At 31.9% G+C, this 72,089-nt stretch overlaps 6 protein-coding genes and 1 pseudogene across 19 annotated transcripts; 5 read left to right on the top strand and 2 right to left on the bottom strand.

The window, feature by feature from the left end:
- The first annotated feature begins 5,989 nt into the window (after positions 1 to 5,989).
- On the top strand, positions 5,990 to 6,931 carry LOC123008754. Its single transcript, XM_044404752.1, has 2 exons — positions 5,990 to 6,399; positions 6,452 to 6,931. The coding sequence occupies exons 1-2, from the start codon at positions 6,004 to 6,006 to the stop codon at positions 6,716 to 6,718; spliced, it is 663 nt and encodes a 220-aa protein (XP_044260687.1). The 5' UTR covers positions 5,990 to 6,003; the 3' UTR covers positions 6,719 to 6,931.
- A 5,202-nt stretch (positions 6,932 to 12,133) lies between these two features.
- On the top strand, positions 12,134 to 14,781 carry LOC123009205 (polypeptide N-acetylgalactosaminyltransferase 1). Its single transcript, XM_044405355.1, has 3 exons — positions 12,134 to 12,761; positions 12,809 to 12,972; positions 13,425 to 14,781. The coding sequence occupies exons 1-3, from the start codon at positions 12,436 to 12,438 to the stop codon at positions 14,627 to 14,629; spliced, it is 1,695 nt and encodes a 564-aa protein (XP_044261290.1). The 5' UTR covers positions 12,134 to 12,435; the 3' UTR covers positions 14,630 to 14,781.
- LOC123009203 (receptor-type tyrosine-protein phosphatase alpha-like) lies at positions 13,095 to 41,842 on the bottom strand. Of its 11 annotated transcripts, none has more exons than XM_044405351.1 (21): positions 41,702 to 41,842; positions 23,103 to 23,210; positions 22,094 to 22,850; positions 21,712 to 22,035; positions 21,287 to 21,520; positions 21,184 to 21,228; positions 21,048 to 21,130; positions 20,925 to 20,982; positions 20,700 to 20,869; positions 19,149 to 19,886; positions 18,996 to 19,089; positions 18,867 to 18,943; positions 18,351 to 18,817; positions 18,166 to 18,301; positions 17,911 to 18,115; positions 17,496 to 17,629; positions 15,947 to 16,078; positions 15,600 to 15,730; positions 15,406 to 15,541; positions 15,165 to 15,195; positions 13,095 to 15,102 (listed from the first exon to the last, which is right to left on the bottom strand). In XM_044405351.1, the coding sequence occupies exons 4-21, from the start codon at positions 21,947 to 21,949 to the stop codon at positions 15,002 to 15,004; spliced, it is 3,210 nt and encodes a 1,069-aa protein (XP_044261286.1). In that variant the 5' UTR covers positions 21,950 to 22,035; positions 22,094 to 22,850; positions 23,103 to 23,210; positions 41,702 to 41,842; the 3' UTR covers positions 13,095 to 15,001. The 11 variants fall into 11 exon arrangements, 10 of the variants coding, with proteins under 10 accessions (XP_044261286.1, XP_044261282.1, XP_044261280.1 ...); XM_044405347.1 differs by lacking the exons at positions 22,094 to 22,850; positions 41,702 to 41,842 and adding an exon at positions 23,268 to 23,555 and having other exon boundaries at positions 18,351 to 18,622; positions 18,677 to 18,817; XM_044405345.1 differs by lacking the exons at positions 22,094 to 22,850; positions 41,702 to 41,842 and adding an exon at positions 23,268 to 23,557.
- Positions 25,237 to 26,534, top strand: LOC123009119 (annotated as a pseudogene).
- Positions 28,354 to 39,620, top strand: LOC123009206. Of its 4 annotated transcripts, XM_044405358.1 has the most exons (10): positions 30,117 to 30,418; positions 30,472 to 30,984; positions 31,074 to 31,254; positions 31,309 to 31,572; positions 32,871 to 33,144; positions 34,019 to 34,309; positions 34,362 to 34,676; positions 34,729 to 34,971; positions 37,962 to 38,015; positions 39,496 to 39,620. In XM_044405358.1, exons 5-10 carry the CDS (start codon positions 32,871 to 32,873, stop codon positions 39,612 to 39,614), a joined length of 1,296 nt encoding a protein of 431 aa, XP_044261293.1. In that variant the 5' UTR covers positions 30,117 to 30,418; positions 30,472 to 30,984; positions 31,074 to 31,254; positions 31,309 to 31,572; the 3' UTR covers positions 39,615 to 39,620. The 4 variants fall into 4 exon arrangements, with proteins under 4 accessions (XP_044261295.1, XP_044261293.1, XP_044261292.1 ...); XM_044405357.1 differs by having other exon boundaries at positions 30,117 to 30,984; XM_044405359.1 differs by lacking the exons at positions 30,117 to 30,418; positions 30,472 to 30,984 and having other exon boundaries at positions 31,043 to 31,254.
- Positions 41,843 to 42,063: 221 nt separating the features above from the next.
- LOC123008706 (guanine nucleotide-binding protein subunit beta-like protein 1) lies at positions 42,064 to 43,412 on the top strand. The gene is made up of 2 exons (XM_044404677.1): positions 42,064 to 42,359; positions 42,442 to 43,412. The coding sequence occupies exons 1-2, from the start codon at positions 42,210 to 42,212 to the stop codon at positions 43,228 to 43,230; spliced, it is 939 nt and encodes a 312-aa protein (XP_044260612.1). The 5' UTR covers positions 42,064 to 42,209; the 3' UTR covers positions 43,231 to 43,412.
- Positions 43,413 to 44,928: 1,516 nt separating this feature from the next.
- On the bottom strand, positions 44,929 to 48,250 carry LOC123008764. Its single transcript, XM_044404765.1, is given in 4 exon segments — positions 44,929 to 45,312; positions 45,363 to 45,485; positions 48,183 to 48,219; positions 48,221 to 48,250. Coding segments are annotated over 4 exon segments (414 nt in total). The 3' UTR covers positions 44,929 to 45,088.
- Positions 48,251 to 72,089: the final 23,839 nt, after the last annotated feature.

Raw genomic sequence — 72,089 nt, 5'->3', positions numbered from 1 at the left:
ATTTTATCAATATTTTTGATTTACCTTGCTAGATGTTATAACCATGTTCTACTTCCAAATTTCGGTGACGGTATTGCCAAGTTGATATTTTTTGCAAAATTTTGAAAATGCACGCTTTGATTTAAATTCTTCTAACATCTTTATTATTAATAATAGAAAAGTATAATTTTGCACCTTGGAAAAAAAAGCTGTGTTCTATGTTCGATGTTAATTTGTTTTCGTTATACAAGATGCTGATTAGAAGTAATGAAATTGTGGAATTTTCTCACAATTACAACTTTGTTTTATGTATATTTTTTATTTTATTTTATCGTATTCTACTATTTTAAAAATGATAAGTGTCATTTAAATAAGTTTTCAATGCCAATAAGTTTGTAATATTTTTTTCTTCGTAACAATGCTAAACGTGTTTTATATTTGAAGTGAACATCTGTGTAAAAGATTAATTATGCAAAATTGGTTTTTACTGCTTTTTAATGTTTTTTCATTATTTCTAGTAAGTCTCAAAACGAATAAAATGAGTTTATTTTTGTTTTCATTTTTATTTATACATATTTATTGACATATCAAAATTAATAGAAAAAAAAAACATTCAGGTAAATTCGTCGAGTAGTAAAATTAGAATAATTAAGCGACAATTGATGGTATAGGTTATTGCGATGACATAACCCGGGAAATGTTCCACATTTGAATTTTCAAATAAATAAAGTCTCTTCTGAACTTTTAATCTCATTACAAAATTCCAAAAGGCCATAAAATGCCGTTATTTTTCCGACAATTTCCACCAAGATTTTGTTTATGGCCCCATTGTTCCAACAATGACCGATTATGTATTCCAGTAACGTCCATTATTAGAGGAGTGGTCGTTAATAAGTGAAGCGCCGTTTGTTAATTTGTCAACAAGTACTAAAAGATGAGAAAAACCAAAAAAAAAACATTACATTCTTAACCGGTGATTCAATTTTTAACAAGGTGACGTAATTACGTGCAATTGTTGACATAATCCGACACTAAAAATTATAAATAAACAAAACTTACCCGAAATTTTTCCCAGTAAAACCCATAAACCTGAAACAAAAAAAAATGTGTTTGGTCACATGACTCCCAATATGTGGAAAAATTCTACACAAAAACATCAAACCATTTCAAAAAATATTTACATACCAAAGAGTAAAACAAAAATATTTCCGACTAAAATCTAATAAAAATATATCCAAAAAATCAGAGACGAAATCACACCGTTCCACCCCTCCACCCCCCACACTTCTTCACCGCTCCGCCTCCACCAACCAACTGACGAAACTCTTCGAAACATCTCTCGGAATTATAACAAACGAACCGCTTCGGACACTTTCGTACATCGCCGTCGACACACTTCCGGGATTACGTCAATAGTATCGGTGTCTTTATCTCGCACACCCCCGCAACAATACTCCGGATCGCGCAATTCCGGACGCACGTCGACGACGACGTTTACCCAAAATGAAACAGAATAGAGGTAAATTGCGTGCGCTGCGAGACACCTTCTGGTCGTCGTCTTCGAGGGGTCGAGGGATGGTTGGCGTAAAAATCAAGGTCGAAATGACGCAATTTGAGATCGAGGGAGGTTTTGATGGCGAAAGCAATTTTCACGAATTAAAGGAAAATCCAGAGGAAATGTTAGGCAGACTTTTACATGTTTGAAAATTTTAATTAGATTAGAAGGAAATGAAATGACAATGAATAAAAAAATAAAGATTCGAAACAATAACAGCAATTAGAGTATTAATAGAGTTTTATTTTAAGTGTCGTAAAATTATTTAAAAACTGGAAAAATCAAATTATTAGTCTAATAAGAGTACTGGCCATGAACCGATTAAATTAAATCAATTAAATTTACTAAGGCTTCCCAATTTTTAATCCAATTTTTTGCAATTTTCAGACGAAAGCTCTGACAATCGTTCATTTTCAAAAAAATTCAATCAGACTTTCAGTTTACAAGAAAATGACTTATTGCTTACATTTTAACGTCCGTAATTTTCCGATACCGTCTCTAAAACCCATAAAAATGCAAAACCGTATCGAAAACTCACATCGAAACACAAATTTATTATTAGAAATTGTACATTTCGCAACTATAAAAATATTTCCCCGACGATTCAGTGGCGTGCATTACATAAAAGAAAAATCTTTGCATAATAAATCTCTATTGTAACGATGTTGACATCACTCTTAGTCATTGTTGCACCTCCACGGAGATGATAGAGGGGAGGACGATTAACTCTCAATTAAAAACAATAACGGATAATTGTGTCCAAGGACGTTTTACGCCCACGCACCCACCAATTTCGCGATGATTTTGTTTCGGTTTTTGTACAGTTTTCGGGGTCGTCGACAGGGGGGACAGGTGGCGACGTGCATCTGCTCCACTGTTCAGCTGTTTCCGTGTTTCCGGTGTTCGCTCTCCGTTACGCACGTTTGAACGACGACGACGTCAGGAGCAGATATGCACGGGGATGAAGGGTTGAAAATACGCCACTCGGACTTTCGGTTAATACAACTTGAGACTCAAATAAAAATCGCAGTAAAAGTTATTCCCAATTTGACAATTTTCAAGCTCACAAGTTTCGAAAAGTTAATTAAGCTTAACCACGTCCATAATTGGAAGCTTTAAACGATCACGACCAACTTGAGTAACAATTCTTGCACCATAATTAACCAATAAAGTAATAAAATTAATCTAATGGTTATTTAATCTTTACTCTCCCATGTTTTCCATCAACTGACCCACACACACACACACACACCAGTCCTTGGATCAAATAATAAAACAATTTTGAGAGCTGCGTGCAATTCACGATCGTTCGATTTCCGAACGTTATGACCTCACATCAAACTTTTTTTTTCTCAGACATAATACGACACCAATACACAACATCCATTAAGTTTACAACGAAGAAAAGATTTCAAGAATCGAGTTATGGCAAACGATACAATTAAATGAACGTCTAACATTACTCGATACGAAATACAATACAAAAATCAGAAGAGTTCTCAGTTTTTTCTTCAGAAAATAATTCGATAACATCATACTGAAATTTTAAGATTGAAACTTCAGAAGAGTTCAAAATAATGCATGTAATTGCAAATATAGACATAAGTGGACTAGACATAAGGTTTACAACTTGCAATAAATCCTAAGAAAAACGCAGTCCACTTACATGTTTTTCCTCTACTTTCTTTAAAAGTCTCTCGTCAAAACTTGTTAATTCTTCTTGTATTTGTCGCTTAATCTAATTTCAATAAACTATCATTTGCGTAGAGTTTTCGATTAACATCGTTACCGCTCCGTCTTGATTCCAAACACAAACTTGTCGCTTTAATAATTTCGTCCAAGTTTCGTTGTTGGCGAGTTTGTGGCACACACTTTATATGCAGATTGTCTAAACTCAGCGACAAACTGAAAACCGAAAGAAACCTTGTTTAAATTCTTTGAAATCAAAAGCTGTTTCATGGTCGATTTTTCTAATTAGACGTCGGTTGGACAGAGGGCGTCATGTTTGTACTGCCATAAACATAATTTATGTTGGCAGATAATGTTTAACGGCGTATTCTTGGACCCATAAATCGATTTGGCAAACACTTTTAATGAAAAAGGTTTCGCATTTTACAACTGAGACGATCGATCGATAGGCGAGGTGTTTTTTTCAACTTATCGTAATCTTTCATAATTGCGAAACGGTGACAGAACTTCTATATAAATGTCAACGTTGAGAGGGGGTGATAACCCGTGACTATAACTATACTATCGGAGCCAATTTCCGATCATTAAGTTTCATAAAAGGGCCTTAAAAGAAGGGGAGGGCACGAGTAATGGACTAGTGTGTATGTATGAAGTGGTGTGATGGCACCCTATGATGCGTTTTTTGGGGTTGGCAAAAGTCAAATATTAACCGAGAAAAAAGTGAGTCATTCTCACGAAAAAAATTGCAAAATCCTAAATCCAAAACCAAATTTCCTTCATAATCTGAAAACCAATCCAAAAAATACAACTGCTACTGCAAAACCTTCTTTTCATACGAGCATAACAGAAAGTAAATTTTTCCACAATTTCAGAAAAGATACCAAAAAATTGTCAGTTGTAGTTATTTTTGCTAAATCGTAGGTAAAATTATGTGTATTACACTGGAGGAAAGTGTCTTTTTCTCTCTAGGTGGTTAACTTCCACCTGTGGAAACTCACACTTTCATCCAGTGTAATGCAAGAAACTCATATAAAACTACAAAACTAATCAAACGACACATCGCTCCGCAATAAATCTATCATTCGGATGCCCGTTAATTTGACGGTTTAACCCATCGATCGCAATTTAAGGGTAGGAAGAGGGCGTTTTATCACCGGAAATAAACATTCCTCAGCTTATATTCGCAACGAAAGTTTTTCCAAATGAATTTTTAGTACAGCACCCTGTATAACGCAAAAAAATCAAACTCTCGAATGTTTGTAACATTGGAAATTTATTGATCGCAGGTCGTTGACACAAAAAAGGGGGAGGACAAAGGTCGCACATATGTGGGCAACAGGTGTAACAACCCCTTTTGAAAAAAAAAAATTAATACAACAATCGAACCGCCATTTTGTCGCGTGCAAACCCCACGACGACGATAAACTAATCTAAAAGGACACTCCTTAAATAAATTAGAGCTAAATCGGTGACTTTGTGATAACAATTTTTATTAGACGCGTGGTCTTAATTAAACGTTATTAGATACGACCTGCTGGGGGGATATCAGTCGTTGAATTGCTTCCTAGGTACAATGTATGATGAGTTAATTCCGTTTCATCAAAATTGAGAAGAATTAAAAGACATTTTTGTTTTGTTTTGAAGCACGAACGAGCGTAGCAGTCCTTTATCGATGGCCTTATCGTCAGTAGCGGCAAGGGCCAAGCCCTCAGCTATTAGTTAATGCAAAGGAGCGGCCGCGCGGAAGTCGAAAAGGTGCGGCATTACGAACGTCGGGGTGCGGCAGGAATACACACGCTTCATTTATATTAGACATTGGTGGACGCGTCGATGGACGACGCCGGCGACGCCTAATTGCTGGGTGCGTCGCCACGACAGAACCGGACGTTCGAAAAGGAAATAAGATATCGGGGGACTACCACAATGACACCACCACCACTACCACCACTAGTCCAGGGACTGATTTCGACGAGATTATCGAATTAACGCGATTAGAGGTGGGGTCGACGCCACTGTCGAAACGGATTAGGATGGTTCTTTTTGGGAAATGAAACGACATGGTCGCCGGTGACCAAGGGAAAGAGGACGGAAAACAGATTAGTTGAAATGAGGAGAGGAATATTTGACCTGGATTATTTCAAGGCAGTTGGATGGAATCGTACATGCTGGAGCCACTTTATACAGGGAGGTCTAGAAAGTTGTTAGATGCTAACGTATAAAGGGCAACAACTCGCTGAGACATTCTGTATAGAAATATTGAAAAATGTGTTTTCGGTGGTTGAAGCCACACTGTCAAATCACGACGATTTGCCTTTTTGCGTTTCCTCAAGTCCCTCATCTTTATTTTGCACTTAAAGCTATCAAGTTACTTAAAAGCATTTCAATCATGTTAATAAAAAGAGTCAATATGGATTAGAACCGTCAATTGTTTGCATTGTGCATTACTTATTTCCCTGAAAATCAATTTAAAACTTTTCCTCTGTCATATCTCCTTGGCTCACCCCCTCGATGACGCCATCAGCTCCACCCTTAATTTAACCGTCTCGCCTAATTAAACAATTAAATCGAACAATTTATCTAATTTAACTCATGCTAGAAGAGGACGAAAAAACCACGTCCAATTATCCGCCAAAACAAAAGAACCATATTAAACCATTTAATGGCTGAATTACGCCATCGACAAATTATTAGAAATTAGCGTAGGTAGAGTCATAGTGTATAAAACCCATCGTTGCTAGTCTCGACCCCCAAAAAAAGTATGTTGGTACCAGTGCAAGACCATGTCTTTGTTCTTCCCTGACGTGATGGGCGAGAACGACGACGATAATAGCGAACTCAGCGATCAGACGAGGTTTCTCACCAAGGGAGCCTTCCTTCTGACACCATCGCACGATCTGAGTTTAGACAAGGCCGCCAACATTTGCGATAAACTCAACTTTCGGGGAAGTTTCAGTCTGACCAAGACCGCAACGGGGATCCTCTTCAAGTTCTCCGATCCGGAAGATTTCCAGCAGGTTTTTCGCAAAGGTTTTCATAGAGTAACCGGCGGACGATTGTATAGAAAAGTCAACATTCCGTGTCGGCCGCAGAAAACCTTCTCATTGTTGGTGCACGAGGTGCCAATTGACTTACCCGAAGATGACATCCGGGCAAGTCTATACAGATACTCCTCAGTGGTAAGTTAAAAAATTAGTACACTAAATGATTTAAAGTTTTTCTTAATTTTAGGTAGAAGTGACGCGAATGTCTCCAAAAATCGACCAACCCCCTGGTACCCCCAATCCAATTCGGGTGACCGTAGCCTCCTTAGACGAGTACAACCAACTCCTCCAACAAGGATTAGATTTTTACGGAGCGACGTATTTTCCTACCGAGCCGTTAAAAAAAGACCAACTAAGAGGAAGCAAAGAGAAGCTGTTGCCGGTCTTCGATTCGGCTGGTTTTACAAGATTACCGACACCGGCAAGTCGTCTTTTGAAACCGTCACGACCATGAGATGCGCACGTTTTAACTACTGTTGTATCAATGCACCTTAAAAAATAAACCATTTATTGCTACATAATCCTCGCATATTAAAAATAATGAGGCCACAACTAACAATGAAAACTCGACGAATACGAATCGGGCTCGAGAAAAGCGTAACTTAATCTTTTAATTATAATTTGAATAATGAGCCGACTTGAGAGGCCGGCCAAATTTATACAGGTTTGCCACTTTTCAGATACGATTTTAAATAAAAAAAAACATGCAAAATTGTTGTGTTTGTTACTCATTTTATGTCTCCATTTTCGACAATAATATATTATTATCTGTGTCAATTATTCACGCCACCAACGACAAATAAATCACTCATCTGTCATATAAAATACTTATTCGTCATTCTAAAATCTTAATGATGACAAGACGTCACAAAACAGCCATTATTCATTCGGATGATTGCTCCACTCGCTACGCTTGTACTCTTGATTTAGTTAGCCTCTAAGGCAATCCTGTCACGAATCATAATTTAACAGTTAAGTAAGTCAATGTCATAATCGTATTTTAAAATTGAGCAAAAATCATTTGAGAAGTTCGTCAACCCCGTTCGTTTCAACTCTCGGAAGTAAAAAAATTCACCACCCTGTATACCACTCGTTGCGATACGATCTGGAAGCGATAAGCTCTGCCGCAACATTCAGATCTGAAATTCTCGTCTTTATTACGTTCGACTGAGGCCGAATGCTCGATTTAGTCACGTGGCATCAATTTAATGCGGACTGAAGGATTATATCGATTGGCCACTTGAAAAAGATGTAAGACTCAACATAGATGATGACCTTTCTCTTTTATCAAAAGAAATTTTCACTTGATATAACATGCAATAACCCTCCAAGAGATGATCAAGTCTTCTTCCTTTCCCCGACAAATTACGTAGTGGATGAGACAAAAGTGCATCGAAAGCAGAACACATGCATCAAAACTCACCTGGAAAGATGATCCATCGTCGAAGAAGTGTCGGAACGAAGTCAGCTGAGAGCTGTGGCCTAGTTGGCATTGCAGGAACAAATCGGTGAGAGTAGGACATGCTTTAAAGCCGAGAGCATGCGCCCTTTGCGAAATGCAACAGGCGATCAATATGGGGGTTGAAGAGAAAAGAAACCCCCGTATACAGGCTAGCCCAACGACACCAAAAAGCCAAATCACTCACCAAGCAAAAACAAAAATCACACAATTTCAAAAGGTGTCCAATGAACCAAGGTCTTGGAAATCACCAAGTCCAAATTTTGGTTCTGCCCTTTGAAATGTGGGTAAAATTTTAATGCAAAAAATGTAGAGGATTCAAGCAGTAGAGCATATTCTTGGCCCTTTTTTTAGCTGAAGTTTATGATAGAATTTCTCCATAACTACGTACTTTTATCCTTGAAACACGACTGTTTTTCTGGTAGTAGTTTATGTCTTGTTAGTCCCTTGCAGTCATCATCTCCAAGTGTTGTAAAATCTCATTTTTCTCATGTCAATAACAAGTGAGTAATTTCATTTTTTCGCCTCGTTGGGTCATCCTATATAATCCGACAAATAATCCCATCCGTACTTCATCTTGACGCTTATTATCCAAATCACGGCAATATTTTATACTTGTCCCTTGACGATTCTCGTCTTACATCGTTTTAGTACCCCTGCGATAATTTTACGATTGGCGCCCAACATGTGGCACGCATACGAGAACAATTCTCCTCTCCCGACACACTGTTGATTCAATCATTAGGCACTGTTTGCTGAATTAATGGCGTCGGGACGGAGACTGACGCCACATCCAGACGGATCTGGCGCCGATTTGTAAGCGACGAAGTGGGCCAAGCAAGACGCCACCATCGCCGCCACCAAACTGACGGCGGCGGAATTTAACAACGCACCTGCCACGAACTGGAAAAGTTTCAATTTCTTGCAAATTTTGGGAAAAACTGACATAACTTTTTAGTGAAAGAGAAGTTAAGTTAAGTTTGCGAGTAGACAGAGTTAACATTTAGGATAATAAACAGGAACGTAACCTTTTTAAGAAAGAAATGCCAGAAATTCCTTAGTAACCTTATCAAGAATTTTGTAAAAAATAAAAAAATGTGATTATTTAAGGATTTTGAAAAATAAAATTTTGCCTTCTTGAAATCGAATTAACCGTTAACCGTATCTGAAAGCCAAATCCTCGTCCTTATCGTATCGTTATCGTGTCTGTGGCCCTTTCGGCCCGAAAATACATATAATACGTAAGGTTTGCGTGCGAAGCACCCCATCGGGAATACCCATTAGCTAATAGAATCCCAGTGCGAGAGCACCAACTACTCTCGTTCAACTTCCGAAAAACAACAAAATCCGCGACCCCTCATTACCCCACAAGATTCAAATGACGTCGCGACCTTTTCGGCACGAAAATGTCGACGTCTTCGGTCGACTGCCCACTTACTGGCATGTGAAATGCCGCCCCCATTACACTTTATAGTCTCGAATATGTCATATTTTTTACGACGGGACGCCGCCACCACTACCGCCACCGTCCCTAATTGACATTTCGCTTCGAGCCACCTCTCTCTTCAACTAATTACATGCACACATATGCCAATTGCATTCTATTTTGCATTTTTACGGTACGTTGTGTGAAGCGTGAGAGCGATGTGTGCCCCCTTCGGGTTAACGGCGAACGAGATCTGTGGGTGTGCTGCAAAAATCGATCTGGAGGAAAGTACTCGTGAGAACCAACATTTTTCCAATGACATGTTAGAAAATCTAAAAAAAAAGTTGATTTCTCCAATTTTTAATCTACTTTATTTTCTGGCCGATAATCAAATTGTCAATTTTGGTCTTTTGCGTTTATGCTTTTATGTAAATTCTGGGTCACGCACTGTTACATAGTCAATGTGAACGAGTCGATAAATTTGTGTTCTTGTTTTTTCAGAGAGAGTTCTTCGTTTCTTTGTTCGCCAAATATAACCAACGTCAATGATGTATTTTCGGATTATTACCAACTCTCGAAACCGTTCGAAAAAATTTTAAAGAAACGACGTAATTATTATTTTTGCTCGTCATAAATCTGACATGAAGGATTGTGCCTTTGTTCAAATTCTTTTGACATAACAATAAATAACAGATAACGAAATAATTTAAATAAACTGAATAAGTTGTAATAAATATTGGGTGCTAAAGATAACGAGATATTTACATAACAATCGAAATTTTTCAGTGATTCACTGCACCTATATCTCAATCTACAATTGCCCAATTTCTGCTAACATTTTGATCGAATGTTTACAAAAGTGTGTTCAACAGATTCATTATTGCCAGAAAGTAAATGGAAGCCATTTTAAATTCTTAAAAATAATGTATTTTATCCGCAAACGTCAAAAAAGTGACCACTTTTATGTCTAGATGTCACAGTTTTACCTTTCAATCAGGGAGTAAAAATTCTATTTTTGCGCCTAAGCGTTTTTACTTTTACCATGACATTATTGACATTTGTCAACGTTGTTTCCTTCTTGTCTTTTTCGCTGCTTCGGCAATTTCTAGAGAGGTACATACATACATTGCAGATCATCAGTACTCGACATTTTGCACTACTAACTGCACTAGTCACTACTAGTAAAATTAGAACATTTCTATTGTCACACAGAATATTTATGTAATAAAAAAATACACAAATGGCTTCAACAAAACTGTCGTACTCCAATTCCCGAAAGCCTTACCTCTTTTTATTTATTGTAAATACCGCTTTTCCAGCCTCATCCATTTCCAATCATCAAAAATTCACAATTTCCGGCATAAAAATGAACTTCTATTGTGGCTATACATTACAATAAAAAAAATCGTTGCCAACAGTTCGATGCTTATTGCCAATAGCACTTACCAGTTTTATTGATGGCAAGGAAAAATATATGGGTCAAATATTTCATGAAAAAATTAAGACAATTTTACTTTGTGATAAAAAAATTTCGACAGTGGTCAACTCACACTATTACTTACAAATTTATGTCACGTTTTTAGGCACATGAAGCTGAATTACGTGACACGAAATTAATGTACAGTCGATTCCGAAATAATTGTCACATTAATTTAGAAATTCGTTTATAAACCACTTATCAAAGAAAGGTGAGAGAATAAAAGAGGAAAATTTCTACGGAGATATAAAGCTTAGAAGAATCATCGAGATATTTATGGGAATTGAAAAGTTTGACAAGTTTCGAACAATTACTGCAAAAATCCGCCTAAAAACTCTACCACAAGTTAAAACACAACAAAATTTAATAAAAAGACTAACAGCAACACCATTTTCGTAATTTTTTAATTATCTCGTATAAAAATTAGGAATGAATCACTTACAATGTCACTTTCACACCTCTTTTCCAACCCTCTTAATTACCCTCCCATCGACCTACATTCCTCCGTAATCCCACAAAATATCAAAACTTTTGTTAAAAAAATCTTAACTCAGTGAACTTTCTACGTTTATTGCAAGCAGTCACACACAAGGCCATAACAATTCCATTACTCTGTGGACAAGGGCCGCGATTCCAAGAAGTCACTTTCTCGTTTTATTTAAATTTAAGAAACGTGACCATCAACTGATAAAAACTGACATTTTAGTAAATTTATTCCCCAAAAGATCGTTCTGATATGAAGACATTGTTGGCAAGACTGTCAGTATATGATGTGCAGTAATACCAACCTCGAATGATAACAAATTGAAACGAGTTTTAGATTGCCCCAGTTGGCTGTGAAAAAATGACATTTCGACTTTCATTTTTCTCCCAGCCAACTAGACCAAATCGTGCAATTCTCATGACTCTCCTAGCACAGCAGGTGTCGTTCTTAATTAAACCACGAAGACCTGAGCCCCCTCATGATTTCAATTAATTTAACTTCCTGTTATAGATATCGCAACAAACATTAATCAACTCATCCCCTTTCGAATTAAATTAACGATTTTTTTATTACCGAAGACAAACCCGGCTTTTTAATCAAAACAGTTTAATTAAGACGTTAAAGAGGCGCCCTACCCGCCCCGTAAATCACCGACAAAACCAATTTCAATTAAAGTTTTATAGCGGGGCGAGTCCGGCCCTGTCTATCGCAAGCGTCGCGACGCCACTCACCGGAAACACCGCTCCCAACACAAACACTCACAATTATTCATTTTACAATTATTTTAATTACAAACATTCCGCCATTAAAAATGACAGAAATGACACACACAAAACAATTGCAATGCGCAAACGCCGCCAACACATGCTTGATCATGACGGAAAATTGATTTCTATGAATAGAAACGTGATTTTATGGACGGGTTCGAGTCACATTTCAGCGGACGTGACCGATTTTAATTAAAAAAAAACTAGGAGAGGTTTATTCCGTTTATTAAAGTTACTAATTAGGAACCGGATGCGAAAAGTCAGATGTTATGTTGGCAACAGTGATGTAAACGTCAAGCCGGTGACGTAACCTCAAAATTTTCAGTTTTTTTCACTCGTGTTTTTTTGAAATTTTTGACTAAAAACACACTAGAGACGTATTTTTTCGTAATCAGTGAGTTACATTCTACTCAATCGTGTCCTATAATGTTGATTAATGCCGAAATTTGAATTTAGTCAAGTGCCAACAAGTCAATTTTTTTCCTAGATAAGTAGCACACACTTAGTTAACAATATGCGTTGATTGATAGTGAGAATTGGCTCAAAAGTGTCCAAATAATGTTATTAAAATGTCCCCGAATTAAACGCGTCTATTTGAAAGTTTTTATAACAGTGTTTATTATCGCAATTTTGCTCCTCTATTTACGACATTTCAACGAAAAAACTCCGAAACCTGTATCGAAATTAGCCTCAGTTTACGAGAAACGAATCAGAGATTATGAAAGGAGGATCATCCCGAATTTGGGGCACAACGGTGAAGCGGCGTTTTTGGAGAGCCAGGATGCCAAAGACGGAGAAAAGGCTTTGAAGAAATATGCACTAAATACGGTCCTGAGCGACAGGATGCCATTAGATAGAAAATTAAGGGACCCAAGGAACCCCAAGTAAACCTACAATTTTTTTAAACTCGTTTGCTAAACTTTATTTTTAGATGCAAGACTTTTACTTATAATCCAAAACTGAAAGCCTCTGTTGTTGTGATATTTTATAACGAGCTTTTGAGCGTTATTTTGAGGACGGTCTGGAGCGTCATTTTACAAACGCCCAAGGACCTGCTGCAGGAAATCATTCTTGTGGACGATGCGAGCACTGAGGGTATTTTTTTAAATTATAATTAAGGAAACTTTGAGAAAATGTTTTATTCATAAAATAGAAAGAAGAATCGCTAATTATTTTTTTACAGTTGAAATGAATAATTAATTAACTGTAAATTGTTAAACAATCACTATTTGCTCCTAATATTTCACTTTTTCTTGTTGAAATTTTGTTACAGACAACATAAAAACTTTGAACGAGTTTCTTGACCTGTAATTATTCAATTTTTCTTGAAAATGAAAAACAAATGTTGAAACAACTAAGCGAATATGCTATTAAATTAAATTGGCAACATTAGATCAAACAGAGAGAAGCGTCACTTTACTCTTTTGACTTTTTTTCTTTGATTTGTAATATTTTTTGGAAAAACTTCTAGAGTATGCAACCAAATATATACGCCTGTGTGAAATTGCGATCACAGTGGTCTGATTTTTTATTTTTTCTTTAAATAGAGACCCTCAAGGGCCTCCTCGACTACTACATCGAAACTCGTCTCTCAACCACCAGCATCCGGCTCATCCACCTCAAATCCCGCATGGGTCTGATTCGTGCTCGCCTCCAGGGGGCCCGTATCGCCACTGGGGATGTCCTTGTCTTCCTTGACGCCCATTGTGAAGCCACCACTGATTGGATGCAGCCCCTTTTGTCCCGCATTGAGCAAGACCACACCGCTGTTCTTGTACCAATCATCGATGTGATTGAAGCCAACACTTTAGCTTATTCGACCAATGGGGACACGTCGTACCAAGTGGGTGGTTTTTCATGGTCGGGTCATTTCACCTGGATCGACATCCAGAACGACGAAGATAAATACAAGTTGACTCCGGTGAAATCGCCCACAATGGCCGGAGGATTGTTTGCCATAGATCGGAAATTCTTCTGGGAGATTGGATCATATGATGAGCAGATGGATGGTTGGGGTGGGGAGAATCTGGAAATGAGTTTTCGGATTTGGCAATGTGGGGGGCGACTAGAAACGGTGCCTTGTTCCAGAGTTGGACATATTTTCCGAGATTTTCACCCATATTCCTTCCCGGATAATAAAGACACCCATGGGATTAATACAGCGAGACTTGCCCATGTATGGATGGATGATTATAAAAGATTTTTTTTTATGTACCAACCAGCGTTGGAGAATAATCCAGTGGTCGGGGATTTGACACACCGGAAACAGTTGAGGCAAAAATTGAGATGTAAGAGTTTCAAATGGTATTTGGAAAATGTCTATCCGGAGAAATTCATCCCGGATGAGAATGTCTACGCCCATGGACAAGTCCAAAATGATTACGGGATGTGTCTGGATGATTTACAATTAGGGGAGGATAAAATTGGCCCATTGGGTCTGTACCAGTGTCACCCATACTTGGCAATGTCGCAGTATTTCTCTTTGAGTTTCAAAGGGGAGCTGAGGAAGGAGAATTTTTGTGCCGAAACGTTCGGTGTTCGAGAAGTACAGTTGACGGAATGTCATGGTCATAAACGGGAACAATTTTGGATATTTTATAAAAACGGAACCATTTATAATCCGACTTCTGGGAAATGTCTAAGCAGTGCTGGAGTGGAAAATGGAAAAGGAGTCGTTGTGGAAAAGTGTGCCGATAGTATTTTCCAGAAATGGAGTTTTACAAATGTTAATAAAACCGCTGTCGTGGTGTAAAGATTGTGATAATTTAGAAGAACGGGTTTAGGAGACAGGTTAAGGTCATTGTATTGTTTATCACTTAAAAAATTTTGTGGTGCTCTTCCTATGTACATTAATCGACTATTAACTATTACTCGTTGGTTTGTTTAATAAACAAATTTATTTTTTTCGATGTTTTTTTTTAACCTACCAATAACTTCATTAGATTTATGTTCAACTTTTGGTGGATGCGCCGGGTTAGCACAGTACATTTTTTTGTCTTTTTTCCGCTCGAACTAATTAATCACGTTTTTGACAATCATTTGAAAAAAATTCTGGAAACAATCAACACACTCGGGGTTTTATAAGTGATAATTAACGGTGTCAATAATTAATTGACAATTTTCGTCACTCATTAGTCGTCAGCTTTACAAGGTGTAAATTAGCTTGTCCCCTTTTTATAAAACCACTTGTAACATGTTTAATTAAAACTAATATCAAGTATTTTACTAAAAAAATGTTGCGACTTAGTTAATAAGTTTATAACGTTCAAAATTTTCCAAATATTCACCAATGCATAAGTGTATAAGTTTTACTTGTTCCTGAAAAAAAGGTATTAATATGTATAAATATAATTTGAAATTGAAATACACAGACATATTTTAATGAGCGCCGAGGCAGCGATGGAAAAAGCTAAATTTTAATTTTTTAAATCTCACACTGAAGTTAATTTTAATGCCATATATTCTACTCTAAATCTTTTTCAATTTTAATATTTCTGTGTACATATTTCAATTTCACGTTGTATTTACCGGAGAATTAACAAACTGAATTCCACTTCTTCTTGCAACACGTATGGCATTGCCTACATCGATTTTAAGTTCTGTTTCGTACTTTTCTATTATGTAAGCTAATACTAAAAATACCCCACACATCGTAATTCTATCACTAAAAATTTGAAATAAAAAAAATATTATGTACAATAAACACACAAAAGCTGTCGAACCTGCAAGGAACAATAATTTTATTATACTTCTTAACTTCACATATTAATTGCAAAATATTATTAGCAAAATTTGGTGATTGTTTTGTGTCCTCTTTAAGCTCGTAAATTACAATATTTTTTTGATGTTTTATCTGAAAATGTTTCTCTAGCCTAGTTCATTGTATTACAGTGTTTTTCTTTTGGTTTTCATCTTTTGTCAAATGTATTTCACTATTTCTCAAAACTATTTCCCACCTACGTCGCTTTGACATTAATATATCAAATGAAATAGTTTTGAGAAATAGTGAATTACATTTGACAAAAGAGGAAAACCAATAGAAAAACACTGTAATATGCAGATAACTTACTATTTTAGAAGTTTTGTTATAAATTAACAAAGACATTGTTCTTAAGACATAACTGCAAACTTCTTTGGTATTTATACATTCTACTTTAATAACAAGATCTTCATATGTATTTCTGCAAGGGTACAACTGAAACTAATTATGTTGTATTTAGATGTTTAAATTAATTATAATGATTAATTTTTTATACTAGAACTATTATCGTATTTACAACGGTAGTTTTGTGCGTCATCAATTTAATTTTTTTATCACCAACACAAATGTGAAATAAAAAATTCACAATCACAATACTACTACTACCCTCGTGGTTATTACTTATTACACTTATTACTATACACTCCTACCAAATACAAAAACGATTTCTGACCTAATTTTAATAATTAAATTAGCTATTAAGACAATAAGAGTTTTAAACTATAGAACTTGTGTTGTCTTCAATTTTTTTTCCTACACTAATATTATTGGATGAGGAATTTTACTAAATTCAGAAATTGTTATAATAAAGTATGTGAAAACAGACAAAATGCCCACATCATTGTATTTTATAAGTACATAATTGTACACTCTTATAAAATACCAAATTCTCGATGCAATCAACATTACATTTTCATAGGTCAGGTGGATTTCAAAGATTTTTTGTAATAAATATAAAATCATAGCGAGCACACTTACAATTTGTCACTTTTGACATTAAAATAATGAAAAATAGAAGTAATTGAAACACCAACACAATAATGGGTAAGTATATAAAAAACGAATTACGAAAGCCACTCATTCAAGTTTCATCCTGTGGTACCCTTCGTCTTGATAACTTAACAGGAACCCAATTTTCTCAAAACTAACCTGATTGTGTCAGAAGATGCTCTTTCTTTCGGGATATCATTGGGCATCACACAGAAAACAAGAGATGCATTTTTCAATCATTCTCCATAAGATAAAATTATGTCAGTCTTCTCATCATTGGAATAAGTCCATATTTTGCTCAGTTCATAACCAATTTGTAACGTTTGTCAAAAATGACAATGACGATAATTGATGATAATAATGGCATCGTGGATTCAAATTATATATTTTTTTAAAGTGTCGCAAAGCAACTTGCGAAAGTGTAATGGTGATTGCATCAAGAATTTGGTCAGGCTCATGAAACAGTATAAGATATTAGTGTTAGAATAGTATATTAAAGTACAAGTTGCAGAAGGTATTCAAGTACAAATGCGAAATTCCGAAACGAGCCGCGAAGCGGCGAGTTGAGGAACAAAGGAGTGCTTGAAGAACCTTCTGCAACAAGTACTTTATATATTTTTTCTATTTCGCCGTTTTATATCATTTTATAAATTAAAAAACGAAAAAAATTTTTTTTTCTAGAGAATTTTGCGACGGTTGGCGACATTTATGTGTAGAATAATTTTAGGCGGCTGTAAAAAATAAAAATTATTCTTATTTTCACATTTGAAAATGAATTGTGGAGAAAGTCCGTCACTAAAATTAAATTAGACTTATTCTAACACCGAAATAGAAAAAAAATAATATAAACTAATACCTAGGTACTTACATTTTTTTTTATTTTGTTTAGAAGCACGACACAACTTACACACTTATCAGCAATTAATATCCAGAACGTATTAACATCATTTTTGTTTAGCTGTTGTGACACTATATATTTTTCATACTTTCCATAGCCATCAGCTTAAAATTGTTAAATTATTATTTTGGTTTATAATTTTGGTTTATGGTTTAAGTTTTGGTCACAAATACACCTAACGGGTGTCTTTTTTAATTTGGCGTTAAAGCTATCCATGAAAATCTGATTGTAAACGAACTATTGCATTGAAAGTTATTAATTTGACAATAATTTGGTATTTCGCCGGACGTATTAAAAATTGTGATCCGTTCACAATACACTTATGCCAACTATGACGCTAAATTTAAATAAACGCCCGTTATGTGTATTTGTGTATTATAATTACCAAATACTATGGGAAGATTGTATTCTGGACCTTCTGGCAACCAAGATCGAACAATTTTATCATAATCACATAATATTTTGATGTATTTCAACTGATTTTTATAATTTCGGTCTTGAAGATGATCATTGATACTAGTACTGAATGAAAAATATTTTTCTTTCATTATATATTCCAATATTATTAAGTGAACTAAAATGTATTGTCTCTAAAATCATTTTTTTAATCTACAAACATGCAAATACTATATTTTTATACCGATGAATTAATAATGTTGCGTCTTTGTTCTCTCAAATTCTTAGTTAAGTAGTAAATATTAATTGTATTACCAAGTTTAAGCATTTCTAGCGCCATATCACATAAAATTAATATTCCTGTTCTTGTAGTACCAAATCTGAAAAAAAACATTAGTAAGTGCTTTTCATGTAATTAGTTTTAGATACCCAGAATGGATTAAGATTGGATGCAAGCTTTTTTCGTACATTTTTCTTATTTGTTTAATTGCGGGCATTAAATCATTTGGATACAGAAAAAAATTATCAGATGGCCATTTAATGTGAATATGGGAAATTTCTCGTTCGAACTCGAAATAACGAACTATTAATTTTCTTTTGACATAATATTCATATTTTTGTTCACTAACTAGCGTAACAGTTATGCTGCCGCACTCAAAAATTGAATCTACATTTGCAGGTAAATATTCAGCACACAGTCTCTGAAAACAGAAAACGATGTATTTATCATATGATAAGAAAAAAATAATTCTAACTTTATTCCCACTGTCATTCATGAAATTGGTAGCCATTACAATTGATTCTATATTCTCTTGCCAAATCATCCTCCAGAAATCTCGTAGTGTAAAAAATTTTGGTCCTTGACTAGCTATATAGGCCTTGGAACGATCGAAACCCTAAAAAAAATTTTTCATTAAAAATGTTATGACTTGTTTATAAAGTTACATTAATATAACTAGCATTTATATAATCGTTTGTTCCCACTCCTTCCAGTTCTTTAAGAATAACCCTATTATGATCATCTAGAACAAATTTAAAAAGAGTAATTTAGAATTTCAGCATTTTGTATATTACATGGAAAATTATGTAGTTTAAAATCTCTATTTTTATTTTTGTTTAAGCTTCTTATTGCTTCCCACGTTGTTTTGTCCGTGACACTTGGAAGTGTCTAGAAAATAAAAACAATGTATTACATATTTTCATGTACAATTTAATAAAATTACTTACCAGAAACTCTTCTTCTAATTCGTTTTTCTCTAATTTGCACTTTAAAACTTCTATAAAGTTTTCTTTTTTAATATTTCTGATATCTTCACTGTTAATTACAATACTTTGTAGTGGTACACTTTCGGACCTGCTTTCAGTGCTTTCTAAACTAGTTTTGAAACATATTTTCTTAATTTGTTTGTGAAAAATGACTATAACTGTCATAAAAATAAATAACTGTGGAACTACAAATGCGATAATCGTGATTTCCAGAGATGTGTTTTCTTCATTTCTTTCATCCCAATCAAATGTTATAGGATACATAGTTAATTCTTTTCTGTCATTTAAAACAACGTAATTAATAAAAGTTTGATTTTTTACGAAAACTGCACTACTGTGATTTATATTTATGTATACTGCATCTGTCTGATTGTCAATTGTAACTCTTGTCCATTGTGTCGAGTTGACAATCCATCCTTCTTTCTGCAGGCCATTATTATTTTTCATAGAATTGTATGTTTCAAACAACAACGTGGTGTTGTAGGTTCTATATCTTTTTATAACCAATATATCAACAATATATTTACTAATGTTACTAAAAACGGGAAGTAAAAGAGTGCATCTCTCTGAGCAAATTTCTGTAACTGGTTTCTGGGAAAGCTTCCTTATGGAAGAGAAAACGGTCACGTTAAATGTCGCATTTTTGCACCCTTCAATTGACCAGATAATCGTATATTCGTGATTATAATCAACTGAAATCTAATTAGTATTAGTATAAATGCTTATACGATGCTTTAAAAATTCTGATCAATGAAGCTTGTGATGTAGACACAATTATTTAAAGTCACAGACATTGATCAGTAGCTTATTTAAAACATGGTATTGTTCATACGATTCCACACAAATCTTACTTCCAAATTACAGAGGGCGAGCCAAGTCTTATCCGCAGTCATTTAACACCTTTTCCAATATGGAAAAAAAAAGAGTGAAATGTCCACATCAAAATTTTCTTTAGTTTGAGACAGCACAAATTCTTGTGAATCAAACAAAGACACAAGCTTTTTTCCTCAATTATTATCAATTAAGCAAAAGTTAATAACCGTAAAAGTAAACAATTTAAAAATTGAATTAGAATTTATTTACAATATTAGTTTTAGTAGAAAGAGGTGTTTTTGGGCTGCAGATACAACTTGATTCATCCGGTATATACTGCATACAAAGACTCAAGTTAAAAATATAAACCATACAAATATGTAGTTTATGACATGAAATTTTTAAAACGTTTTTTAGACTCACGATATCATCAACAGTAAAGTATTCTAACTGCGGTATTGAATAGCATGAGGATGAGTGCTTATATTTGCTTGACACACCCTCATGCTATGCTTTTTTCAATGTGTTGTCGAGCAGCACCCGAGCAACTTTTATTCATTGTGTATCAAAGTCTTGCCACATAGTAGCAGTTATAACGTTTTATTAAAACATTATCACTACTACTGTATGACTGGTGGTACTTTTGGTACCACTCCTGGGCAACCCCTCAACCTTAGGAATCGATTTTAAGGACTATACCGTTTTATTATGTTCTACTCCAACGCTCATTTTAGATGTTCGTAAATTTCCATCATCCTTTGTAATGATGTAAAGCACAATCAATGTTTCTGATTTTTTATTTTTCTGTGAACATTGCAGTACAAGTTCTTTATTTTTAGAAGATATTACAATATTTGGCAATAAACACTCTGAAATATGAAAGGTCAATTAATATATTATAATTTTATTCCAATGAATTTAGACCTGTCTCCCATGGATTAGTTATATATTTCAATAACCTTTTCAATTTAGATTGTAATTCCTTAAAAATATTCTTTTTTATAAAGCAATTCCCTCCCTTTTGTTATCACAATATTTTTTCCTTACCATGTTCTTAGTCTTATTATTCATGTTGTAGTTCACATCACTAAAACTAGTAATCATAAGTGGCGGAATAGAAGATTGTGAAACTGCAAAGGCATATTGTTTAATAACTAGGATTAAATTAAATTTAAAAAAATACTTGAGGTGACTGATTCAGCAGATATAGTATCAGTTTCCGAACAAGCTGAAACAAAATTTTTGTTTGTCAGTGAATTGATTTTATAGTAGGTACTCAATTATACTTTTTCTATAAGACGATTTTTTATAAGCGCAACAACATTTATTTTTCACGCATATCTTATGATGTTTACAATCCAGATATTTTTCTTCTGAAATATTGCAGCTTATTTTGTACTCTTTTCCGAAATAGTCAGATGATTGTAATATTTCAAAAACAGATCCAGTTTTATTTGTTGGATATAATTCATTGCAAATATATTCAACATCAGGTGAAAGAGCTTCTAACGAGAAACTATCTAAAATTTTAAAAAGTACTAGTTACTGAAACACCAAATTTAAACCGTACACCACGCAAATTCTGATGATTTCCTTGGGTGAATTTAATTTTGCAAATGTACATGAAATTTTTATCATATAAATTTAATTCAGCTGAATGAAACCATCAGAAAGAAATTATAAACATTACGCTTTAAAACATTCCACAAACCTTGTTCTTTACAGTAATGTATTTTATCAATTGCCCAAAAACCAGCTGTATTACCATCTTTACGGTTTTTTATTAATGTCAGAGTTGCATTTCCGGAAATATCTAATTTTATTTCTTTTCGGATCCATTTTTTTAAGGAATGTTCTTCATTAAACCCTTCAACATGTTCAGTAGTACTTTTATTACCTGATTTTAAGACAATATCTAAATGACAATGTTTGTCGACAGATACAAACATTGAGATACATTTAACATTTTCGAGGAATGTTAAATCATAAACCGTCGCAGCGTCAACGTTGGTTTGATTGGAGTATTGAAATTTATCTAGAAAATGAATTGAAGTATTATTACCATTAGTAATATTTTGATATGCGTTTCTTACAATCATGATATTTAAGAGTGCCCTGAAGAAGTTTTATAGCATATGGTTTAAACAAGAGATTAACTTTTTTAAACGGTATTCCATTTTCCAATAACTCTACGGTATTATGCTTGACTAATGTGGTAAAATGAATCCACTGTTTTTTCGGTAGCTATTTACTAAAATTATTTTTTTTCTTCTATGTAATTTTATTCTTACATTTCTGTCAGGAAATGTAAACTGTCTTTTCAAACCTAGTAATTCTTTTTCAGAAATTTCGAAATTCAAGATACGGTCCGTGTACACGGAGAAGGAGTGTCCTTGGCTTTTAAATATGAAAGATGAATTACTCCCAATACTTTTAAAATCTTAAATAAAACACCCTATGTGTACAACAATACAGCACATATAACTTTTATACAGAGTGAGTCTTAACTTATACACACAATATAAGGAAATGACAAGTTATGCCAAATACATAATATCATTAATAAATTAATAGTGAAAAAAAAGTAGCAAAACTTTCTTAATTACCGAGATATACCGAGTTAAAAACATTTTTAGACCTTTTATTTATTTATTCTTATTTTTCTTATTATGTATTTTATCGTATCATCATCTATTATGTTCGCTTAATACGTTCCTTACGAGACATTATACGTTAGATACCAACTCAAAATATATTAGGCACAAAATCATAGTAAACATTCCATTGATCTTTCAGTTTTTGACACCGAATTTGACACATTGCCTCTATTTACTCGATTATCTTGCAAATCTAAAATGTTTCCACAAGGTAAGTAGATGATACGATAAAACCTTCAATATAACTCGAATATTAGCGATTTAATCCATCTCGGACGAAGCGGAGGTGACTCGGCTAGCCTCGTCATCTAGCATCCCCCTCGATTATTATAAATCGCTTAATTATTCTCGTTATATTAATAGCTATAAACTTTGGTTCAAGTTGAATCACAATTAGAAAAAGAAATTCATCTCGACATTAATAAACAACGTATAACATATTTACTTTGCCATCGTAGGTCTGTAACAGGAGCAAACGTTAATTGGTGAGCATTTATTGAGACCCATTCTTTGTCTAAATTAATACTTATTTCGTTCAGACTTCGCTGTTGATCTAAAAATGAAAAAAATCATTAAGTATAAACTGTAAACATAAATTTTATTCCATTACATGTTGATTCTGATGGTGTGATGTATATGGCTGAGTAAATGGAATCCTCGACTAAAAGACAAGTTAGATTGTTTCCTTTAATTAATGTGATAACTTCTGGTGAAACTTTCACACTAAGTAAAACTAACAAAAGCAAAGTTTGGTCGCAAGACTTAGAAACTAAATTCATGTCAAATTATTACTATATAACTGAAATTTTCCACTACATCAACTAAAAACAGATAAGATATTATGATAGCTATAATCACACATAGTGTGTAAATTTTAAAAGTTGCAATCGGCAATATCTCTAGAACTGAAAAAGTTATTGAGAATCACTCATTTCGGTGGTTCTTGACCTTCAGCAGTTAAGTAAACAAGCACCGAAGGGTAGAAATAATACGATCATAAAATAATAAAATTCTTATTAGACCCGGCTTCGGCTAGGCAAGTGGATGCAAAATGTTAAAACTCTGATCTATTTAAAACCAACAGGACAAGATTTATTAAAATTTTTAACAAACTTGTTCAATCATCAACCGATAATCAACTTTTCTGTATAGCATTGATATTTTTTTTTATAATTTTTTGACCTTTAATTTTGACGAGCCATTTCATGCCATTTGATGGATAATATGTAATTACAAAAACAGGTCCCTGGTTAGGTATAACTTTTTCATGTAACAACAAAATTGTGAATTGAAAAAAAGTAATATCTTATTGTTTTTTTTAACTTTTGCTTTGCTTATTAATGAGTAAATTGATATTTTTTGAATTAGGTGCTACTGTTTAAATTATTAACATTAATATTACTTCATTTTCTAAATTAAAAAATAGGTAACATTTTAATAATTATTGATTACAAAAGTGTTATATGATTTTGCAAAAGATTTTGTATATAAAGAAATACAATATTAAAACCAAACTAATGAAAAAGTAATAGCAAATTTTTGAGAATACTTAATTTTAACTCAAAATCAAAAATAAACCACAAATTTTATTTACATTTGAGGAAAGAGATGTAGGTATGAATGTATTAATTTTATTAAAATAATTATATTATGTTTTATAAAAAAACATTATCTTTAATTTTACGCCAAAACTGCAAAGGAAAAACATTTTTTACTTCACATGAAACGAGCAAATACCTTAATATTTTCAACTTGAGGTGGCTGAGGTTTCAAGGGTGGGTAGAGGTGTATCACTTATCATGTCATTTTGATTCTTTTGATTCCTCCTAGAAACCACCGAAACGGTTTTGAGTGATTCTCAATAACTTTTTCAGTTCTAAAGATATTGCCGATTGCAATTTTTAAAATTGTCACCCAACAACTTTGTTATTAGTGACTGAATTATGTTTGGAAAAAGGAAAAGCAAATGTATCACATGTTTTTTATAACTAGAAATGATATGTGAAATCAGTATTCTAATAGTTATTTGTACAACTAGTTTTGAAAGTCATACTTTTTTTTCACGAATCTGAAGTTGATTAACGAGGGCTCTGCCCTCTGCAAAAGAGTGGAAAAAAAACTTTCAAAACGAGTTGTACACAACATTTTTTTGCATAGTGATAACTCCAAGAACCCCAAAGACTAAAAAGATATCAATTTGATAAATCTCTTTGTAACGAACTCTATAGAAACTATAGAAATATAACTATATAAATCGTTTAAAAAAGTATAACTTTCTATACGATTAATCGTGATGAAAATTCAACTTTCATAATAACTATGCAAAAAAAGAAATTGCAAGTTTTAAATTCAGGTTTCAAAAAGAAAACTATTAGGGACACTGAATTGTTGATATTAAACCAGAGACCGTTTTTCAGATGACCTACGACCATATATTGTTTATAAAAATGTGATTTTTGAATGTTATAGTCAAGATAGACAAATAAAATTTTAAAGTTTGTTTTGCGACATGAAGATAAATATTAAAAGTACATATTTGTAGTTACGCCTTATCTATTTCATAATTGATAAAATTGATAGCAAATAATACATGATCCGCTTTTATTACCATAGTGTGCAAAATCTTTCTTAATAATGAATTTCTTATACTTGTTTGCAGCTTATATTGTTTTACAATCACGACTAAAATTTATTGCAGGGTTGACTCCTCCTCAATTAACTCACGAAGTCGTTGAAATAGCAAAAAACCTAACAGAATTTTTCAAAACCATCAATGATGATGATCATATGTCACACCAGAAGAAATAAGAAAATATCTTCATTACACTGGATGCTATTTACTTTAAAATTAAAGGACTGCACGGAACACTTTACGAAGATGGTATGTTTTTGAGCCAAAAGAATTTAACAAAATTTAAACTTAACTCATTTTTAGAACAAAGTTTCAATATAATTAATTCGCCTTCAAGTGATTTACCTGTTGAAACAATAAGTTTGCTTGACAATTATTTTGATAAAATGGTAAATTTTGTCAAACATCATAAAGAAATAGAAAGTTCGGTTTTACTAGCTAACGCTAAAAACATAACTTCAACAAATAATAATTTGTCAGTTACAAATTTAGTACAATCAATTTATACTCAACTAACAAGCACAGATTTTTTAGATCCATTTCTAAAAAGACTGACGGTAAGTTACTTATAAAAGGTGATTTTTTAAAGTGAGCCACCCTGGGTATCTGCATAAATAACAAAAACTATAAAATCCCGAGACAGGTCAATTTTTATTTACAGGAGGACACCTTTTAGTGTACTTTTGAAAGTTGCAACATTAACCCCCTTTGTAATACAAACAACCCATGGAGATAGTATTTACTATACTATTTACTATACTAGGTTCATGAAACAACCCCTTTGAAATCTTAAATGGCACCACCTCTTTTGTGATAAATGGAAGATATTTTAATCAGAAATTTTTGTTGGAGTTTTGAGTATTTTTTATTTACGTTACCCGGAACAAGATCTAGCAGAACAAATTACTATATAAGTACAAGGATAGCTCAGAAACGTCGTCTGCGTTTATTGACAGTAACCAAATGTCAAAAAATTATTAACTGACCTGTCTCGGAATTTTTTAATTTTTGTTTATTTTCTGAGATATCCAAGGTGGCTCGTTTTAAAACAATCACCCTGTATATTATTATAATAAACTACAATGAACTTTATAAACTTTGATACAGCATAACGAGGATTTCTGTATGGTATATCAATCACCACAACAAGTATTTTACAATTTATTTAATATTCTATTATTAATAATTTGCAAAACGTATATTATTGAACAGACGTCTTACAGTATCATTAACTTATTTATATGAACAAGGTACTTGCAGGTAAATAAGAAACAACAAAATGTTAATGTAATTTTTTAAAGCTGATGTTGGTGAAAACCTTAAAAAAAGTAGAAATCGATTTATCATAAACAACAACAACATAATAGCAATGATTATGAAGCCTTATGCTGAACAACCATCAAGAGAATTGTGGAGATGTGATCCCCATAAGCACGTTAAAGGTATCTGGACGTTTTCTTATTTGTCTAATTCCTAATGGTTTTAAAACCCTGCAACTGCAATTATCTTTTTTTTTGCTTATTTTCAAACTAGTTTTTCGATTTTTATAGAGTCAATCTATTTAAGGCGTAAAATGTTGCTGTGGACAAAATTTTTTTGTTTCTTCTGACAGATTCGGCCTTATTAGCTAATCGTCTACAAAAAATGTTTCTTGTGTTATTTTTGTACGATGCACCATTTTCGAGAACAACAAGCTTTTCTTAAACGCCGTCGTTAGCCGTCTGCACTTTTGTGCGAACAAATATAATTTTGAGCACTCCGTCCGTACAAATGTGTGGACGAATAGCACAATCGCTATTTGTCCGCACACTAGTTACTAAATTAAGTTACTGTTTTATATGATTATGAATTCCAAGAAAGAATAAATGTAACAATGTCACTGAAGAAAGTATTTTAAATTTGAATACGCCCCTAATCATTGCTAATCATTCTTGCGCAGGAGCCCTTCCTAATCTCAAGTATTCCTTTAAAAATAACCAGTACATTACATAAGATAAGTGAAAACCTTGTTTGCATTTGTGCATTTTGAGCGTTGACAATTTATTATCGATAGTAAAAGCGTAAATTATTGTCTTCAAACTCCACCAAGTGGACCACAAACAAAAGTCCATAAAGTTTAATGATGTTTGATGTACCAATAAAATTTTAAATATTTGTTATGAAAATGTTAGCAAGAATCATTATCAAAAGATGTATTAAAATTTAAAATACTTTCTTCAGCAATAATGTAACTTTTATTCTTTCTTCAAGTTCATAACGCGTTTGTAACTATGTAAACGCTAGTTACTAATTCAGTACCCTAAAAAATTATATGCATCCCCACAAATGTGCGAATGGCTAACCATGGTCTTTACCGACCTTAATTCTGAAAGCAACCCACGCAGTGAGTTTTTTCATATTCCTTAGGAAACATTTCCAGACATAGGTCTATAAGATTTTTTTTTCTTATTTTGACCTTGGAAACCACCTCCCAAAATAATTCAATGTTTTTTTTAGACACGCTGTATCATTAATTTGTTCGATGCTACTGCAATATAAGTTAATTAACTTGTATAAAAGAATAACGCCTTAAGATTTAGACATACAGTATGTCGCCGGATTGGGTTTACAAGAGGAAAAAAACTTTTATCTTTCAGTAGAAAGAAGAATTCATTTTTCTTTTGATCTTGGACTTTTTCTCTGCTTTTTAAGTCTTATCACATTGGCGGTTTTAATTATTTGACAACTATATGTCACTTTGACAATTAATTTATTAATTAAATAATGACAGTACTTGTTAAAAATGACTTTGGTTTATACCTTCGAGTTGCTGTTTATTAAAATTATGTTTTTCACAAAATTTTTTGTTATTTAATTTGCGTAAATTCATTTGCCAAAGTGACATCATTGTCAAAATAATAAGACCGCCAATGTGATAGGACTTAAAAAGCAGAGAAAGATTATTCCAAGTCCAAAATCAAGAAAAAAAATAAACTTTTCTTTCTACTGAGTTAGAATAATGCAGTTTTAATTACAGATTTGCTGGTTTCAAGTAAAGCAAAAACTTTTTTCCTTTGCAGTTTTGGCGTAAAATCAAAGATAAAATTTTTTTTCCTCTTGTAAACCCAATCCGGGGACATACTGTATATGAAACTTGTAATTACCTCCAAACAAAAATTCAACAATATTTATAGACACAACATACGTAGAAATTACTAACTTTCTTCATGGTTACATAATTAACAAAAAAAATTTGAACCCACAAGGACTATGCGTAGATGAATGTGATTTTTTTAAAATGACAGAAGTATCTTACTTTTGTGATGCAAACTGGTGTGAAGATTTTCGTTGTTCCAAAATCATTAGTTGTGAATACATTGATTCAAAACTGGAAGTGTGTCCTACTGATGTAAGTACTACGATCTTACTTTCTTAAGTACCACAACTGTGTCTTTAAGAGTATGTCTAAAGAAAACAGAAGATATCACTACATAGAGTTTGGGAATGGAAATTTTTTTGGAAATAAACAATCATGCCCTAGTAATACAAAAACTCTTACAACTTACAGAGAATGGTTAATTTATAAATGTTCTTATTGTTTTTGTTTGTGTGATGAAGGCCCTAGATATATGTCTGATAGATACATTAATTTACGAATTAGTATGGCAAATATAAGCGATAACAGGTAACATTTCGTATTATACAGAGCGCCCAGAAATGTGGTAGCAAGTTTTTCAATTGGTCCCGCAAGATGACACTTTTTTACAGAGACCTTTTTTATGCATGGCAACGCCGCTATCCAAACTGAGATAAATAAATGTCGAAAATTGTCAAACGTAAAACATTCAAATTTAAAATTTTATTGAAAATGTTCAAAATTCACCCCCATTACTCTCAATGCATAAATGAATCCTTCAAGCAACATCTTGACAACTTTTAGTGCATAAATCGGGGGTAAAGATTGTTAGGAAAATAACTCTTGAAAAAATTCAATGTAAGATTAAACAAATTTGGCTTTTCGAAAGTGCCATCTTGTGACACTTTGTGTAAAAGTTGCTACCACATTTCTGGGCGCTCTGTATTTATTATTTAAACAAAGAATTCATAATCATGTTTTAGAGTTGTCACCGGTTTGAGATTCATTAAACACAATAAAATCATTCATTTGCAAGTACAAGAAGGTAAACTTCTCGAAAGGGGATATATCGATCCAAAAACTGTGCGATGGGTACCCCCCGAAAATTATAAAACCATTGATAAAGATATTTATGAAGGACAAGATTACCATACAATTTCTTGGGAAAAACGAAGTATAGAGTTATCCGAAATTGTAGTTGAAGAAGGATCAGTGGTGACAGGTGTTAGATTTAAAAAAACTTCTTTTGGTAGTTTAGATTTAGAAGTTCTGATAACGGAATTCAACTTTAACACTGGGAAACTAGATGCAATTCCAAGTTGGGGCTTTTTCAAAAGCACACCAAACCTCGATATACGACACAAGTAAAATAACCAACTCGGCTCAATTTCTCCTAATTTTTCAAATTCGTAGATTCAAACATAAAGTAAACCTAAAGTCACCTGATATTCCTGTTCGCACAAAATCTTTCACTGATTTCTCAGAAAATATGTATATTGAGTTTATAAATACGGACTACCATAAAGACGCCGGTCAAACGACAGTCCCATTCTTCGACGCCCAGCCGGTAAACAGCACAATTCCGACACCATTATCTGGTGTCGGACTTTTTCATAAAGGACGAAAAGGATCTGGTGGTTTTATAACACCAAAAATTTTTACTTACGATTTTAGTAAACATGTGAATTTAATATCATTGGGTTAATATAAATTGTTGCAATGAATTTATTTTGTGCTAAGGAAAGGAATTTATAATTTGGTTACTAAACATAAAATGTTAATATGATATAAATTTAAATACATACAGTGAGAATTTTATTTCGCTGAACATGCGTTTCCATGTGGCAAATATTGTGGCAAGGGTTGCTAGATGCTTGGATATGTTGTAATTGCTTGTAATGCATTGACATGACTTGTTTTTTAATTGAAGATAGGGTTAATAGAGTTGATGTTCAGCGAAATAAAATCCTCACTGTATGTTCTTTCCGTTCATAGCTTTTACAAACGTTGTATGGTAATATGAGTAACGTAATTATGTCTCAAAGATACATTTTTTATTAATTTTAGTAAAACAGAGAAGATTTACGTCTCAAGCTTCACATTCTTAAACTCTAATTAACGCAAAAAACATTTTTCAAGCAAAAAGCATATCCCGACTTTTGATTTTACAGTTATGTCAAATTGAAATAAAAATAATCACAAAGATATACAAAATCTGGATTATTTTGCATAATACAGATAAGTCACATAGGTATAATAAAGACCCTGACCGATTTTCCCTGACGCAACCCAAAACACATTCTCAGATGCCATTATGCGTTATTTGATGTACTGTTTGAAAATTTTCAAAGTTATAAATAAACAAATAAAAAATAAAATAAACATAAATACTCGTATTTGCGATAGCTTTGACAGTGTACTTTCGACGGTCCAAATTTAGAAATAGCATTTTTGTGGCATTCTCCGTATATCAAGATCATGTTAGTTTTTTTGTCGTTTGAGTAATTTCAAATTGGTCAAAATGGGTTGGAATTAGTCGCCGGCGTATAATAATACGAGTAGGACCGCTCTTTTTTGAAGGTAAATTATAAATTTAGTTATTATAATCATCACCTTTTTGATCATGCCATTTTACTTTTCGACTTGTCATTTTACTTGACATTTTACAGACATACGTTTTCGAATCCAAGGTTGACTCGATTACAAATTATCTTGATCGCTCGATATTAAAGCGTCTTAATTACTCCATTGTTAAAACTCAACAACACATTTTAGAGATATCACATAGATATTAGCCTTATCAACGTTTAAGTAATTAAAAACAACAATTGCCTGCCATAATTTATTAAGGTAAGTACATCTTCCTTACATACGAATATATTTCAAAGTTGTTTGTAATTGGAGACTAATCCACGGCAAAGAAAGAAAAAAATCACTTGATAGTTTTACTTGTGTTCGGTGATCAAGATTTATTTTCTCGCAATCAACTCCCACAACCGTAGAATAAGTCAGTCCTTGACAGCCTTATCTAAATTATACGACACTCAAAAAATAAGAAATTGGGCTCGTAGGTAAGCGCGCGACGTGGCGACATTGTGATAGCGCTAGGTATTGGGGGTAAATACAGTTGCGCCAGAACTCGCGCCCCAGAGAAAATTTTCAAGTAAGGTAAGATACCAGGAACATAAAAAAAATGTTTAAAAAATTTTATCTGTCAAAAATTTTTGACATTTATTTTTTGACATTTGACATTTTTTTATGTCTATTTAATGATACTGATGATAAAGCTCTTCTGTTTCATCACTTCTAATGACAAAATAGTTCAAACGGTTCGATATGTTATTTCTACATATTTTCTTCACATTTTTCCACATATACAGGATGTTCCATTTTTATTGTTACAAATTTTACCAGGTGATAGAATATTCAATTTTAAGATAAAAGTTTCCTATAAACATACAGGGTTATTCATAAATATGAAGCAATATTTGAACCACAAAAATGACCTATAAAAAAAAATATTATTAAAATGTTCCAAATTTTATAATATTTGGTCAAATAGTTTCAAAGTTACTACAAAAAAATCAAATTTCCATACCCACATTCCGAGGGATGTAAAACTCTTATCAGTAGAGATAGGATACGAGTTATTATTTAAATTAACATCATTTTATATATCATTTTTGAGGTTCAAATATTGCTTCATATTTATGAATAACCCTGTATAACGAAAAATTTTATATAAGGAAACCACATCTTTTAATTGATTTTTTCCAATATTTCAGAAACTATCGTAGATAAAATTACAAAATTTGGTACAACTGATAACCTTTATACACCCAAATAAATTCAAAGATAAAATGTTAAAATGTTAATCAGGGGTGTCCTAAACTGAGGGATTTAGGGTAAAAAGTACTGTAACTATTTTGGCGGTTGGTTTTTGCCACTTTCGGCCACAAAATTTTAAATATCATAGTTTTTCACTAAAAAGAGGTCTCTTATGTTTCTTCGATAAAACTTACCGTTTTTGAGTAAAATCAGTTTACGATTTGTCTTGCATAAAACCATAAAAAGGGAAAAAATTAAAAATTAAATTTGTTTCACCGTTTAAGAGCCCTGTGATTAAAACTTTCGGCAACTAATCTTTAAATTCGTTCAGGTGTTTAAAAGTACTCAGCTGTACCAACTTTTGTAATTTTAACTATTCTGCAATAGTGGGAAAACCCCATTAAAAACGCATCTCTTTCAAGGGGTGTAGCTCGCTTACGTATATTTTTTGATACATGTTCATAGGAAACTTTTGTCTTAAAATTAAATATTCTATCACCTGTTTAAGTTTGTAACAATAAAAACGGAAAACCCTGAATATCACTTTTTTTTTAAATTATTCTACGTGATTAACTTTTAATTGAAAAAAAAAAACACTAGTTTTATGTAGAACTACAGATTTTATTTCTCTGTTTTAGATGTATCAAAAATCTTCTTTTCTCATATGTATAATATACGTATATATGACAATTACTTTAATGAATTGTTATGTTATAACGGTGAAAAACAAATCACATGTATACTGCATTAGTGAAAATGTGGGATCAGCTATTTATGTTTTACCAATGAGAAAAAAAACAAATTCTCCAGAAATTGTAAATGATGAATTTAACGAAAAATGGAATAATGAATGGATGTTGAAAAACTCTACAACTTTACCTGTAGGACAAATCACTGACAAAAGATGGGAAGGTATGTTTTAATCCAACATTAATAACAATTAATCTATAAATTCCTTACTAAAATTTTTATGCATAATTTTATGAGTACAATAAAATAAAAAAGTCCTTCTATCAATCTTCTATCGAAAGATAATCGTTAAAATAAAAGTAAATTATTATTATTATTACTATTATTATTAGTCTTACATTTTTTTTAACTTTTCGACTGCAATAATAAACCTGAATTCGCAAAATCGATCAATTTAACAGCTTTTTTGCTATTATTAAAAAATGGGTACAATACACTTTTTTATTATAATAATTATGAAAGTACGTATAAGAGAAAACGTCATTGTTTTTAGCACAGAAAGCAAAGTTGGCGTAGGTAATACTTTTTTCTATTTCGGTGTTGGAATAAGTCTATTCCAGCACCCAAATGACGTCATTTGAATGCTGGAATAAGTCGTTGGCGTTAATTTAATTTTAGTGACGGACTTTCTTCACAATTCATTTTCAAATGTGAAAATAAGAATAATTTTTATTTTGTACAGCCGCCTAAAATTATTCCACAAAAATGTCGCCAACCGTCGCAAAATTCTTTAGAAAAAAAGATAAAAATTTTCGTTTTTTAATTCATAAAATAATATAAAGCGGCAAAATACAAAAAATAGTATAAAGCACTTGTTGCAGAAGGTTCTTCAAGCACTCATTTGTGCCTCAACTCGCCGCTACGCGGCTCGTTTCGGAATTTCAAATTTGTGCTTGAATAGATACCTTCTGCAACTTGTACTTTAATATACTATTCTTAAACTAGTTCTACGCGCTTGTTCTGTAATCCCATCTCTTACTTATAATGAATAAAGTTTCTCTACTTATAACAATTAATAACTATTATTTTGTTGTAGATTTCCCGTTGAATAAAATGGAGTTAAATAACACTACAAAATTTGACTTTTCTTTTTACTTTTCGGTGTATTCAAACACGGAATGGATTATACGCTTAACTAATGATGACGACCCAATTTCAATTGATCATCGAGAACTGGACAAAGACACATGGAATCATTACAGCATTGTACTAAATAAAAATTCAACGTTCATTATTAAAAACAATGAGATTGTAAATTCGGGAGAGTTTATAGCTACTCAAATTACACAAAAGAGCAAAGGGAAACTTTTCTGGAGACCACATGAATGTTCGTTAGACGATATTCTCTGATATAATTTGATAATTTGATTTGTTTACAGATATATTTTGGTGGTCAAATTCTACAAGTCAAGAACCATCCACTCTAGAAATCAAACCAAAGGGAAAGACATGTTTACTCTTATATACGTCACAGTGTGCAGAATGTTTTTTAGATGTTTATATTAACGAAAAAAGTTATCGAATATTTCAAACATGGCCAGAGAAAAATTATGTACAATTCTGGCAAATGGACAAAATTGATATAGATTTAACAACACCAATTAAAATATCATTTCTCAAAAAAACATTTCATCAAAATGTCGATGGATTCTGGGCGATGGATATTAAATTCTGTAGCAATTCCACAGAATTTTGTAAATCTTCTTTGAATTGAATTTTTTCATTAACTTATTTTCTTGTTTTCAGATGATACTAAAAAAGAAGGAACAGAAAACACCATATGTTACGAATTAAACAACGATATTAAAACAAGCTTTAATTTAAATTATATAAGACACACACCTGGAATTTTGACCATTGGAGAAAATACTGTACACTGTACAGATGTTCTTGGAGAGAATTTTAATAAATGCGATAAACATAAAATTTGTTCGGCGAGCTCTGAATGTGTTTGTGCCTGGGATTTCCAAGGAGAAAACTGCAGTGATGGTAAGTGTTACTAGTGTCATAGTTAGAACTGTAATTTTATTTTTGGCCTTGACAACTGTAATTGACAGTTTTACATATTTTTGGCAGCTAATAACAAGAAAATTTTAAGCTTACAGAGACTTCGAAAAAAAAGATGCTCTCTGGAAAATAAAGTTAACGCACAAATGTATCATTTACCTCGCATTCAAAAATACACAAAATTATTTTTTTTTTCGCCAAGATTCTGTTCAGCGCCATCTCGTGGTGAAAATAGTTAACGCATAGACGTTATGTGTTCACAAATCGAAATTTAAATTAATCCAAGAACGGTCTTCGGCCAGAAAGTTTTGTACATTTGTGCGTTAGGTAGTTTACAGCGTTTAGTTTTATTAAAACTCTCAGCTTCGCGTTGAGGTTCAATATTAAAACTTCACGCTGTAAAATTATACCTACCGCACGTATAATGTAAATAACTATTTATCAACTATAATAAAATAAAATTTTTAAGATTACATTTGAAATGAAAAAAGCAATAAAAAAATTCATAACAAGGGGTTGGAAAACAGTCTTTAAAAAAACAATGTACAAAAAACACTTGACCATCGCATTTAAGTTCTTTTTGCTCCCTTTATGTTTTCTATTTTCCTATATACAGGGTTAGTCACGAGGTTATTTCTGAATTTGTTTTTGCCGCAACCCATTATACACATTGCAACAATTTGTTGATTTCAAATTTTGAAAATAATTATAACTAAATCCACGGTAGCTGTTATTAGTCTTATCTCTTTGACATTAAAACAAAAAAATCATCTCTCAAACAATGCGACATGTTTTGTTATCGTTTACCAAACGACTAGGCGCATGTTTAGAAGTCGATGGTAGACCCTTCAAACACCTTTTACATTAACTTAACTTATTAATTTATTTGTTGAATTTTGATTAATTATAGGTTATCTGTCAATTTGACATTTCTGGAAAATCTATCCAACTTACTTTGATTTGTACCTAATTTAAAAGAAATTACATATTTAATGTAGCTGTTAGTGAGATTGGTATTGTTGGTTGCGGCAAAAAAAATTCAGAAATAACCCTCCCGTGCAGTCCGTGCAGTGTTGCCAATTTAGCGAAATTATCGCTAAATCTAACGATTTTCTACCTGTTATTGCGACTTTTTGAGCGAAGTTGAGACATGTCTCAGATCTAGCGATTTTGAAATCTGTGGTGGGCCAAATTGACCCACCAATTTTATTGTAAAGAGAAAAGGAAAGGAACAATCAAATTAACGAGAGAAGACAACGATTTAATTTATATAACAATCAACGTAAATTAATCTATTTAACTTTATCATATAATATTGACCAAGTATGTCAGCAATAAGCAATTAAAACACATGTCCATCCAAGAGTTACGAGACAACCCTCATAAATCCCAACAGATAAGAGTTTTAGCAGATACAAAGGTTCCCATGAACAACGACCAAAACACGTGTTATTCCAAGAAATGAGGAAAAAAATACATTACACATATCAGTTCWAACCCAATAAATTGTCTGGACCAAAGCACTAAAATAAACAAATCAACACTATCATCCTTGTCGAAGAATCACGAACACTTTGCTAAAATCATTAAGGAAATAATAAATTAGTCGAGATACGTCAAAACTTACTAAAATTAGAACAAAATTCTTAAAAATAGGGAGATAAAGGGCACCTGCATCTCACATGTGCATGGGGCCCTCCATATAAATATCACCCAGAAAATTAAGAGAATTCAATTCAATCTTGATCGTGGTGTCGTGCTGTTCGATGGTGTGTCGAAGTGTGTGAAAAAGTGCCCTTTGTGACAATTCCGACTAAGTGCTGTTGCCACTACCTGGCTGATCTCTACTGTTTGCTGATTCCAAAATTTGCCCAGATGATAAACTGTGAGTTTTATTCTGTTTAATTTCTCCTTGCTCCGACGATGACAACATTTGAAATTTTTCAAAGTTTAACTTATGATGGGTCGACTCGTGTTTCAATTTAAATAACAACAACCAATGATAAGAATTATGACAGTTGGGATGGACTGGGCGTGTAATAGGGTAATACGAGATTTACTTCGAAACCACGGGGTTCCGGGCTGTTTAATGACTGGTCCTTTTCTTGAACGATTTCTCCACTTGCATTCGAATTTAGTAATAATGGTTAATTCACTCAATATTATTTAATGTTAATTAAAAGCTTATTCAATAAGAATAAGTTAACTTGTATTGAACGTAGCTAGTAGGACTTGAATTAAGTTAGTTGTTTGACACTAAACTATTACTTTATGTAAATCGGTAGATTCTTTAATTTGTGAATGTAAACTTTAACATGAACGGAAAATGTTTACTCTTTTATTTTATTTGGTTTTCTTTTATTTTATTTAGTTTTATTTCATATTTTCTAAACTTTAATTTTTTTAATAAATTGTTATTGTTAATTTAATTACTTGGATTTCTGACTGCTTAAATCCTTCATCTTCCCAAAGTAATTGGCTCCACAAAATAACGCTGGAGAACCTACCTCAAACAAATGTATTCTTCTTGTGGCGAAACCCGCTCGGACCGTAAAAGAATTTAACTTTTATCAAAGAGTCTTAAACACCCGCCACAAATCACTATGAGTGAATTTTTAGAGAATTTTCCGAAAACGTCTGTTTTTCAACTAACTGCACGTGAAAAGTCAAATAAAATGACAAATTGAAACGGAGAATTCTAGCTACTTTTATTTTGTCGCATTGAGAATTTCATTGACGTACTGTTGGCAACACTGCTCCCGTGAATAACCCTGTATTACTTTAGACATAGCTTACTCTACTAGTAATAAGATACTATTTGACATTGGGTTTTCCACCATCGTATACGATATATTAGTTAATACTACAAATTTTTATTACTAAAACTTATCAAATACTAACGTGACAAAAGTAGATTTCAATTTTAATCATCTGAATTTATAATGAAACTAACGTTTCTGTGTTTACTTTAGAATGCGGCAGTTGGAATTGCGGATTATCATGCCAAGAATCTTGTCCAGTATGTGGTAAGTTTTGTCTTTTTTAGTTTTTTTTAGTATATTGATTAACTCATAATACAGGATGTTTCACATAACTTTACGAGGCTTGCGCCTAATGTATGCAAAAGTCACAGAACATGGATACAAAAAATACACATTTAATTATTTAATTATTTAACTTTTGGAAACCCATGACAGTAGTTATCAAACTAATCACTGTTTCATTAGTAGTCATAAACTGCAGTTTTTCAGAAACAATTATCATTTGTTTTATCAAGAGACGGCATGAGTATGAAGCTAGTTTATTTATCTTAATCACTAACTAACTAAAAACATTGTAATTTTTGAAAGGATGAACAAACTAGAGAAGATTATCCAATTTTCCAAAATTTGTATGTGTGAGTTCGTATCGGAATATGTATTATTGATTGCATCTTACAGGCGCAGGCCTCGTAAAATTACGTGAAACACCCTGTATAATTACATTAATAATACATTGCCCGCCAAAATTAACCGGACATCTAAAATTTTGCGATTTTTCACATTGCAATATTTTTGTTATTCTTTGTCGGATTTCAACGAATTTTTGTTTGGATTAAAGAAGAATAACAGAACATTGTAATTTAATTCAATAACATTTTCAGTTTTGTCTTGTAAATGTTATACCTAAAAGACGAAAGCACTGTTTTTTTACTCTTTTTTTATATTGAGCTGTGGTGTGCGGCAGAGACAAACTTAAGTTTTTTCTGATTTCAGATTATTTCCCATTCTTTTCTGAGTTATGTACCACATTTCCCATAATTTTAATTCTTGAGACATGAGAAATATAAACCCCCATAAAATACTTTACATTTCGAATTTCAGTAAATTGTTCATATTAAGTAGACCGAATGTGCCAAAACGTCAAAATAGACGCATGGAAGCTTCCAAAAATCAACCGTTTTCTTGCTGTAATCCTTTGAAGTACTAAGTTTTTTAAATTTTTTGTGTTCAAAGACGTAATTGTGCTTCTTTGGCGCATGCGGCAATCATTTACGGTTTAACTACCTTTTTATGTAGCCCACTTTCTGAACGAATATTTAGTAACATTAGAAAAGCAACGTCTTTTTCAATGCTTTGTATCTCTGGGACACCAGAAGATAAAATTTTGAAACAAATTGGTCCTCATTCAGAAAAGAACGGGTACTAATCTGAAATCAGAAAAAACGTAAGTTTGACTCTGCCGCACAACACAGCTCAGTATGAAAAATAGTAAAAAAAACAGTGCTTTCGTCTTTTAGGTATAACATTTACAAGACAAAACTGGAAATGATATTGAATTAAATTACAATAATCTGCAAAGTTCGTTCTTTAAGCCGAACCAAAATTCGTCGAAATCCGACAAAGAATATCAAAAATATTGCAATGTGAAAAATCGCAAAATTTTTGTTGTCTGGTTAATTTTGACTGGCAGTGTATGTGTAATATAAATACATAATATTAACAAAATATGTACATATCGTTTTAGGTTTACAATGCATGACGCAATTGAGAGGAAATTATATGAACACTTCAGTACCTGTTCCCCTTGTAATCTTGATGTCTATTATTGTTATAATTAATAATAATAAAAATAAATATAATTAATTGTGATTTCTTCTTTTAAGCCGTGTCAAGTAACACCAAAACAGCAAAAATTGTATTTTAGGTAGGTACTGGTAACAAAAAAAACTACTTTGCCAATTGGCTTGATTCTGGATTGTTTTTACACTCTAATCAAAATTAAAATATCTCTGTAACATTTTAACCTTATTATTATTTCGTAAGTAAAGATGCGTAAATAGTCACTTATCTTTATCCTTATAAATGTACGACTACATAATGCATAAAATATTTCTAATTATTGTGACTACATTTTTAACTTTGAAACCGATTCTGGGTTTTTGTGAAGAATCATATGTTATAATTTGTGATGATTTAACCGACATTGAAGAATTACAAATTGATGAAGCAGTAAGTTGGCGACATGTGCTCATTGGCTCAAATCATTACAAATCCGAACCTCCAAACCACATTTTATCTTTTAAACACACTTTTATATTACATAGAACAACGTCCTTGACAATTCTCAATCAACTCAAATTTATCAAATCGACTGCATTTAGACTTAAAAACGAGCTAAAACATTTAAACTTCTACAACAACAAACTTCCAATAATTCGAGATGACACCTTCGCCAATTTACAAAACCTCCACGAAGTGTTTTTAGAAAACAACGAAATTCAACATTTGGGCCGATCGATTTTCAAGAATTCAAATCTAGAGATTGTGAATTTGTCACGCAACAAACTCTATCACTACGGGTTTTTTGGAGACTAACATAAAATGGCTTTTGTTAAACCACAATAACATAAGCTTTATTGAAGCGGGAGCTTTCCCAGAAAGTTTACAACAACTCGAATTGAATTATAACAATCTGGAAAGTTTAGAACCCAACCTTTTCAGAAATCTACACAACTTGAAAGAACTCTTTATTGAACACAATTTTCTGAAAACAGTACCAGACATCTCTCCTTTAAAACGGATCCAATTCCTACATTTTGCCTACAATCAAATTCAGGAAGTTCATTACCGTTTCGATAATCACGAGAATTTGGAACTTGTAGATTTTCACTCAAATTTGATACGAAATGTGACCATCGACGTGTTCAGCAGTTCCGATTTACCAATGTTAGCCATTTTGACTTTTAACAGACTGACGAATCTGGGGATCAGCAATTGGGAAAGAAGAACCGACTTGGCACTCTATGGAAATCCATGGAATTGTGACTGTTTGTTCAAAATTGAAACAAATTTGAGGAAATATAAGCATCTAAGTTCGTGCCAATTTCCAATTTTATTCAATGGAAAATTACCGATTTGTGTCGAATGCGGAAAATGTGAAGATATGGGAGAAGTCAATGAAGCGGATATTTTGCGATTTAGGAAAGAAGCCACATATTTTGAAGACAAAAGTAAATGTCATTTTCGATAGTAAACTAAATGTGTTCCAATATTTCTCTTATTACTTAAGAAGAATATTTTTCCGCTAAACAGTAAATGATATATTTTTTTAATATAGTGAGAAAAACCGTCCGTCTCACTTAGGTAATTTGATCGAAAGCGGGGAAAGTAGCGAAATTTCACAATATACTTAACAAAAACCCTGTAACCATTTACAATTTAACAATAAAAATTGACATTTATTTTTGATTTAAATTTTTTAGTGTACTACCAACATAAATGCTATTAATTCAAAACTCTCTAAATAGCCTTCTGTAGATTTTATATTTTTTTAATGCATAAACTAAGAAAAACTAGAACCTAAGTTCACCGTTTTAGTTACGCGATATAAAATTCATAGGCACCTTCAATTTTTTTTTGTAAAAATCAAATAAAACTTTAAAATTAGGACGTGATCAAATTTTATAAAAAAAAAGTAAGCCTTATGGCACGTAAAACCAAACTAGCCAATCAACTAGCCTTGTCCATCTCACTCACTCTTTACGTAACTAGTTCGAGAGCGAGAAAGACAGCGACATTTAGCGTTTTTCCAAAATTCAAAAACCTCAAGTTTCACAATTTATCAGTTATAAACTATTACAAACAAATGAAATAATAAAACTCGAATAAAAACAATCAGACGAATACATAACGTAATGAAAAATTATCGGAACAGTACTTTTTGGACTTACCTGTGGCGGGCAATGAAGAGTTTTTGGGGCTGTTGAGTTGTTGCACAACAATTACACATTATTTTTAACTTCTGGTTAAAACTTAAAAAAAATGATCATAATTAATTATTTAAAACGCAATAATTGCAAAGAACATTAAACCATAACAATCGACGCTCGTTTTTGATTTTCAATTGTTTTGCTACCAACAGGCATGTTATAAATCCAAAACTCCCTAAAACATTTATTGTTTTTATTGCTTTTTTTGCACAAAAAAATTAACAAAACTAAGAAAATTGTAATTATACTTTTTTATAATCCTAATTGACGCATTCGAATTTTTTTAGTCTAAGAAATAAATTTATGATTGAGCTCTGAGTTATGCAACCAAATATACTAGTGACATAATGAGTGAGGTTATGAAATGAGTTGTTTTTGTAAATACGAAACAAGTAAATAATATAATTAATCATTTAAATCAGTGAATATGTAAAAGTGAAGTGATTGTGGTTATTTATTACCAGTGACGATGGCTGTTTTGCCCCCTGACCCTGTCTTTTGTTTGAAAAGTGACATGGGGCACATTCACAGTCTTTGTTTTCCCATAACCAACGAAAACTACTCCTCGAGACTCCTTGCGGCTACTGAGAGTGGTTTTGTGTACTTTTGGGACTTGGAGGTATATAATTTAATACGAATTTTGTTTTTTGAAAGTGAGGTTAGAATAACAACACTTTTTTGTACTTTTTACTTCCCCTCAGACAAATCGTCTCCAACACAAACAACCCATGGGGGACTCCATTCAAGCCATCCATTCCATTTCACACGACATAATCACGCAGGAAAAAATCGGTATGGTGAAACTCTGGACCATCACCAACTCCTCCTACCAACTCTCTAAAACGTACAGTTGTCGTGGGGGCTACTGTCGTAGCATTCTCCTCAACGACAACCTCATTGTGCCCCAAGAAGACAGCACCCTCGACATCATCCACATCTCAACCATGTCGAAACTCGCCCGTCTGGTGCCCCACAAACCCAAACTGGGCAACGTCATGTGTCTGCAAAAAGTGGAACTTGGGGGGAAAATATACATTCTCGGGGGGTACGAAACCGGGGACATTATCCTCTGGGACTACACCACGGCCCAGCCTTGCGGCCACCTCAAACTCCGCGAGTGTATCACATCGCTCACTTTTGATCCAGTAACGGGGCGAGGCATCTGCGGAAATGCCTCAAACACCCTCCAGATTTTCACAATCGATAAAAATTTTAACATTACGTTGAAATGCGAAATTTCAATCACGAATGAAGGGTGTAATATTGTTAAATTGAGGGATGATAGGAAGATTTTCGTTGCGGGGAATTGGGATGGTAGTTTGAGGATGTTTTCTTGGAAGAGTCTCAGACTTTTGGTCGTTTTGAATGAGCACAAGGGGGCTGTGACCGATGTGCAGTTTTCTGTAAAACCGGTGCGGTTCTGGGATGCCAATATCATGGCGGCTAGTGGCGCCGATGGCGTCATCTCCTTGTGGAATTTGTACAACTAATTTCGACTGATTTTTAGTGAAATAAAATCATTATTTTACTACTTAAATCCTATATCAAAATGTTGTAATTGTTAAAATGTTTCATATGAGTGTATTTTTGTTAAAATAGGCTTAACAGTGTATTTATACAAGGTGCCGCTTCCTTGAGATAGACAACAATTAAATTTTAATAACCGTTTCAATTTTGCTCTGATTTCAAAAATCATCCGTTGAACTACTCCAACAATAACCGATTTATTACTATTACCACTATTACTATAGCCAAATGGACAAACTGTACCAAATTCGAAAATATTTCCAAATTTATATTCAGAACTGATCTTGTAACAATAGTAATCATAAATTTTGTAGAATTATACGAATTTTGGATGGTTTATTTTTGTTATCTCTGTCAATTTTGGACCGATTTCGAAAATTTTAAGAACATTGGATTCATTATCAAAAACTTAATCGAAGCATTTTTCCCGTTGCATAATGACCGATTTATAGCCAAATTGACAAAATGCACCAAAGTCAAAAATCTTTCTATACATATGTTTAATTGTTATACAGGGCTGCGCCAGAACTAGCGCCCCAGAGAAAAATTTGAAGTAAGATACCAGGAACATGGAACAAATGTTTAAAAAATTCTATCTGTCAAAAATTTTTGACATTTGACATTTTTTTATGTCTATTTAATGATACTGATGGTTTTGTATACAGGGTGTAGCAAAAAAACTTGGAAAATTATTTTTTCAAAAGAAATAAATAGAGTCAAAGTGCAAAATTTAAACTCTCATAACTTCAAAATTTTTATTGATAATTTTTTTTAACATTTTTTCCATATTCCTGGTATCTTACCTTATATGGAATTTTTCTCTGGGGCGCGAGGAGTTTTGGAGATGTGTAGAACAATAGTAATCTATAATTTTGCAAATTTGTCAAAATTTTGGTCGTTTCATTTTTATTTTTGTCCATTTTAGTCCGATTTAGAAAATTTTAACACCATTGGATTTGTAATTAAAAACTAAACAATCGACTCCTTTTTTCCATCAAATTTCTCTAATAATTTACATTCAGCACTGACACAACAACAATAGTAAACTAAAATTTTGCAAAATTGTAAAAATTGGCCTGTTTATTTTTGTTATCTCTGTCAATTTTGGTTTGATTTAAAAAATTTTAACGTTATGGATTCATGATTAAAAACTGCACAATCGAGACACTTTTCCCATCCCGAACAAAGACCGATTTATTACTATCAATACTATTACTATAACCAAATGGACAAACAGTACCAAAATAGAATTTTTTTGATACATATGTTTAGTTATTACTATAAAACAGTAGTAATCAAAAAATTTTGCAAATTTGTCAAAATTTTGGCCGGTTTATATTTGTTATTTCTGTCAATTGTGGTCGAGACACTTTTCCCGTCGAATTTCTCCAACAATTTTTCGAAATCAGAACTGATCTTGGAACAACAGTAATCAAAAATTTGTCGAAATTGTAAAAATTTTGGCCGGTTTATTTTAATTAGGTTATATGTCAGAAGTGACAGGACTAGAGTATAGTCATCGGAACAAGGCGGCAAACTTAACAAACAACGCCAACTTGGTTGACAGGAATTTATAATCGCCTTGTATAAAAAATATAAGTCTCGCCTACGACTCGTGTCGCAACTGAGAAAATCTAAATAAATGAAAAATTGAGTGGTACTAAACATATTTATTTACATGACTAGGACAAATCCTTGAGGCAGACGTTTTATAATACTTAAAAAAATTCTAATTACAACAGGAAGTAAAATAGTTGCTGCCAAGTGTTACTTAACCCTATTCAATCATAGCACTAATTATGTAAAAAAAAGTGAGGAAAATTAATGAGTGACGCCGTAAAGTGCCGCACAAAGCCTTAATTGAAAATCTTTATATAAAAGCTTCCCCCCTAACGGTACCCTACTTAAAAACATCCCCAGTGACATAAGACATAAAGCTTTTCCGTTCATTAAAAATCTCGACGAGGGTACTTCAGGTAAACCGTGCTGTTGGGTCACTAAACTGATCCATTGGGCCACATGGTCTCTCGTCCATTGTCTCGGATCTAAATTAAAAATAAATAAATTTTTATTTCTGAAATTGTGAAATTAAAACCTTTTGGTAAATCGTCTTCGTCGTCGAAAGACAATCTCGCCCACCTCTCAGTGCGTCCGTATCTGACGGGGGCTGTCTGCAAAGCCATCTTCATGTAATGCCCTATTTTGAAGCGAAGTGGATCTGAAAAAAAGTTCGTGTTTATTTTGATTTGTCGGATGTTGGAGAGTGCAAGACTGTGGCGGAAATGGCATTGATGAGGAAACACCCCTTCCTGTGTCTAAAACTACCCCAAAGACCCGGACGAATTCATCACCACTGACGTTAGAAAAGTGGAGAAGGTTGATAAGTGGACGATAATTAACAATTTCCGGGTGTTAATAGGGTGGTTTGTATCGCATACCAGAGATTTTTGTTAATAAAATATTAATTCGCAACTTAATTCAAATTAATTTAATTTGGAATTAGAATTTTCTAAATCGGCTTAATATCTACGACTGTTATTTTAACGATTCCTTTAATTATCAGATTGTTCTTGAAACCTTTCGAAAAATTTATCGTTTTGTGCCTAGATCTAAAATTTAGCTTCCATCTTAGTTTTTTGGAAAAAATATAAAACGTCAAATAAATGAAAGAAATTTTTTCACGAAAAAAATAGAACATTTTACATGTCTCAAAAGATTTGCTACAGATTGTACAAAATATTCAGGTCTAGAAAAAATGACAAAAAAATAGGTCATAAGTTTAAGAGAATTTTTTTTATAATATNAAATAACAATAAAAATAATCAAAAACTCAATTATTTTAGATTTATTATGAGTACAGGTGACCCAATAAGTTAGTAAAGTTTATTATTGAAATTTTAATGTTGGAAGTATTAAAAAAAATATTTTTAATTATACAGAATGTCTCAGAAATGAGTACAAAACGAACTATGTTTTCTTAATGAGCCTCCTTTTTTTGTATTCTCCGATTTTGTTTAGTTTTTCAAAGAACTTGATTTGTAGGACAAAGCCCGCTCTTTTTAAAAATCTATTACACAATATCTAAAAACAACAAAAAAATGAAAGTACAAACATTAAAGATATAATATTTTTCGCAGTGATGCCAAATTAAGTTAAAAAATTAAAAAAAGGAACCTTATTTTCTTGTTTTTGAACATAATTAGACTATGAAAAAAACCTTCTTTTATACAGGGTGTCAGAACTCGCGCCCCTGAGAAATTTCTAGTAAGATAAGAACATGGAAAAAATGTTTAAAAAATTCTATCTGTTAAAAAATTTTGACATTTATTTTTTTATGTCTATTTAATGATAATGATGATCTTGTATATGTTTTTTTACAATTATTTAGTAAAGGCACAAAAATTTTGCCAATAAAACCCACAAATAACATTGAACAGAGTTACTATTTAGGATACAGCTTTCTTATTTCCTCTTTTAATAGCCTGTAGCAAAAAAAGCAAAGCGCAAAATTTAAACTCTCATAACTTCGAAATTTTTATGGATAGAATTTTTTAACATTTTTTCCATGTTCCTAATATTTTACCACCTTACATCGCATTTTTCTCTGGGGCGCGAGTTCTGGCGCACCCTGTATTTTGTTTAAAATTTTGTAATAGAACAAAAAGTATGGAAATAATAATAATTAATAAAAATTAGAGAAGTGATATAAGAATGAAATTTTGTTTTGTTTTTGAGTTTTTCATAATTGCAATTTATAAAAATCTTTTTCATTAAAAATTAAGTAAAATGTAGGTAGTTGTGATCCTTAAATGACAACCTTTGTAAAAAAAAAGGTTTTGAAGTGGTTGGCCACTGAAAAAAAAATTAAAATTTTGCAGAAGTCAAAAATAAAAAATAAGTATCGAAAAATTTTGTTCTTGAGAAACATTCGATTTTTATAATACTTTACCATTCATCAACTACTTTAAAAAAAATAATTGAAGCAAATAATGTTTGGTTTATATTCACTTGGTATTAAAATAAAACGATATAAGGAATTGAATAATTTGTCTAAATTTTAAACAAAAACGAAAAAGTATATTACAGGGTCTATTTCATTCTGAAATAATAAAAACTGTGTAATACAGTACCAACACACAAGTAAAATAAATTCAAATTATACGAAAACATAATACATAATAATGTTACAGAAAATAATTTAAAAAAATAATAAAAAGCAATTTTTTACTAATGGGAGACCAAAAATGAGTTAATAGAAAGTCAACGTTTCAATTTCCTTCAGAGGCTTTACTCCCTATTTTATAATTGTTTGAATTATTTTTATTATTATTTATTTATGAGATAAATTCATAAAACCAGTAAATCCCCGCTTAAAATAAATAAATTTAAAGGTAATCAATGTAATATAAGTAAAAGAAACTCACGAACCCTACAAGAAAAATATGAATACGAATACAAGCAACCGTGTTGGCCATAAAAAACCAATTCATCAAAGGAGGGGCTGCTATATTTCTTGATAACAGTAAAAACCAAAACATAGATAGTCTGTTTACGTTTTAGTCTAAAAACCAATAATCCTCTAAAAAACATAAGTACTAAAAGAAATTTATAAATTAACATTAGTTTTTAAAAATAAGCAATGCTTTAAAAACATCAAGAAAAAGTATAGCTAATTATCATTAATATCCAAAATTAAAAAAAAAATAATTGGTGGAAAATTGAGGTATGAAAAAAATCTTAAATTTATAAATGCAAATGGAATAAAATTAAATGGGTTAAAGGACGTCGAGCTTTCTATATTTTTACTTCAGTGGTGTCACATGTTCGTCGGCGAACTTGAAATAGCTCGAGTGCTAAAGCCATTATCGGATCGATATTTCGAGAGCAAGAGGGTGTCGTCTTCCCTGTTACCTACCACAACAAACACCGAAAAACACAAAAAAACAACCAACCGTCCGAACTGTTCCACCACACACCGATCATTGCCATACATTTGTAATAAACGCACACATGTAAAGGACGTCCATAGACAGGATATCCGTATCCTTGCCTATATAAAAGCCCTGTTTGACCACACTGACAGGAAAAGGAAACTTATTATCACCGATTTTCAATTGCCATTATCATTTTTTCCGTTTCATTCATGTAAAATGCTAAATTTTTGGGACACCTTACCGGTAAACACGTGACTGATGAGGGACACACACAGACACGAAACGTGGTGCACTGACGCTTTCTTGGACTTGAATGTGGCAAATGTGGAAACGTGAACTCGGAACGATATATTAGGGGGTGGTTCACCCCCACTACTGCTTCCTGGCGGTAATTGGTCAAGGATTTATGTAGTGACAGGGATGGGGTGCGAAATGACGGGAGGTCTCAATTATGACCTTCGCCGGATGTCGATTGTTCGGCCGGATGCTGGACGCTCAATGGGTTTTAACGAATCGGTTTTGACAGCAATCAAAAATTTATAAAATGGACATTTTTTACACTCGTTTTTTTATTTTCATAAATTTTTATGGTTTTTGGTCTGCTTTTGTAAAATTTCATTAGAGAAAACTCGTTTTTTGTAAAAAGAAAACATATTCAAACACACCAAAAAATTAAAAATAGCTCCAGTTTTAATGTAATTTCAACCTTTTTTTGAGAAATTTTGTAAAAAAATGTGTTTTTGGCTCACAAAAAAAAAGGTAAATTGAGCAAAACAGTCTTAATGAACGTCATTTCCAATCTAATTTAGTGATTTTTTGGTCAATTTCGACAAAATCAGCTGAATCAACGTGTATGTTAGTAAAAATATTGTATTTTTGTGACTAGAGGAAAACATACCAGGTGAATAATAAATATGAAACGTTTTTTGCTTAAACTATTTATTTTTTGAAAAAACTAATTGATGAATGGTAAAGTACTAAAAATGTGATGTTTTATCAAGAACAAAATTTTTCGAAATTTTCTTTTGTTTTTAGTTCTACAATTTTTTTTATTTTTTTTTAAATGGCAACCCACTTAAAACAATTTATTTCATTAAGGTTATACATAATCTAGAAATATAGAAAATCTAAAAATTTTTTACATAAATTGCAATTTTGACAAAACAAATCGCATAACTCAAAAACAAAACAATTTTTTTTTTCTAAAAATACGATCACATTATTTCTATTACTTTAATTTATATTAATTATTATTTTCTGGAGGCAAATGATTAAAAAAAAACCGTTTGGTTTCATACTTTATATTTACCCTGCATGTATTTTATTGAACCATCTTTAAAATGGCAAAAATGTCTCATATTTATTCAATATTATTTAATATTGACAACTTATGGTCAAAAGTTTTGACATCAATCAATAATTTTTACACTTGCTAACTTATTTTTATTTAATTTGTGTTTGATTAAACCATTTTTAAATTGGCAATAAAATGTCTCTTGTTTATTAATATTTTTCAATATTGCCAACTTAAGCTCCAAAGTTTTGACCGCAATCAAAAATTAAAAGAAAAATTTGCTATTTTTACACCATGAATTTTTTATTTTATTTGTGTTTTGAACTATTTTTGTGTGTATTTAAGTTGGCATTATTAAAGTATCATATTTTCTGTTACAATTTTCTTCAATATTGCCAACTTATAAGGTCAAAAGTTTTGACAGCAATCAAAAATAAAATACTAGACGTTTTTTTCACCCATTTAATTTTTCTTTTATTTCGAATGCATTTTATTAAACCATTTTTAAGTTAGTACTAAAATGTTATATATTTGTTCAATATTATTTAATATTGCCAACTTTAGCTCAAAAGTTTTGACAGCAATCATAAATATTTTTTCCACAATTTTTTTATTTCATTTGAATGTTGAACTATTTTTGTGTATATTTAAGTTGACACTATTAAAGTGTAACATTTTTTGTTTTACTTTTTATTTAATTTTGCCAACTTAAGGTAGGTACCTATAAAATTTTGACAACAATTTAAAAATTACGCTTTTAATTTTTTCAGTTTATTTGTATTTTGAACCATTTTTATGAATATTTAACTTGGCAGTATTAAAGTCTGATATCTTTTGTTTAAACTTTATTTAATATTGCCACCCTAAGGACAAAAGCTTTGGCAACAATGAAAAATAAAAAGATACATGTGAGTCCCTAAAATAAATATTTTCCAGACTCAATATAAAAGTACGTAAAATGATTATTTTATAGGTACTCAGTTTCTAAAAACACTTTCTTCTGACGAAAGTCAATTTGGATACTATGGTGGCCAAATTTTTTTAATTAATAAGAGGTGTGAGTTCGTTTTTTAGGGGCTTTAACAAAAATGTTGTTGGTAACACGTACCTAAAATGTTTTTGCAAACTGTCTGCTAATCTAGACTCGGCTTCGCCTCGACCGGAAACAGCAACGATTTGTCCGCAAAAACTGCATTTTTCGTACATACTATTTTTACACTTTCTTATTTTTTTTCATTTTATGTTGAGTTTTATAAAGTTGGCATTATTAAAGTCTCATATTATTATCTGTTTCAGTTTTATAACTTAAAAGATATAAAAATTGACAGCAATTAAAAAAGGAAATAAAAAAATTACCCTTTTAATTTTTTCATTTTATTGATGTTTTGAACTATTTTTGTAAATATTTAAGTTGGTAATATTAAAGTCTAACATCTTTTGTTTAAACTTTATTTAATATTGCCAACTTAAGGACAAAAGCTTTTGCAACAATGAAAAATAAAAAAAATTGGAACTTTTTTTAAACTTTTATAATTATTTGTTTTTTCTTTTATTGTTTTAACTTTTCTTTTATTGATATTTTGAACCAAAATCACAGGCCACTTGATCAAAAATTTAATCAACGAGTTTTTTTGTTTTTTTTTTCCTCTCGGATGCTCATTTCCAGCTTCAAAAGGGTGTTATAATAAAACCCGGATTAGTTCCGCTTGTGTTAGTTTTCTGGTCAATCTAAACCCGCTTGTCCTCGGTTAGTTCTATTGTCATCGAAGACCGGAAGCATCTGTCCCGAATCCAAACATCGCATTTTCAATTTCGACTCCCAGAATACGAATACAATCACGTTCCGAAGACGACCAACAGGTGTCCAACTGTTAAATCGTCAAATAATTCGTCGTAAAAGTGAATTGCTTTATTATTGGACGATTTTGAAGACGGAAATGACCGGTTTTCCATAAATGCGGACAAAATTCAGCATCCGGCCGAACCAACGACACAAAGAAATTGTAAATAAGCGATTTGTAATGTAAATAAACGAACGGTCGTCTTAAATTTTTACAAAGGGATTTGGGCGGACGCGCGTCGAATTGGGGTTTAGAAATTATCAAGCTTGCCGTGCATTTGCATACTTTTCGTAAAGACAGAATCGTAATTTACATTTCTTACTGTAAACTATTTTTTATGAGAATTATCACAAGTTATGTTAAAAAATATAGAACTAAACTTTTAAAAAATCAACTTTTCGTATACAGGGTGCGCCAGAACTCGCGCCCCAGAGAAAAATTTCAAGTAAGATAAGATACCAGGAACATGGAAAAAATTCTATCTTGACATTTACTTTTTGACATTTGACATGTCTATTTAATGATACTGATGATTTTGTATATGTTTTTTATAATTATTTAGTAAAGGTACAAAAATTTTGCCAATAAAGGTCACAAATAACATTAAACAGAGTTACAATTTAGGATACAGCTTCCTTGTTTCCTCTTCAAATAGCTTGTAGCAAAAAAACTTGGAAAATTATTTTTCCAACAGAAATAAATAGAGATAAAGTGCAAAATTTAAACTCTCATAACATCGAAATTTTTATAAATAATTTTTTTCCCATTTTTTCCATGTTCCTGGTATCTTACCTTATATGACATTCTTTTCTGGGGCGTGAGTTCTGGCGCACCTGTAGATACGGTCCCAAAAATAGCTATTTTACGCATTCATTTAAATCCCTAAAATGAGTTCTCTTCAGGTTTTAGGTACTATTTTTTCTTTCTAACCACTATTTTCAAGAAATTAATTATACAGGGTGCGCCAGAACTCGCGCCCAGAGAAAAATGCCATATAGGGTAAGATCCCAGAAACATGGAAAAAATGTTAAAAAAATTTTATCTATAAAAATTTCGAAGTTATGACGGTTTAAAGTTTGCACTTTGACTCTATTTCTGTTGGAAAAATAATTTTCCAAAGAAGCTGTATCCTAAATTGCAACTCTGATCTACTAAATAATTGTAAAAAAACATATACAAGATCATCAGTATCATTAAATAGACATAAAAAAAATGTCAAATGTCAAAAAATAAATGTCATAATTTTTGGCAGACAGAATTTTTTAAACATTTTTTCCGTGTTCTTGGTATCTTACCTTACTTGAAAATTTTCTCTGGGGCACGAGTTTTGGCACACTTTGTATACACAATAAGAATGAATGTGTTTTTGGTAGCTTTAACAAAAAAAAATGTTTGTAATACTTGGCTATAAAGTTATTGCGGACTCGGCTTTGCCTTGTCCGGAAACAAAAACTATTTTTAATTAAAAAAGCATTTGCAATATTACAGAAACCTGTATTTGAGTTATCCTTCTTTCCGCTAGATGTCGTCACCAGTCGGATTTTCAGCTTTTAAAACAAGGCACTTAGGAATGCCATAATCGCTTTTATGCCATAAACCACTCGTAAAATTGTCAGCCATTTATTTATTACAACCAACTGGGGAAATAAATTTCCTGAAATTTCTTTACTTGTGTGAAAAAAATCATAAAACCAGTGGCGTGCGTTAAAGTATGCGAGAAAGTCAAACGACATTCTAGTTTTTGCGCTTGTTTTCTTGTCTGTCTGTCATATTCATCTAGTCTCGCGCGGCCAACTAGATGTCGTGAAATTGTGTCAAGTCTGGATGTGGGAATTTTTTTCGTCTCGAAATTTTATCAATAGGCAATTAAAGCGGAAGCTATGGAATTCTAATTAACTATAAATTGTTCATATGCGGGTAGGTGGCCCTGATGACCCTTCATTTTTTCGCATCTCATTAATAATAAACATAAATGTTAGAAAACATTATTTATAATCGAGATAAAACGACAAATTTTAAACCATACAGGGTGGCCCTAAAATTCCGAAACACTTAATATTATAAAAACGACTCACAAGATTTCTTTGAAACTTTACATACCTCTACATAATTGTGTGACCTATAAACCGTAATTCTTTCAGTTGCGCACCTTCATTTGTTTTTAAGTTACAAGGCTAGGTTGATTTTTTTAAATAGCAATAAGGGTCTAATTTATATCTGTAGAAAAGAATATTTTTTTTCGAATTTAACAATTTATCACATGCTTGTCTTATCTCACGTCGCAATAACATAATTAATTAAAAAAAAAGTCCTATAGTCGAAAGAAAATTAAAAGGGGGCGTGAAAATGGTTGGAATTTGTTTTAATTTACGCGTTTTTGTCGTTGGCAGTTAAATGTGATAGTTGTAATGCATACTGATCAGTTTTGCCAACTTGAGCGCAATAAGGAAGTGCTACCAAAATTGAATTTCATGCATTTTTCGTTGAAATGGTTGGTAGGTGTCACCGGCCTACCATGATTTACGTCGATGTCGTTGGGCGTTAGCTGCGAATTTTATGGAATTCAGTCGTAATTGTCATCGACCGCTAAGACCCATTAAATGGGCATAAATTTCATGGACGGGCAGACGTACTTATTATTGTGGTCGCGCCAGCGTTGAAATTGCATGAAAAAATACATAAACCACTCGAATAATGATTAATTTATTACCCGCGATTTTAAAAATAAATTAAAAAACTGCATTTTCAACCTCAAAATAATTTCAGACATAAATTTAGGAAAAATTAATCAACTAAAAGTAATTCTTGTCAACTTGACAATTTCATACATAATATTGCAAAAAATTGCAACCACATATTCTACATCCAAAAATAACAAGTGACGTGTCCGTACTATATAAAAATGTATCACCCTGTATATTCGTAAGTCATTTATTTGGCAAACTAGTGTTATTTTTTGATGTAGAATATGTGCTCGAATTTTTTTGTAATAATGAGGAAACACCTGTATATAATTTTTATTTCAAGGTTGTCCAAAGCACAGTGACAAGTTAAATGATTAGTTTTTAACATCAAGTTATCAACGTTTGGCTGTATGTATTTAGTTCGTCCGGCTTGCAGTTTTATATGATTCACCCCGTATATTACAAATTGTCTTAGTTTTTTATTTGTTTTTATTTTCTCGATAGAGAGCGCCTCCTGAAAGAAAATGAGTCGCGAATAATTTACGAATTATCGCTTTTATTGGAAATGTAAGCAACACACAGGTCGGCCATTAACACGCACCTCATGCATTCATAGGAATCCTCGATGGAATGCACTTTTCTCAATCAGATAAAAAATTCGTATTGCGGGTTAATTCATGCATTCTCAATTAATCGATGATATAATCGAAACTTGCCATAGAACTAACATCGAAAATCCCACCAATTTGTCTTAATTAATGTTGAAAAGTGTTGCTCAGCATTATAACATCCTGCCGTCATGTCGAAGGTTTTATTTAATTTATATCGGAACGCTAGAGCAGGTTCTATGAGGAATTATGGGAAGGTTTTTTTATTTAATTTTGTCGGGTTTGGAACTTTGTTGCAGTGATTTCAATTAAATTTTATTTTTTACATTTTTCATCGGATGCAGTTAACATTTAAACAATTTCCGCATAAAATTGGCTGGTTTTTACTATATCGATGTTTCCTGTTAATTTGGAATAAACTGAATTTTGCTTTTATTAAATTGGAGAAACTGTTTTGACAAAATTTCAATTCATATGAATGTTATAATTTTAAAATTCAAGAAGATTAAACTAGAATTACCTAAAGTAGTCGAGGCGGAGCCGAGTTATTTTGACAAATTGAACAAATCGAAATCTCTAATTTTTGAAAATCTTTGGAGAATTTTTTGATGAGTGAGATTTCTTCTTATAAATTAAAACACAAATATTTTTCGTAGTGGAAAAAATGTCATTTGGTTTGATTCGATATTTTCGTTTTTCTTAAATTTCAAAATTCAAGAATATACTAGAGTTACTTCAAATATAAGTTTCTAGCCGAGGCGAAGGCGGGGAATATCGTTACTTTTATTATAATGAATATCAAAATAAAAAAAATTAAACCTATATTATCTGATTTAATTTATGTTTACTCTAATTAAAAACTTTTAGAAATATTTATTATACAGGGTGTTCCGTTTTTATTGTTACAATTTTAAACAGATGATAGAATATTCAATATTAAGATAAAAGTTTAACATGTATCGAAAAATGCTATGCGAGGGAGCTACATCCCCTCAACGGGGTGCATCTTTTAATAGATTGTTTTCAATATTTTAAAAACCAATGTAGATCAAATTACAAAATTTGGTACAACTGATAACCTTTATACACCCAAACGAATTCAAAGATAAAATGTCGAAATTTTTACTCTGGAGCGTCCAAAACTGTGGGGGTTTAGTGTAAAAAGTACCCTAACTATTTTGGCTGTTGGTTCTTGCCACTTTCAGCCACAAAATTCTAAATTTCATAGTTTTTTACAAACATAGGTCTCTTGCGTTTTTTCGATACAACTTACCGTTTTTGAGTAAAATCAATTTACAATATGTGTTACAGACCATAAATAAGATATAAATTAAAAATTAAATTTGTCTTACTGTTTAAAACGCCCGTGTTAAAAAATTTCGTCAACTGATCTTAAAATTTGTTCAGGTGTTTATAGGTTATCAGCTGTACCACTTTTGTAATTTTATCTATTCTGCAATAGTGGAAAAACTCCATTAAAAAACGCACCTCTTTTAGGGGGTGTAGCTTGCTTACATAACATTTTTTGATAAATGTTTATAGGAAATTATTGTCTTAAAACTTAATATTCTATCACCTGTTTAAATTTGGAACAATAAAAACGGAACACCCTGTACATTATACTAGGTGAATCAAAAGTATGGAACCAAATGTTTTTTGCTTAAACTATTTATTTTTTGGAAAAACTAATTTATGAATGGTAAAGTGATGTTTTATCATAAATATTATTTTTTCCCTAATTGTCTTTTGTTTTCGAGTTTTGAAAAATATTTTTTTTTAAATGGCAATCCATTATAAAACCATTTTTCTCATAAAGGCTATGTCCTAGACATTTTAACTATCTACTTTAAATTGAATTAAAAAAAATACATTTTTAGTTTTGACAAAAAAATCGCATAACTCAAAAACAAAACAAAATTTCGTTTTTGAAATGCGATCACATTTTTTATATTAGAAGTATCTTAATTTATATTAATTGTTATTTTCTGGAGGCAAATGATTTTAAAAAAACACTTGGTTCCATACTTTATATTCACCCTGTATGTAGCTTAATATATCGTACAATAAGTATTTCATTAAATGTATATTTCACGTAAAAATAACCATATTAAAAACTAGTGTTTTTAAACTGTCTCAGATTCAATTTAAACCTATCTTATCCGATAGATTTTGACGCGCTAATTACGAATTTCCCAATTATTTGCGCTATCTCCTTTAGTTTCGCCGTAATCGGCGTTTAAAAATTCAAAATTTTTTTGCGAGATATCGACTTGGCTTTGGCCTCAGTCGATAGATTTTCCGATTTCCGCATATACAGGTGTCTTTAAAAATTTGAATTTAAAAAAAATTATGTAGGCAATTCTAGTGCATCACTTGAAATTATTTTCAACTATACAGCGTGTCCAAAAAATAAGTTACAATACAAACTTGTGTTTTTTAAATGAAACAGTATACACTGGCGGATACGGAATTTTGGACGATTTGTAATTCGACTGATATAAATAAAAATATAAAACGGGTCTTAGGCAACTAACCTCACTTTTGGTTTTTGTAATTTGTATCCTGACAGCTAGAGGAAAAATGACAACAAATCAAAATAATTTATTAAACTTATATAAAAACACCTATTGCTGGCATAATTGTTTCGAAAAATCGACGCCACAAATAAATGTCAACTAAAACTTTCAAATTTTAGTTTTAAACGTCAATTATAATGACAATAAAGCCTGGCTTACATTGACATTTTTGAAACTGACATAAATTTTTTGATGTCCAAAATTCCGTGTCCGCCACTGTATCTTTCTTGGTATTTTTGAATGTAGCTTTTAAATATTTTTTTTAAGCTAAACTTCTATTGTTCGATTTTGTTTAGTTTTTGAAATAACTTGATTTTAAATGTTAAAAAATGTAGAAGTTTGTTAAAACTTAGATAATTTAAAAAAATTAAGTGAAACACTCTATTTTTCATTTTTGCATCTAATAGATTGGTAAAATATTTAACTTTTAACAATTTTCTACTTTTTTTTCTGTACAAGTGCAACACATTAAAAAATTGTTACAGTCATGTAATGTGATTATAATTATGAGAAATTTTTTGCGCATAAATAAGTCGAAAAATTGCATCGGTCGTATTTTGTTTTTTCCCATCGTTGGAAATATTCTCGACTGTAGTTTTTGACAGTCGGTATGCAAGACCTGCTCGATGCCAACGTGCTTGTTTTGATTAATGCCGTCGCGCATTCATTTGTTTCTCCTTATCATAATTAATTAGTCGTTTTTGAGGCAGCGCTCCATTGTCCGTTGGCCCTATCATCAAATTTTACGAGGGGGCCAATTTTCGTCCAAATAAAGGCAAACGACCGCCTAGATGCAGATTTTTCGAAAGAAAGAAGACCGGCTACTAATTATATAGAAAACTGTCCGAAAATATGGCCGATGTGATAAAAACTGGACGGATCCCGAAACAGATGAATATAGATGATTCGCAATTGTCACCCGTAATTCATTAGTTGATAATGACGGAAACAAGCTCCGCCTTTCTCTCGTCCGACAAGCTGTTGTGTGGTTTTTACTCGTGGTACCACCATTAATGCGACGGACGACAACATTACAACCGAATTGTGGGGACGTCATTTCGGATAACTAACATTACGACAGATGGCGCGCTTATCGCACGACAAGGGCTACTCATCTTACCTATACCTACGCGATGCGTGTAAACACCCGGTATATGCATACAAATTACACACAACATCGTGTTCGACTCTTATCTCTTCATTGATTCCCTAGCAAGACCCAGCTGGATCGATAAAGTTGATTTTTATTTACTAGTGGATAAAGTTGTTTTTTACTACTAGTACTAGTTGTATTATTATTATTATTTAGTCTGTTGAGAGGTTGTGAAGTTCTTTCATAGTGGTCAATAATCATTTTTATTATTGACCAAGAGCAATAATGGATTAGAGGTGGGAAGCATTTCAACATCAATAATGCAAAATCGAAAAAAAAAACTTAAACTTTCTTATGAAAAACAGAATAACCCCACCTCGAATTCTTCTGTTTTTGTCAAAACTGTCCAAACATAACAAATGAGGTTATTTCATGTTAAAATTGGTAGTAGAGAAAATTTTAACACCTTTGCTCTTTTCTTTGCAGTTTCTTATTATTTTAACAAAAATTTCATATTATGAAGTTAGAAAATTCTTCTAATAGATGCAGAAGTACAAAAATGGCATAACCTCATTTACAGTAAGAATAAAATAATACATTATTTCCAATCACCAATGTAATATACCGATTACTAACCTTTTAAAGGTTAGGAAACAGGAGGTGCCATTTAAAATTTTAAAGTAGGGGTGGCTAGCGACTAAGAGATGAATCCTAAAATGTATTTATTGTTGGTTTTGAATTCTCCCATCGCAATCCAAATCGACATATTTTTATTTAACTTAAATTGAGTTTAATCAAAGGCTACTAGGACTAAAAATTTCAAGAATTAGGCCACCTCTAACTGAAAAACAAATAGACAAAAAATTTTCTTTGATATTTAGATACGCTGATTTTTCTCTTTCCGAAAACGTTTTAAAAAGTAGGGGGTGCCATTTAAAGTTTTAAAGTAGGGGTGGCTAGCGACTAGGGGATGAAACTTAAAATGAAACTAATGTTGGTTTTGAACTTCCCCCTCGCGATCCTAATCAACCTGTTGTTGCTTGAAAATATATTTGCTCAATGTCAAAAGTTATTGAGACTGGCTCCTTTTAAAATCAAAGCCCTGTATGTAATAACATTACTTCTCTTAGGCGGTAATATGCAGGATTGCCAACGTTAAGATTCAAAAATACTAGACATTTTTTCATGCAAATTGTCAAGTTTCGCATAATATTTAGCTAAATTAGTATTCAATTGCTCAATGTCAAAAGTTATTGAGACTGGCTCCTTTTGAAATGAAAGCCCTGTATGTAATAACATTACTTCTCTTAGGCGGTAATATGCAGGATTGCCAACGTTAAGATTACAAAAATACTAGAAATTTTTTCATGCAAATTGTCAAGTTTCGCATAATATTTAGCTAAATTAGTATTCAATTGCTTCTGTAGCAGTTTTTCTTACTTCTGGGGGAGCGTACTACTCCATTTCAACAATTTTAATATCAAATTCACATATTATTTTAATATATTTTTTGACATTTCTGAAATGTCAAAAATCAAACGCAATTTGGATGGCCTACCAAGTTTGGACCTTACCTTTGTTAGAATTTCATTTTATTCCAATACTAAAAATAATTTCATTGTGAATAAAATAGCATACAAACCTCGGTGGTAATGCCATTTCGTTGGTAATGTACTATTATCTTAGGTAAGTAATTAATTACTACAGGTAAGAATAAATTAACAAAAATAGTAGTTGTAAATTATGATATGTTACGTCTGAGGCAACATGTTGATTATGTAAGCTTATTTCTGGGTAGTAAATGTGCTAGTAGTGAAAAAAAAAGTTATACAAAACACGGTGGAGCAGTTTTTTATAGCTACGCATCTCGAGAAATCTTGGACCTAGTATAGTCTACTATCTCCATGCGGGAAATAAACATCTCGGCTATAAATCTTTTTTCTACCTTGTGATATAATACACTATTAATAAAGTCGCGGCCAATTCATAGTGGCTATTTAATTTATTGCAAAGTTGGCACCTCTATTGTGTGGGTTGTGTCTATGTTGGCAGCAGAAGTGACTAAACTGTGTCATCAATTCTGACAGATGTTCATCTATATACAGGGTGCGCTAGAACTTGCGCCCCAGAGATAAATGCCATATAAGGTAAGATACCAGGAACATGGAAAAAATGTTAAAAAAAAATTATCTATAAAAATTTCGAAGTTATGAGGTTTTAAAGTTTGCACTTTGACTATTTATTTCTATTGGAAAAATAATTTTCCAAGTTTTTTTGCTATAGGCTATTAAAAGAGGAAACAAGGAAGCTGTATCCTAAATTGTAACTCTGTTCAATGTTATTTGTGGCTTTTATTGGCAAAATTTTTGACCCGTTACTAAATAATTATAAAAAAACATATACAAGATTATCAGTATCCTTAAATAGATATAAAAAAATGTCAAATGTCAAAAAATAAATGTCAAAATTGTTGTTTAGAGTCTGATTTACACAACTCAATTTTTACTTATTGACACAGGGAAGTGGCCACTATGAATTGACCGCGATGTGAATTACATGTTACGTCAACATGCCCATTACGGTTATATCCGTTACAATTGTATTTCTGAGTAATGCATGCGCTAGTAGTGAAAAATATATAATATCAAACACGGGAGTAGATTTTTATAGCCTTGCATTTATTATTTCTCTCGATGCTACGCGTCTCGTATGTGACATAATATACTATTTTATTCACTAGTGGATAAAGTTGCTTTTTTACTACTAGTATTAGTTGTGTTATTATGATTTAGTCTGTCGAGAGGTTGTAAACTTCTTTCCTAGTGGTCAATAATCATTTTCATTACTGACCAAGAGCAATAATGCATTAGAGGTGGGAAGCATTTCAAGATCAATAAAGCAAAACCAAAAAAATAACTTAAACTTTCTCATTAAAAACACAATAAGCTGACCTCTAGTTCTTCTGTTTGTATCAAAACTGTTGAAACATGATGAAATAATGTTATTTCGTGTTAAAATTGGTAGTAGGGCGAATTTTAATACTTTTTTTTGCAGTTTCTTGTTATTTTAACAAATATTTCATATTATGAAGTTAGAATTTTTTTTTAATAGATGGAAAAGTACAAAAATGACATAACCTCATTTACAGTTAGAATAAAAAATACCTCCAACTTAAGTTCATAACTCTGGTAAGTAAGTAATTACTGAAGATAATAGTAAAATAACAAAAATAGTAGTTGTGAATTAAGACATGTTACGTCTGAGGCAGCATGTTCATTATGTAAAGTTATACATAATATAGTTATAAGTTATTTTTTCCGTTGTATTTCTGGGTAATAAATGTGCAAGTAGTGAAAAAAATGTTATATAAAACTCAGTGGAGAAGATTTTTATAGCTACGCATCTCGGGAAATAAACAGCTCGGCTATAAAAATCTCTTTTCTATCTTGTGATATAATATACTATTAATAAAGTCGCGGTCAATTTATAGTGGCCATTTAATTTATTGTAAAGTTGGCACCCCCTAGCCCGCCACCTCTAGTGTGTGGAGTGTGTCTATGTTGGCAGTAGAAGTAATTAAATTGTGTCAACAATTGTGACTGGCGTTTTAGATTTTTATGTGAAGTATTCTAACCCGACTTTTTCGGAATTCTTATTTTTGATAGATATGTCCCTAAAAACACAATTGCATGTTTAAAGATTTACACAACACAATTTTTACAAATTGACTTATGGAAGCGGCCACTATGAATTGGCCGCGTTGTGAATTACGACATATTACGTCAATATGCCTATTAAGTAAGGTTATATTCGTCACAATTGTATTTTTGGGTAATGCATGCGCTAGTAGTGAAAAAAATATAATATGAAACACGGGAGTAGATTTTTATAGCTTTGCATTTATTATTTGCCTTGATGCTACACGTCTCGGACGTGAAATAATATACTATTTTATTCGCTAGTGGATAAAGTAAATTACCGGCGGCTCGGATCAAATCGACCGACCTACATTATCCAGCATTTAACCAAGTAGGTTGTGGCATGAGTTGAGTAATGTTGTCTTGAGTACGACATGATTTAAGTTAAGACAATTCGATGCGGATGTTTTTAAGTAAGTGGCGCCCCCGTAGTTAGATATCTAACAATAATTGCCTATTTATAACCATAAGAAATGGACAAGAATGATTGTTACATAAGAGAGATTTACAAGTTTATGGATGATTTTCACTCATTCCCAACATCTGATGATTGTCAATTTTGTCGTGGTACTTAATACATGTCGTGGTGACCAAAGAGAGAAACGTTGTATGGGCGTTGGGATGGTATTTTTATTTCATTTGTGGGGAAATAACGAAGTGACATGAGTGACATGGTCGGAAAATAAAGCGTTACAAGAGTACTTTTTGTTCTTTGTGTCATTATTTTGCTTTCAAAATTATAAGAAGTTTTTTTTTGAAACTTGACCTATGAGTAGAAAATAAATTATTTGGGAAGTTTGATTTTTCAGATTTTGTACGTCAAAAAAAAGTCTAGGTACCAGAAAAAATTGGTTTATCTATTATTTCAAGATAAGTGTCCGGAAACGCCCAAAATAAGTCATTATCGCAAATACTATTTGTCGTAGAACTTTCCTGTTCAAATTTCTAATCCTATTTCAAAAGTTCTTGCGAACTAAAAATGCTCGATTTTTGCGATTTTCTTCAAAAACTTAAAAAAACCGTTTTTTATTTAATTACAAAGTATTCGTTAAGATTTTTATTTAATTTTGTTAAGATAGCTGAAATTCAGTAAGATTAAACTAGATGTAAGCGGCACATTAAGTAGAACTATTTTTGATATTAAAATGAATTTCGTTAGTATTGAGACATTTCCTGTTTTTTTAATTTGAATTTAATTTTAAAATTTTAAGAATTACTTTTAATTGTTAGGTAGCAGTCTTCTACAAATTTTGAAAAAAAAAAATTGAGAAATAATACATTTTATCTAAAACACTAATTTCTATTCATAATTTAATAAACACTTACTGTTGCACTCAAAAATCACAAATTCACACACTTCACTTTGCGATAAACAACAAAAAAAATTATAATTCACTAATCTTATATGGCATCTTCTTTTGCTACTCTTTGTAGCAATTCGCTTCTGCTTTTTAAACGGACCTACTAAAAATAAAAAAAAACACCATCAGTTCAATGTGTTATTAAATTAGTTTAAAATATTAAATAAAATTTAAAGGTGATTTTCCTAAAAAATTAAAAGGTATTGTTGACTTACCTACTCTTTAATTCGTATCTTTGTAGCATGATTGTCTTTTCCATTTTCCCATTGGCACTCACTAATCACGCGAAATTTTAAAAATCGCTTACTACTAAATGTCTATTAGGCACTCGAAAATACCCAACACGCACGCACTAATAATACAGCCCCCATTTCTACACAATTTTGCATTAAGCTACAGAAAAAGTAATTTATTTGGACAATTATAACAATTCAAGTAACTTGTTCGGGAGCTTGGCTGTTATTGTAATAATTCGCTCAAGAACACAAATCCCATTTCGTAACAGTTTTGTTGTAAAAGGTCTATGTTCGGGATTGCGTAATCCCGCCATTCGCAACGTCACAAAATAATTTGGATATTACACAATTTCTAACCAAGTTTTGTTAAAACTGTGAGTTTTCCATTCAAAAACACGTGATTTTAATTATCAATTTTTTTGCGAATAAATAAGTCGATTGCATCGATTGTATTTTAAAATTAATTTGGCGACCCTGATTTTATTAATTTTCGAGTTACCAACCCAAAAAGTCATTTTTGGTCAAAATTTAAGTAAGAATACACTCAAAAACAAGCTAAATAATTTACTTTACTTGAAAAATCTATAAAGGAAATAAAAAGCTTTTTTAAATTTTTTTTTTTCAGAAAATAATAATTAATAAAAATCAAACTATTATAAAAAATGTGATTTTGTTTTGAGAATAAAATACTAAAACTGTGAGTTTTCCATTCAAAAACACTTGATTTTAATTATCTTTTCTTTGCGAATAAATAAGGCGATTGCATCGATTGTATTTTATTTTAATTTTAATCGTTAAGATTTCTAATTAATTTTTTTTCTAAGATCGTTATTATTATTAATATTCGCCGTGTTGCCGATAAAAATTCTCTTTAGAGATTTACAGTTTCAGTGTTTTTTTTTTTTTAATTTTGGCCACATTAAAAACTCACAAACATAGATATATTTAATGTCACATAAATTGTTCATATATTATTAAACAAAAAAATGTAAATAATTGAAACACGGCATAAATGGGACGTGTATAAAAATAAAAACTGAATACTAGGTATAGATATAAGACGATAAATCAATCGAATCGGTTTTATTTAATAAATCGCTAGTTACTTACCATAATAAGGCATGAAAAACGTGCTGGCGTAAACTAGTATGGAATTTACAATTATTTATTGAAAAAGATGACAACGACGTCTTAATTACGGCTAAGCCAACGTCCCGGAAAATAAACAAGTTATAATAAATGTGAGACAAGTCGGTTTGTACCGTTTATTGAATAAATTATTTTGCGCTTGCTTATGATAAACAGGGTGGCTCAACATACAACTTTTTATCACAAACGACTGAAACTAGGTAACTTGGCTTTGATAAGTATCTTGTCGCTGAATTTCTCTCATTGTCCTGAAACGGAAAATTTGATTTACTTAACCCCAGTTTGTTTGTCATAATTTCGCATTAATCACGTCATTAATCAGCAACTACCGTTCCATCCCGAAGAAATTTTCATAAATTTGTGTATTAAAATAATTTATTATCAGCTAATAACTCGTATCTGTGACAAAGTCACATAAATTCGTGGGCCACATAATAACGGAAGTCCGTCTCTGTACGCCGCCGACTTGATTGATAACCGTGACCCATCGATGTTCGTCTTTTTGTCGCTGACTCCCGCAATTAAAAAATAATTAATTCGCTTCGTTAATACAAATTAATTAAACAAATTAATTGCGGTCGGGGCTGAGGTTGAGGCCACTTAAACGAACATCTTTAAGCTGTGATTTATGCCGACCTTCGGTGCTCTCATGTAATTGTTTGCGAGGAAAAGAAAAACACAAAAAGGCCTCATTTGGCACAAAAACTATTGAAAATTAAAAAATTGTATATTTGGTTGCCTATCTGTAGGTGCTTTATTTTTTTCTGATTTTAACCAAAAACGTTGTTAACTCGAAAAATTTTCAACTTTTCGGGTAGGTAGATGGGTATATTTGTTTTCCATCGTGTTTGTAAAAGTAGAAACACGATTAAGAATGTGTATTGAGAGAGATCCAACGTTAGAATCGAGTAAAAAACGTAGTAAAAAACACCGAGATGAATACAGATATCTGGTAAAGGTCCCGCGGCCACGCCACGTCCCACCGATAATATTTATAGGCGTCTAGTTGGTAAAATTAATTTTTGTGACTGTATTATTAATAATAGGCATAATAAAAAATGACACATCCTCGTCGACCTCGAAATATTTTCCTTATAAACGCACCTTTACTCTCCTACCAGTTTCTGGGTAACTTGATCTTTATTATTCATAAGAGTCCGAGCATTAATCCGTTGATTTTTCGCCGGAATTATTATGCAAGTCTCTCGAAATAAATCACGATTTAAAAAATCGAATTTTAAATCGCCACGACGATATTAATTCGCCTAATTAATTTCGAGGGAAAGAAACAAACAAAATATAAAAATCAAGTTGGTTTTCAATTTTTTATCCACTAAATTTGAATAAAAAAGTTTTTTTTTGTAAAAAGTGGTCAAGGTGGTTCAGAGGAAGATTTGTATGGGACATTTCCAATCATTTGAACAACCTCGCTAACCTCAGGAGTCAGGACCACCCGACCGAATATTGTTGTGGAGTCCCTTATGTACTTACCGTCGGAAAGGAGGCAGTAGTGAGATGTAACTTTTTAATAAAGTGTGTTTGAAATTGGAAAACAAAAACAGTGTGACTCTGAAATTACGTTGGCAACATTAGTTAGTTAGACAAGACTTGAAATGGACTGACATCTTTTGTCTCTACATTATGCAATGTTACCAACTTTTTTCAAAGGCTACTTGGTTATTATAATTATTATTTTAGAAGACAAAATAAGAAACTGATTTTTACAAATAATAATAAGTTACTTTATTCCACTAGTGGATAAAGTGGTACTTTAGACTCATCTAAAGTGTGGAATACCTAAAGTCTCTTTATAGGGTGATTGTGGATAAAATTTTATTTACCTTACAGGTTGAGTTTTTGAGCTACCTTAGACCATTGTTTTCGGTGTTAGAAATCAAATATTATTCACAAGTGAGATAAAGTAGGTACTCACAAGTGAGATAAAGTACTCACGACTGAGTAAATTTGACTATTATATTATATTTACTATTATATTTTTATAGGTGAATATTTTACTTGAATGAAACTTCATTTTTTGGATAGTTGCACCTGTAAGATAAAACGTCGTATATCACACGTGATCGAAATGCCATTATGAAACTCGTGAGAAGTGTCCCACTCGTGCGCAAGCGCACTCGTCGGTCTAAATTCTCACTCGCGTATAATGATGCATTTCTATCACTTATAATATAATGTACTATTGTTTTTGTTGAATTTTGCACTGTTGTTGTGTTCAAAATAAGAGATTTCAGTATATAGAAAACTAACACTTTCCTATTGAAGTCAAGAATAAAATGTTTAATTTTGACATGCACAAGATTATTTGAGATGACTATTAGTGTTAGAGACATTTGTTTTTATCAAATTCTTGTAACATATTTTGTCAAATTATTAATTAATTTATGCGCTAACGTTACAAAATTCATCACTTTTATGACTAAATGTCACAAATAGCTTCATGGAGTAAAAATTCTATTTTTGCGCCTAGGCATTTTTACTTTTACCATGACATTATTGAAATTTAATTATTTACCAATAAACACTTTTTCAAATCTCAACACGCCTGATGTTTGTTTATAAGCATTCTTATGATTTCATTACTTGCAAAGCGTCCTGATTATTTCGCTCGTTTACTTAATATTATAATGTTGCTCTTTATTTTCGATCTGAATGCGTTTACGAATAATTTAACTGAAGTTAAAATGAGTTTTTGTGGCTTAGCTGAATTATTTGCCTCACTACGTTTGGTAAATTAAACGTTTCAATAAACTATTACTTTTACTCCTAATAACATAATATACTATTTATTCTTTAATATATGTTTTTATTCTTTAATATATGTTTATTCTCAAAACGCTATCACATTTTTTATATTACTTTGATTTTTATTAATTATTATTTCCTAAAGAGAAATGATTTAAAAAAAGCTTGATTCTATCTTTTTTATTCACTCTGTAGTTTTTTCAAGTAAACTTTTATTTTTTTTCAGTCGAACATTTTGTATTTTAGTTTTTTTTGGCATTCTAACTTAAATTTTGACCAAAAATTACTTTTTGGGTTGGTAACTCGAAAATTGACAAAATTCAGGGTTGCCAACTTAGTTTTAAAGTGACACGTCTTCGAAATTTTTGCCAATCAATTTATTTGTGTAGGTGACTGTACTTTGAAAAAATAAGTAAAAAAGTAACGTTTTAAAACATTGTGATAGACTCACACGCCATAAAACAATAATTTTATTCGTGCGTAAATTAAATGTAAACAAAGGTGGCACATTTTTCATTGACCAACATGACATTTCCTGTATCCAACAATAGAAAATTCAACAACCAAACACAATTCTCATATTTCTCATCTGGAGACGTTTACGAAATCTGATCATTGTTAAAGAATTTAAAAAATACAATGTAAATAAGATTTTTAACAGACGTCATTAGGACGAATCTCTTCTCGACTCGAATCCAATAACTGTTTATTTACATTGAGAAGATTCGGTGATAAATAAATAGCGAGTGTTTGGCAAGGCGAGCAACACGTGTACGTCGCTAATTAAACATAAATATCAAGTAAATATGAGAGAATGACGACAGTATATAGCGCTTTCGTGCAGGTTATGGACCGAAAGCTCTCTCTTTTTATTACCATGGCGGATTCCTTATGGCCAATTTGGTACTTTTGACGCGATAAATCTCTTCTATTGAGAAATTTTATCGAAAATTATTGATAGCTAAAACCTTGAACCGAAACGAAATTATTTTATTTCAACGATGATTGCTTTATGGTGGACCAAATCGCTTTAATAGGGGGCCCAATAAATGTTCATTCTGATGCTAGTCTTAAATCTGATGTGGGCTTATTAACGACCTGACAATTAACCACAAACACCGAGCCAGCGATTAAATTTAAACACTTTTTAAATATCATTATTTATAACGGCCCGAAAAAATTTCACCTCTAACTACTACAAATTTTTCAAAAATTTCAAATTTACCAGCAATCAGGGGCGGCTCGTCAGGGGAGGCACAGGAAACAGTGTCTCAGATTTACTAGAAATTTAAATTATTTTGACTATTTTTGAATCGTAAATTACAATTTTTATATAATTTTAACCTTACCTAGAAATTTTTTATTTGTTCAAATGTTGAATTTTTTGCTATAAATAATAGTGAACCAGTTTTAAATAAACTGGCGCGCATTTGTAGCTCTGGTAAGCAATGCGCAGGTCGCACAGAAGCATCCTTAGAAGCGCGCAGTGCGCAGGTCACTGAGAAGAGCTGAGATTTTTGAAAAGGATAATACGTAATTTAAAGTGTTTTTAGGCCAGAGAGTAACTTCGACTCGAACTTTGAGTGAGGCAGGAGACAGCCCCTCCTTTTTTTATTAATCCAATAGGAATTAATTTTTCAATACGCTCTATTAGTGTGACGTCAGCAAGGTACGTGACTGTACCTTTGAAGCTAAAAAAATAAAAGTTTATTTATTGAATCCTGGACGTGTAGGGAGATTGTTTCTAAGGAAATAGTTGCTATGAAAAATGTGTGTCGTTTCGTAATGGTTTTAACAAGTGTAGTCAACATTTCTGTAATTTAATCTGTTCTAACCTCACTTTCTGTGTACGTCAAAAATATGTGTACAGCATTGCCAGAATGTTGCAAACGACAGGAGTGGATAGGTCGTACCAAAACAAAACAAAATAAAAAATATTAACATTCACATAATGTGTATTTGGCTGAGAATATAAATTATTATTTGTTTACAAGGAAATATAAATATCTAGTAAAAAAAATCTAGTATCAATTTGGTACAGTGATGGACAGTGAATTTCGTTCACCCAATTTCCTTGACAGATTAAAAGTGTAAATTAGTCTTTAGGTTTTACTAACCTTGTTTCAGAATTTTGATTAACGTTTGTCATGTTGACAGAAGGCTCGATAATTCTTGCTACTTTTTACCTTTGTCCTTTGAAATGGTAGTCCTTGATATGCCCAAAAGTATGGAGACACGTCTTTCAGACATACCTTTTTATACCAGAGAGATAATTTTTATTTTATTAAGAAAGAAATTGGGTGGACGAAATTCACTGTCCATCACTGTACTCTTGTTTCACAACTGGCAACACTGTATGTTTAGCTTCAGTACAGTCGCGTCTGTGACGTCACCTCTAATAGCCCGTATTTGCCGGGAATACTGAAATCTGTCAATGTCATTTGTCAAATTCGTAACAGTGTCTTTTGCAATAATCCAAGATTGCAAAAATTCAAAATGTAGTATGTATAGGTTTTTTTAGTGCAGTGTTTGGTTGTTGTTAAAATAAGTGAATATGTGCGTCTTAAGTATGGATGTGTCTATGAAGAAGGTAACTATTAGAAATTATTAGGTATCGTTCAGTTTAATAATAAATAAATTTTCACGACTATGGTACGACGATAAGTTATATGCAAAAGAATTGGGAGCACCTCATCAAAACTTAAATAATATTTATTTGTATTACAAGGAAGGAAAGTGTATTTTTTGTTTTCACAGGTGGAAGTTACTGCCCGAGACTTGTCAAATGAATCAAATACGACTTGTCGAGGGCAGTAACCATCCAAGGAGGTAAAGACACTTTTCTCCAATGTAATACATATAATTTTTCCTACGATCCAGCAAGAAAAACTTCAATACTAACAATTTCTCTTAATATTCCAGTTTTGCTATTAAATCTAGCAGCATGTTTTTCAGTTTTTATGAGAGAGGTAAAATTTCTACCTCCGTGAAAGGTTTTATGTATTTTTATTATAATTTTGAGAGATGGGGGAGGCAATTGGTCACTTTCTTTTCTGAAATTAGGGTGGAAAAACTTACTTTCTCTTAGGGTCATAGGAAAATTAATTATTAATATAGTTCTGCAAATTCCTGATATACTAAATATGAGTGGTTAATTAGAAGCAAAACAGAAAAAAAAATTTTTTTTGGCCATTTTCAAGTCGTGGTGAGGAAGGATGGTCTAAAACTGTGGTATGACAACTTAAAAAATACCAAGGGCAAGAGAAAGACACTTTTAAAGTCAAGAGCATACAGAATGCGCCAGAAGTCGCGTCCCAGAGAAAAATGTCATAAAAGGTACGAGTAAGATACCAGGAACATCGAAAAAATGTTTAAAAAAATCTACCTATAAAAATTTCGATGTTATAAGAGTTTAAATTTAGCACTTTAACTCTTATTTTTTTTGTTGGAAAAATAATTTTCCATGTTTTATTGCTACAAGCTATTAGAAAATGAAACAAGGAAGCTGTATCCTAAATTGCAATTTTGTTTAATGTTATTTATGGTTTTTATTGGAAAAATTTTTGTACCTTTATTAAATAATTATTAAAATACATATACAAGATCATCAGTATCATTAAATAGACATAAAAAAATGTCGAATATCAAAAAATAAATGTCAAAATTTTTGGACAGAAACACTGGCGAACACGGAATTTTGGACATCAAATTTATGACAATTCAACGCTTTATTGTCATTATGATTGACGTTTGAAACTAAAATTTTAAAGTTTTTGTTAAAATTTATTTTTGGCGTCCATTTTCCGAAACAATAATATCAGCAATACGTGTTTTTATATGAGATCAATAAATTATTTTGATTTGTTGTCATCTTACTTGAAATTTTTCTCTGGGGCGCAAGTTTTGACACACCCTGTATGTATTAGTAGCAGATTACATTTCCAGGGTAAATAAAATGTAGCCACAAATGTAGATTCGGCCCCGCAAATTGAAAAATTTTAAAAAGGTTAGTCGATTTTTGTATTTTTTTTTGCTTTTAAAAGTTAGCTTTTCGTGGACAGCAAAGCAAAGAATCACTTTTTAGTCGTCAAATAAATGGCATGTGTAGATACACGTAAAAAAAATGATATACCTTTTCTTAATAAAAGACTACGAGCCGCCACTGTCAGCAATGACCCTGTATACGGGTCGCTTAAAAAGTCACCCACCAGATTTTATTTTATTCAAACTACGAGCTTTTACTTTTCTTCAAATTCAAAACAATTTGATCAATATACGATGTACAGAATGTCCAAAAACAACGTCATTACGAAATCATAAAATCATAAAAAGCCCAAAAGTTTCTCTTTTAGAAAACGAAAAAAAACTAAACGACAAATAATACTCTTTATTTGAGAAACGTTGCTTCTAGTTGATTTCTGTATTGAATTATTCAAAATCTGGTGTCGATTTTCCCACACGCCGCTTCGTTATACCCTCGCATGCACACACACGTCATTAAAATCGTCAAAAGGCCGTAGAACAAAGCGCAAAGTGCGAACATAAAAATTCTTGTCGTAAAGTAAAATTTACATAACAATTTGAA

Source organism: Tribolium madens, unplaced genomic scaffold (assembly GCF_015345945.1).
Source record: "Tribolium madens isolate multiple individuals breed KSU strain unplaced genomic scaffold, Tmad_KSU_1.1 Scaffold_71;HRSCAF=194;Tcas5.2_LG6, whole genome shotgun sequence".
Lineage (NCBI taxonomy): Eukaryota > Metazoa > Arthropoda > Insecta > Coleoptera > Tenebrionidae > Tribolium > Tribolium madens.
The sequence above is the reverse complement of the archived record's forward strand: the minus strand, read 5'-3'. Positions and strand labels throughout refer to the sequence as shown.

Excerpts from the sequence above, each read along its gene's own strand:
- LOC123009203 (XM_044405345.1), bottom strand. The coding sequence starts at position 23,436 with ATGAATTTAGTTTCTAAGTCTTGCGACCAAACTTTGCTTTTGTTAGTT. Across the intron at positions 21,521-21,711 it reads ACATTACTGTAAAGAACAAG|ATAGTTTCTCGTTAGAAGCT; the intron begins GTTTGTGGAATG and ends TTAAAATTTTAG. Across the intron at positions 21,131-21,183 it reads TGCTGAATCAGTCACCTCAA|TTTCACAATCTTCTATTCCG; the intron begins GTATTTTTTTAA and ends ATGCCTTTGCAG.
- LOC123009205 (XM_044405355.1), top strand. The coding sequence starts at position 12,436 with ATGTTATTAAAATGTCCCCGAATTAAACGCGTCTATTTGAAAGTTTTT. Across the intron at positions 12,762-12,808 it reads AGGGACCCAAGGAACCCCAA|ATGCAAGACTTTTACTTATA; the intron begins GTAAACCTACAA and ends CTTTATTTTTAG. Across the intron at positions 12,973-13,424 it reads GGACGATGCGAGCACTGAGG|AGACCCTCAAGGGCCTCCTC; the intron begins GTATTTTTTTAA and ends TTCTTTAAATAG.
- LOC123009206 (XM_044405358.1), top strand. The coding sequence starts at position 32,871 with ATGTATCAAAAATCTTCTTTTCTCATATGTATAATATACGTATATATG. Across the intron at positions 34,677-34,728 it reads TAGCAATTCCACAGAATTTT|ATGATACTAAAAAAGAAGGA; the intron begins GTAAATCTTCTT and ends TCTTGTTTTCAG. Across the intron at positions 38,016-39,495 it reads AGAATCTTGTCCAGTATGTG|GTTTACAATGCATGACGCAA; the intron begins GTAAGTTTTGTC and ends ATATCGTTTTAG.
- LOC123008706 (XM_044404677.1), top strand. The coding sequence starts at position 42,210 with ATGGCTGTTTTGCCCCCTGACCCTGTCTTTTGTTTGAAAAGTGACATG. Across the intron at positions 42,360-42,441 it reads TGTACTTTTGGGACTTGGAG|ACAAATCGTCTCCAACACAA; the intron begins GTATATAATTTA and ends ACTTCCCCTCAG.
- LOC123008754 (XM_044404752.1), top strand. The coding sequence starts at position 6,004 with ATGTCTTTGTTCTTCCCTGACGTGATGGGCGAGAACGACGACGATAAT. Across the intron at positions 6,400-6,451 it reads TATACAGATACTCCTCAGTG|GTAGAAGTGACGCGAATGTC; the intron begins GTAAGTTAAAAA and ends TCTTAATTTTAG.